The following is a 71191-nucleotide window of genomic DNA, read 5'->3' as shown; positions in this document are numbered from 1 at the left end:
GTTACGAAATGAGTCTTTCTTTTTGCTTTGTGAATAATCTTCGTGTTGTAAAAACGAACACAAAAGCAAATGTCTACAGCTGCAACAAATGTGACTACATTTGTGAACTGTTTGTGGGCGACAATGTTTGTGTGTTATATGTGTGCTTACTATCAGTGACGTATAAGTACTAAAATGAGACGGAATTACGTTTACTAGAACAAATTTAAATGCATATAACTATTTCAATTTACATGTTAAAAATTGTAGCAGATTAGTATATTTGTCTGCAGTATTAAAGTAATCCAAATAGATTATAAAGGGAATCTAATTATACAGAGATGCTTATGCAGTGCAGCAGCAGAAGATATGCTATTGGCGAATATAATACCGTGGTGAAAGAAACGTAGCCATCTGAAGATGAGCATGGTAGCCCAAAACTGGTAATGTGAACAAATTACAGCTTTCTTGAAAGTACAAAGGCTCGTTCCGACCCCATCAACAATACTTAACCAAATAACAGCAAACTGAATAGGATTTCTGAAAGATGTAATAACCTTTTTACTCAGTTTCTATTCTCTTTTTCATATTATCATCAGACTCCTACCTCATGAGTAGACTGAGGTGACAAAAGTTGTGGGATAGCGACGTGGACATGCACAGATGGCGGTAGTACCTCACACACAAGGTATAAAAGGGCAGTGCATTGGCGTCTACCAATTGATTATGGCTGCAAAACGGAAATCGACTCACTTTGAATGCGGATCGGTAGTTGGAGCTACACGACTGGCCATTAAAATTGCTAAACCACGAAGATGACGTGCTACAGACGCTAAATTTAACCGACAGGAAGTCGATGCTGTGATATACAAATGATCATCTTTTCAGACCATTCACACAAGATTGGTGCCGGTGGCGACACCTACAACGTGCTGACATGAGGAAAGTTTCCAACTGATTTCTCATACACAAACAGCAGTTGACCGGCGTTGCCTGGTGAAACGTTGCTGTGATGCCTCGTCTAAGGAGGAGAAATACGTACCATCACGTTCCCGACTTTGATAAAGGTCGGATTGTAGCCTATCGCGATTGCGGTTTATCGTATCGCAACATTGCTGCTCCCGTCGGTCGACATCCAATGACTGTTAGCAGAATATGGACTTGATGAGTTCAGGAGGGTAATACGAATCGTCCTGCTGGATACCAACGGCCTCGTATCACTAGCAGTCGAGATGATAGGCATCTTATCCACGTGGCTGTTAAGGATCGTGCAGCAACATATCGATCCCTGAGTCCACAGTCCGTCTGCACGAACAGTTCGACGACATTAGCAGCACCATGGACTATCAGCTCGGAGACCATGGCTGCGGTTACCCTTGGCGCTGCATCACAGACAGGAGCGCTTGCGATGGTGTACTAAACGACGAAATTGGATACACGTAATTTTTTCGGATGAATCCAGATTCTGTTTATAGTGTCATGATGGTCTCATCGGTGTTTGGCGACATCGCCGTGAACGCACATTGGAAGCGTGTATTCGTCATCGCCATAATGGCGTATCACCCGGTGTGATGGTATGGGATGCCATGGGTTACACGTCTCGGTCACCTCTTGTTCGCATTGACGGCACTTTGAACAGTGGACGTTACATTTCAGATGTGTTACGACCCGTGGCTGTGCCCTTCATTCGAAACCTGCGAAACCCTATATTTCAGCAGGATAATGCACGACCGCATGTTGCAGATCCTGTACGGGCCTTTCTGGATACAGAAAATGTCCCACCTCTGGCCTGACTAGCACATTCTCCAGATCTTTCACCAATTGAAAACGTCTGGTCAGTGGTAGCTTAGCAACTGGCTCGTCACAATACGCCAGTCACTACTCTTGATTAAATGTGGTATCGTGTTGAAGCTGCATGGGCACCTGTACCTGTACACGCCATCCAAGCTCTGCTTGACTCAATGGCCAGGGGTATCAAGGCCGTTATTACGGCCAGAGGTGGTTGTTCTGGCTACTGATTTCTCGGGATCTATGCACCCAAATTGCGTGAAAATGTTATCACATGCCAGTTCTAGTATAATATATTTGTTCAATGAATACCAGTTTATCATCTGCATTTCTTCTCGGTGTAGCAATTTTAATGGCCAGTAGTGTAGATTTCCATTTCGGAAATCGTTAGGAAATACAAAATTACGAGATCCACAATGTCAAGAGTGTGCCGAGAATACCATATTCCAGGCAGTACCTCTCGCTATGTCCAGCACAGTGGCCAACGGCCTTAAATTAACGACCAAGAGCAGCGGCATTTGTATAGAGGTGTCTGTGACAACAAACAAACAAGAAACACTGCATGAAGTGACCGCAGAAATTAATGTAGGGCGTACGATGAACGTGTGCGTCAGCAGTGGGGTGGGAATGGGTGCTAACGAGCTGTGGCCGTAGGAGACCGACGTGAGTGCCGTTGCTAACGGCACGACATGGCCTGTAGCGAATTTCCTGTGCGCGTGGCCGTATCGGTTGCAACCTAGATGACTGGAAAACCGTGGCGTGGTCATATGACTCCCGATTTCAGTTCGTAAGAGCTGACAATAGGGTTCTAATGTGGCACAGACCCCACCAAGTTATGAACTTGAGTTAGCAAGGCGCTGTGCGAGCTGGTGATGACTCCGTAACGGTAATGGCTGTATTTACCTGGAAGGTCCAACTTAATCGGTCGTTCTACATTTACGTCCACATCTACATCTTCATGGATACTCTGCAAATTACATTTAAGTTCCTGGCAGAGGGTTCCTTGGATCACCGTCACAAAAATTCTCTATTATTACAAACTCGTAAAGCGCGCGAGAAAAACGAACACCTGTATTATCTTTTCGTGTGAGCTCTGATTTCCCTTATTTTATTATGATGATCGTTACTCCGCATGTAGGTCGGCGTGAACAAAATATTTTCGCATTCGGAGGAGAAACTTGGTGATTGGAATTTCGTGAGAAGATTCTGCCGCAACAAATAACACCTTTGCTTGAATTATGTCCACCCCAAATCCGTTATGATTTCAGTGACACTACCTCCCTTATTTCCCGATAATACAAAACGTGCTGCACTTCTTTGAGCCTTCTCGATTTACTCCGTCAATCCTATCTGGTAAGGATCCCATACGGCGCAGCAGTATTCTAAAAAAGGACGGACAAGCCTCTTCGGCAGATCTGTTACATTTTCTAAGTGTCCTGCTAATAAAACTCTTCTCTGGTAAGCCTTCCTCACAACATTTTCTATGTGTTCTTTCCATTTTAAGTTGTTCACAATTGTAATTCATAGGTATTTCGTTTAATTTACGACCTTTAGATTTGACTAATTTATCGTGTGACCGAAGTTTAACGGACTGCTTTTAGCACTTATGTGGATGACCTCACACTTTCCGTTATTAAGGGTCAACTTCCAATTTTTGCACCATACAGCTATCTTTTCTAAATCGTTTTGCAATTGATTTTGAGCTTCTGATGACTTTACTAGTTGACAAACGACAGCGTCATCTGCAAACAACCTATGCCGGTTTGCTCAGATTGTTTACTAAGTCGTTTATACAGGGAAGGAACAGCGAAAGGCCAGAACACTACCTTGGGGAACGCCAGAATCACTTCTGTTTTACTCGATGACTTTCCATCAATTACTACGAACTGTGATCTCTCTAACAGGAAGTCACGGATCTAGTTACATAACTGAGACGATATTCCATAAGCACGCAGTTTCACTACAGGCCGCTTGTGTGGTTCAGTGTCAGAAACTTTCTGGAAATCTAGAAATAGAGAATCAATTTAAAAGGCTTTGTCAATAGTACTCAACAATTCGTGTGAATAAAGAACTAGTTGTGTTCCAGAAGAACGATTTTTTCTGAATCCGTGTTGACTGTGCGCAATAGATATTTTACTTCGAGGTAATTTATAATGTTTGAACATAATATATGTTCCAAAATCCTGCTGCATATCGACGTTAATTGTTTGGGCCTGTAATTTAGTGCATAATTTCTACTACCTCTCTTGAATATTGGTGTGACGTGCGCAATTTTCCAGTTTTTGGGTACGGATCTTTCGTGGAGCGAACGGTTGTATTTGATTGTAAAGTATGGAGCTATTGTATCAGCATACTCTGGAAGGAACCTAACTCGTATACAGTCTGGACCGAAAGACTTGCATTTATTAAGTGATTTAATTTGCTTCACTACTCTGAGGATATCTAGTTCTAAGTTACTAGTGTTGGCAGCTGTTCTTGATTGGAATTCTGGAATATTTACTTCGTTTTTTTGTGAAGGAATTTCGAAATGCTGTCGTCGATAGTATTTCCTTTGCTATCATGCCGAGAAGGCATTGATTGTGTCTTGCTGCTAACGTACTTAAAATACGGCCAGAATCTCTTTAGATTTTCTGCTAGGTCCGAGACGTGGTTTCGTTGTGGAAACTGTTATAAGCGTCTCGCATTGACGTCCGCGCTAAGTTTCGAGCTTCTGTAAAAGATCGCTAACCTTGGGGATGTTTTTTTTCCTTGTTTCTGCGATAGTATTCTGACCCGTTTTGTGTACCAAGGAGGATCAGCTCCGCCGTTTATTAATTTATTTGGTATAAATCTTTCAATTGCTCCCTTTACTATTTCTTTGAACTCAAGCCATATCTGGTCTACACTCATATTGTTAATGTGGAGGGAGTGGAAATTGTCTCTCAGGAGGTGTCAAGTGAATTTTTACCTGCTTTTTTGAAATAGGTCTATTTTTCGTTTATTTTTGGAGCATTTTGGGATTACAACAGTTCACCTTGCTACGACGGCCTTGTGTTCACTAATCACTATCCGTTTTGATGCTTATTAGTAGATCTGGATTATTTGTTGCTAAGAGGTCAAGTGTGTTTTCACAACCGTTTACTATTCACTTGGGCTCATGAACTAACTGCTCGAAATAATTTTCGGAGAATGCATATATCACAATTTTGGATGATGTTATATGCGTACGTCATTGGCTGGAAATCGTAATCTTCGACTGCTTGGAGAACATTTGCGATCGTTCTTGGACTTCATGTTTTTAAACAACGGAGGAATTTTAATGAAGGGCAATGTGATATGTCACCGAGGCACAATTGTTCGCGACTGGTTTGAAGAACATTCTGAACAATTCTTGCAAATGATTTAGCTACACGATCGCCCGACATGAGTCTCATCGAACATTTATGGAACCTAAGAGGGAGTCAGATCGTACACAAAATCCTTCACCGGCAGCACTTTCGCAATTATTGGCGGCTGAGGAGACAGCATGGCTTAACGACTTGTTAAGTGAATGCCTTGTCAAGTTGCTATATTACGTCTGGAAAAAAGAGGTCCGACACGGTATTAGGAGGTATCCTATGACTTTTGTCACCTCAGCGTATTAAGTACTTCTTTTCGAGTAGATAGAGCCTAAAACATAGGTGGTTTTCATTACAAAAGCGATGCTATGTTTTAAAAAAAAGTCATATCCAATATAACCATAAGATGTCTGATAATACAGGGTGTTTCAAAAAGACTATATTTCAAAGGGCTATATCTTCTACACGACTAAAGACAGAAATAGGGAACGAAGTTCTGCTTACGCATATGCCTACGAAGTTTCTATACTCAATGTAACCAACCAATTTTACAACAGTGTGTTTCTTACATGCATTCACAAACAATCTTAGAATCCTTTTACAATTACTTTCAGGATCAAAGTTTTCAATGACCTTATTTAAATATTCAATGTAGCTTCCACTAGCCAAACAACAAATATGCAGACGATAATCCTATTCGTCTCATGGAAAGTCGAGGGAAGGTAAACAGTCGGAGATGTTTCCGCGACCTGTTCTACGTCTCCCTACCACCCCCCACCCCCCTGCCCTACCACCACCCCAAAGAAGAAATCACATTCTGCGAGATTAGGCGTCCTCAGAGGCCAATGGGGCAGTTCATTGTTCAGAAATGCTCTAACATGTAGCCGTCAGAGCGATGTTGCTTCCTTCTGTTGAAAAATGACATTTTTGGCATTTTGTCACAACTGCAGAGAAAGGCCTGAATCTAGCATATCTTGGAAAGTTAATATGTGGTACTTCTCTCGGGGACAGTTGGAAAATACATGACGTTTTGGAAACTCTTTCGTGTCGTCGATTACAGTATGTGAACACTTTACACTTACGTTGTAGCGGATCACTTTTCCACTTAAAGGAAAATAGCGCCATCACTGACTACCAGCGAGAGAGAAAATTGTTATTTTTTACTTCCACGCCCACAATGAATTGACAAAACATCACATATAGCATCATGTGTCAATAAAGTCACCATATAATTTCAAAAAATCATAACTAGAAAACTGTTGGAGATAGAATGTAGTGGGTTGTTGTAAGACCTTTAGTAGCACATAGAGCATTTCCCCTTTTTCCTTTGTTGCAGATGTGATTGAGACTACAACAGAATGACGACAGGCCAGGGGAAGGCGCAATGTCTAATCTAGAATTCAAATCTGTGACAACAGTAGTGCTAAACTGTCGATGGCAGTAAAAGAGGGTGCCACCGACAAAAGCGAGCAAAATAAGGTATCTCAGAAATTTTAGAGAGACTTGGCCATGATTCAAGGTGCTTTCCGGTCCATGTTGTTTTGTCCAGAGCTGCAATGGACACCTTCGGAGGTGCTCCTGACGACAAAGAGTCCTGCTGACAGTCGAGTCGGAGGTTGGAGAGCTACATAAACACAGTGAAAAGGAGCGTAGCCGAGTGGTAAACCATTATCCACAGCAATACTGATAAGCAGTCGATATTTATGGGCCATGTAGACAAATTTAACAGAAAATAAGAAACAATGAAAGTTTGTGAACAGTGACTCTGCAGAATCAATAGATAAATTTTTTCCTTGACAGGAGACAATTGATGGCTAAGTTTTATGTCTGACAAAGATTATCTCCGCTGATCACACATAACCTCGACCACTCGCATTTTAAAGACCATTTATGTTACCCTCTATTCTACGAATCATCGGTCGACAAGACTGTCACCAGGGGCACTTCTGATGATGTCCAGAGCGGGTCTGGATGAAAAGTCAGGAACCATGGCCATACAACATGGAAGGCTCACCAGCATCTAACATCCATTCGTGAAAGAATCCGTGGTTAAATTATCAAGCAACACCGAAAACGTGGACGTCCCCACTGGGTCTCAAGAACGTGTTGACCAGAACAAGGATACATTTCAATGCAGCCCCAGAAGTCAATTTGTTGTTTGAGGTGTGCTGAATGACACATTTCCTGAGAGGTATATTGGTCATGATGGTCTCATTGCTTGGCCCCTGAGCTCTCTCGATCTGAAACCAATGGACTCCTTTTTGGTAGCTTTATATAAAGGATCGCATAAAGGCAATACCAGTCAATGACATTGCTATCCTTGATGCATGAACTAATGAAGCCGTAAGCAATACTGATGTTGCAATGTTAACCTGACATGGGCACAACTGGAACATCGCTGCGATTTTCTTTGAGTGGCAAGTTGGGTGCACACTGAAATTCTGGCATAACATAAAAATACCTTGCTTTCTAAAAACCATGTTGCTCTATCTTAGGGTCGGCGAAAAATTCTGCACACCTGCAGTGGCCTTTCATGCATGCAGAGTTGTCTCACCTGACTGCACACTTCCCCTGCTGTCTGAGTGAGAGGAGGAGGAAGATGGGGCAAGTGTAAAATTACTGTATTAAACTGGCAAGCATTAAGCGCAAGGAATAACGTATGGCTTGCATGCTGCTTGGTTTCGTATTTGTCAACAACATATCACAAACAAAAGAAATTAGTAGTATTATTTAATAATCTTTGGCGCCCTGATGACATAGTAAAACTTTTATATGATAAAAACAGTCGTGTACACACTTCACAGATTTTCGTCACTCAGGTTTCCATGTAATCGTGTATTATAATATAATAATATAAAAAAGCCTTTCATGTACATATGTTGAGCCAAAATATTCTATCTGGTCAGCTACCTCATTACGTTGACTTGGAGACTTCTCCCGAGGAAAACAACGTAGAACTCTTGCACAGTTTTAACACAAAACAAGTACTCTTTTAAACGGGAATGACGTTGAAGGTCGACCAGTTCCGTCTAAAATGAGCAGGACGAATTCTGTCGTAACGGCAAACGGTTCAGAAACAAATTTAAGACCGCCAATGTCCTCGAAACGTTTACAAATCTATCCTTGTACTTCTTTAAATGTCTAAAGACATTTTTGAAAATTAGCATTTTCTTTAACGCCATTGATCTTAGGATAATGGACGGTGCTTTCTGTTAGAATTTTGTCCTTCCACAATGCGATTTTCCTTTAAATGCATTTTCATCAAATCAAAAATAAGTTGTTTCTCACATTGTAACATCTTACTGTGGACAGTGTGCAGCCAAGTCCCCTTAAAATGCGAGGTCTGCAATCCTTTATGGATGTTCTAATCTTGGTTCTGGGTTTCCTTTGTCGTTCAAGAAGCTCAACAACAGCAGGTTTTCAATCTCATAATCATCCCAGGCGTGCCATTTCACTTAACCGAAGTAATTTGCACTCACATATAATTTTCTAATGTTCTAATTTTCGTTTTTGCTTTCATTGTTCGCTCAGAATACAGCAGACCTCGACCACTCGCATTTTAAAGACCATTTATGTTACCCTCTATTCTACGAATCATCGGTCGACAAGACTGTCACCAGGGGCACTTCTGATGATGTCCAGAGCGGGTCTGGATGAAAAGTCAGGAACCATGGCCATACAACATGGAAGGCTCACCAGCATCTAACATCCATTCGTGAAAGAATCCGTGGTTAAATTATCAAGCAACACCGAAAACGTGGACGTCCCCACTGGGTCTCAAGAACGTGTTGACCAGAACAAGGATACATTTCAATGCAGCCCCAGAAGTCAATTTGTTGTTTGAGGTGTGCTGAATGACACATTTCCTGAGAGGTATATTGGTCATGATGGTCTCATTGCTTGGCCCCTGAGCTCTCTCGATCTGAAACCAATGGACTCCTTTTTGGTAGCTTTATATAAAGGATCGCATAAAGGCAATACCAGTCAATGACATTGCTATCCTTGATGCATGAACTAATGAAGCCGTAAGCAATACTGATGTTGCAATGTTAACCTGACATGGGCACAACTGGAACATCGCTGCGATTTTCTTTGAGTGGCAAGTTGGGTGCACACTGAAATTCTGGCATAACATAAAAATACCTTGCTTTCTAAAAACCATGTTGCTCTATCTTAGGGTCGGCGAAAAATTCTGCACACCTGCAGTGGCCTTTCATGCATGCAGAGTTGTCTCACCTGACTGCACACTTCCCCTGCTGTCTGAGTGAGAGGAGGAGGAAGATGGGGCAAGTGTAAAATTACTGTATTAAACTGGCAAGCATTAAGCGCAAGGAATAACGTATGGCTTGCATGCTGCTTGGTTTCGTATTTGTCAACAACATATCACAAACAAAAGAAATTAGTAGTATTATTTAATAATCTTTGGCGCCCTGATGACATAGTAAAACTTTTATATGATAAAAACAGTCGTGTACACACTTCACAGATTTTCGTCACTCAGGTTTCCATGTAATCGTGTATTATAATATAATAATATAAAAAAGCCTTTCATGTACATATGTTGAGCCAAAATATTCTATCTGGTCAGCTACCTCATTACGTTGACTTGGAGACTTCTCCCGAGGAAAACAACGTAGAACTCTTGCACAGTTTTAACACAAAACAAGTACTCTTTTAAACGGGAATGACGTTGAAGGTCGACCAGTTCCGTCTAAAATGAGCAGGACGAATTCTGTCGTAACGGCAAACGGTTCAGAAACAAATTTAAGACCGCCAATGTCCTCGAAACGTTTACAAATCTATCCTTGTACTTCTTTAAATGTCTAAAGACATTTTTGAAAATTAGCATTTTCTTTAACGCCATTGATCTTAGGATAATGGACGGTGCTTTCTGTTAGAATTTTGTCCTTCCACAATGCGATTTTCCTTTAAATGCATTTTCATCAAATCAAAAATAAGTTGTTTCTCACATTGTAACATCTTACTGTGGACAGTGTGCAGCCAAGTCCCCTTAAAATGCGAGGTCTGCAATCCTTTATGGATGTTCTAATCTTGGTTCTGGGTTTCCTTTGTCGTTCAAGAAGCTCAACAACAGCAGGTTTTCAATCTCATAATCATCCCAGGCGTGCCATTTCACTTAACCGAAGTAATTTGCACTCACATATAATTTTCTAATGTTCTAATTTTCGTTTTTGCTTTCATTGTTCGCGCAGAATACAGCAGTGGGTTTTAATTCAGAATCATTCCAGGAATGCCCTTAACTAAATCGTAGTATTTTGCAGTCATATATAATGTTCTAATACTCTAATTTTCTTTCCTGCTTTTCTGTGTTGATCAGAAAATCATCAGTAGCGGATTTTACATAGAAAAATCGTTCAACACATTTCCCTGGCCTAAACAAAGTACTTTGCAGTAATGTATTAAGTCTGTTTCCATAGAAAACAGTTGAAACTGACAGTGTAGTAAGGGATACCAGTTCAGAAAATTTACTATTCAGAGTATCAATTCCCATGTGCTCAATGACTGCTTCCTGGTGTGAATAACAATGAATCCCGTGCAAATCGTCTGCCTATGATAATTGTTTGCTCTTTCATCGACTGACAAATCTTTAAATTCTTGCTGAATGGTGTTGTAATGTCGTTCGGTAGCAAATTTGCGGTAACCGTCAATAATACGACAGTACTGACGATAGACTGACTCTTTTTATGTAAACAGCCACTGGACGTGCGAACTTCCTTTACACCAGGAACAAATAGTGAAGGATAAACAGCGCTGACACCACGATTCAGCTGCATGGCAGTTGTAAATGAAATGTCGCACTGCATCTAGAACTTCTGCGAAGGACATAGCAAAGCCGAAATATACTGCGTAGTGTCGACGAAGGACGTGCCGCTTCGGACCAAGTGAATGCAGCACATCATACACGCGTACAGTTCTTCAGTATATGGCCGACCCTTCTCTACCTCTGATAGTTTCCAGGCTACGATTTTTGAAATAATAACGTGGCATTGTGGACACCCGGTTTATTATTACCATCGAAGGGGCCTGTAGCACTTGAACCAAACATCGCCTGAAATACAAAATTCGCTCCTCCAAAACCTGCCAAGCGGGCACGTAGGGAATGGCTAACCCACGGCTGGTATGACAAGCAGACTCGTCGTGGACTACGGGCAGAACTCTATTGAACGAGTAAAGAGGCATGGCCTTTGCATTTCATCTTACATGAACTGCCAGTGCCTTGTCTTCAGGTGCAATCGTCGAATGCTTTCAGATGTAGGAGAAGCAGCGCCGTACTCTCGATGAAATCATGCAACCTAGTTGTGTGGTAACTCAAGCGCACGTGTTGAAACAGAGATCGCAGAATGCTTTCTACTGCTGTTTCCTCGCCATCTCGACTCGAACACAGTGGGTAATAAACTAGTGAGCGCGTGATAGAGGCAGCTGCAAGCTGCAATAAGCAGAGTCCTACCGGCACCTATATGAACTGACAACTGATAGCTGTCGTGAGGATAAACTTTTAGTTTCGACGTTTAAGTCAAAAACTCACCCCAAGTTTCCATCTTCATTCTATTATGAAATCGGACGAATCCCTTTGAAGTATTCTGTATCGAGGAAAAAATCTGAATTAACTACGTAGAACTTCAGTTTACACTGGTATAGTAAGCGAAACATATATTTACAAAAGAATGGAGCTTCAGTGAACAGTATTTGCAAGCAACTGACGATAAGGAATAATGTTCACTGAATATTCAATTAACAAAAACAAAAACACAAATATACAGTGGTACGAGAGCCAACGTTTGCTATTCGTTATGTGATTTTGTGCTATCAATGCATACAACTTGAAGCTGTCGCAGTTAAAATACTTTATTTGTTGGTAACAGATAGGATATTAAAGGAAGGAGGCGGCCAATAACTCGTAAATAGAAGTCACTGTTTCGACGCCAATACTTTAGGCTATCCAACTATCGACATGTGGTTTTGTTTTCTACATCGGTTTCAGAATTATCATTCATTCTTTGCTTCCATCTTTGAAATTCCAAACAATGCGCTGAGCTAAAAGCCGTTCATTAGCAGAACACATTGTATCGGTGTTCGATTGATTGTCGTCAGTGAAACAAATATTTTGAGATCCGAATTACGCAAAGATAACGATTGGTAATTTCACGAATATTTCACAGCGCATAAAAAACGTTACACGGTAAACAGAATTCGGTGTCGCGTGTTTCGAACTAGCCAATGAAACAAACGTGAATGGAAAATGCTGAGCAAACGAAATATTCCACTGCACTGGGTCTCGCCATTTCTCCAGCTGTTATTAAACACGTACACATTTTTACAATTTTATTTACAGTGGCTTATATGACAGCTGTCAGTAGATTATGCATAACAGAAATGAGAGACTCTGCTTGTACTCCCATAATTAAACCTGATCGACATGCATGTAAGCGGCAGGGACAACTGTTAAACAGTGGCTTTCTGGCTCTGGATAATTGTTGCACTTTACGAGAGCGCAGGCCGCACTCATGTCATACGTACAGTAAACACATGTGTTAAGCAGAAATTTCCTGTAGAGAGAACACCCTCTCGTAAACGTCAAACACGTGAATTATATAGCACAGTTCTTAAGTTTGCTCATTTTTTAAACAATAATTGACCAGTTTTCCCCTATAATCTCTTCCATTCTCAACTATGCATTGTTTACGTTCCAGTTTTATTCTCTTATATGGTTTCCTCAAATGCCAAGATAATTAAATTTCAGTCCTTCATTATATAATGCACTTACTTGTCCTTTCAACTCACAAATAATTTCCATACACTGCGTGCTAAATTTGCTCTTTCTAGAACCCAAAATTTCGCATTTCAACTGTGCATTTTATCTTAAAGGTCTATCTTGAACCGTCCGCAGCTCGTGGTCGTGCGGTAGCGTTCTCGCTTCCCACGCCCGGGTTCCCGGTTTCGATTCCCGGCGGGGTCAGGGATTTTCTCTGCCTCGTGATGACTGGCTGTTGTGTGATGTCCTTAGGTTAGTTAGGTTTAAGTAGTTCTAAGTTCTAGGAGACTGATGACCATAGATGTTAAGTCCCAAAGTACTCAGAGCCAATCCTGAACAACAAGATTCGTTTCTTGCACAGGTCACGTTCTCTTACCGACAGTAACCTAAGGCGTTTCTATCTGTTATTGCACTAAATATATGCAGAAACTGTAATTTATGTAGGACGTGTCGAGCAGCCCTCGCTCCTGCAACATGGTTGAAGGCTACCCTAGTGGTCGCGTACCTACCAGAAGCATTTTTTTTAAAGGACTGAAAACAGCTTATAGAATAGATAACTATTCGATAGAAACTGGAGGCAGCAAACACTAACATGAGGTAAGTAAGTACGTGTGGAGTCCTTCGGTTCACATGTTAAGACTAATGTATATCGAACAGACAGGCATAAATTTCAGTATTAGATACACTAAACACAAAAGGGCACACAAAAGTAACAGCAATCATTCTACATTTGCAGATAAGCTTATGGATATAAACCATACGGCGCCAGACATAAGAACTGACCTAGAAATTCTTAAATGTAGCAACCGCTCTTACAGCAACTTACAGCACAACAAAATTTACATATGAAGTAAGTCACAGCAATAGAAAGGAAAAAATACCGCTTCGCCATCTAATTTTGTTCTAAAAGAACTGTCAGACAGATGGACTAATATGCACACACACACACACACACACACACACACACACACACACACAGACAGACACTCTCCTCCGAACCTGCTGTTATTCCGAAGTCCTATTTTACCGCCCAGAGAACATAAAACAAGGTGGAACAGCTGACTACCTAATCGACAATAACTTAGTGCATATTAGACAGTATAGTTTACCCATAGGCATGAAAAAGTGGAAACAACGAAAAGTAAGTATATAAGAATTTCATACAAGCCCCTTCACGCCCAATTCACTAATCTACAAGCCCAACCATAAATAATAGATATTCACAACATATTGGAAAGCCATGATGTTCACCTATCAACATAATGACAGTTTAAGAATAAATAGCGGTGTTGATAGCAGAACGTAAGGTAATGACAGTACTATAATATAACAATAGCAAAACGTAGAAAAGCGTAACATTTCGTTCAATATTCGTAGTTACTATTGAGAACTTCTGATTAACTGCAGATGACAACTGGAGAGAAATACCATCTAGGCTTCAAATGACGTACAGCCAAATAAACATCAATATGTGATACTAAGGTTCACATTTCTGTTAGTGATGTTACAAATGTAAATATCATAATTCCAAAACTGTATATATTGTCTTGCAATACTTCTATGTATTATTTGCTATAAAATAAATTAATACACTGATAATGGTGAAACTTTACCGAATCCTATTTAGATGTTAAAAGGAATAGTATTTGCTACAACCAGAGCCATTTTTCCATAACTGTATACGACCTCTCGTTCCGCAGCTGCTCACGCCAACCAATTTTTTTATATATCTTTTTAATTGATCTCATTTTGTTCGTTTTTGTTCGTTGTATCTGCTCGGGGCGGACGTCGAAAAACATCCTTTTCAGTTCGTTGTTGATCCATTAACTCAGTTGTTTTATTGCAGAAAGCAGCTAACCCACTGACCTAACACGCTGAGTTACCGTGCGGGCGCCACGGGACTACGGCGCCCTCGACTTCACTCTGTCCCTGATGTTGCCTATCTTGCGCATGGACTACTCAGTTTGTATATTTTGCTTGTTTTTTTTTCATAGTTCCTCACAACTTCTTCCTGTTTTCTCGATTGATCTGTGTTTAGTTTTTCAAGGCCTATCAACTGTGCCAACCTATAACTAAATCTTAGGGGGGTCCGATGAGGAGGTTCCCTTGTAAGCAAAGAGTCAGCCAGCTCCATCTACCGTCGTCTTCGGGTGCTGTCTCGTAACAAAGTCCGATTTACCACAAAGAGAAGAAACGCGGTGAAAAATACATTAACGGAGCTTTAACAAAAAAAGCCATGCTCTAGTGCTGAGAGTTTGTATGAATTTTTTTGGTAGTCATTACTATAATTCACTGTATAGTTCAGTTGCGGGAACGAATGGGCCAAAAACAAATTAAAGCTGCACAGTAGCATATCTGACATACATACTAAAAAAGCCGGCCGCGGTGGCCGAGCGGTTCTAGGTGCTTCAGTACGGAACCACGCGGCTGCTACTGTCGCAGGTTCCAATCCTGCTTCGGGCATGGATGTGTGTGATGTCCTTAGGTTAGTTAGGTTTAAGTATTTATAAGTTTATGGGACTGATGACCTCAGCTGTAGAGTACCATAGTGCTTAGAACCATATGACAATTCGACATACTGAAAAATAGGAAAGTAGTATCTTGGAAGGATTTACAGGTCTACTGAGCAGAACTAATCTATTCTAATGTTTAGTCTACGTTCACCGTATAACAGTGGTTGAAGGGAGGAAGAGCTGAGAACAAATTCTTTCGCATCTGAGGCAGTATATCGTTAGCGCCCGTGCAGTGAGCACCTAGCAGGATTCGCAGAGCGCCCTCTGGGGATACTTCCGGTTGCTAGCAGCCCTTACACAGTTAAACTGCATGGAATGCAACGAAAAAGACCTCGACAAGGAACTACGTGAGATCAAGAACGTAGTACAGATTGGGACTCACTGCGGATTCCTAATGACTTAGGCTGGAAATGAAAGAACTAAACAATTTAGAGTTAGCACGTATATGGTCCGATATTTTACAAGCAAATCTGTTTAGTTTTATTTGTTGAAATTATCGTTATATATTTAACAGTAATCTAGCTTATTTAATGTATGGCTCTAAGATGCTTAGCTTCTTAGTTGCCAACGATTATTTCATCATGAACAAAAAGTAAATTTATAAAATCGATATTGTTAATTGCTGTCAACTAATACTTCACAAGTATTATTTATAACCCTGTATTCACCTGACCAAAAGTCTTGTTCCTCCTGCCACCGAATTCCCACTATATCTAACTTCAACCTATCCATTTCCCTTTTTAAATTTGCTAACCCATCTGAACGATTAAGGGATCTGACATTCCACGCTCCGATCCGTAGAACACCAGTTTTCTTTCTACTGATAACGACGTCCTCCTGAGCATCCCCCCCCCCCCCCCCCCGGAGATCCGAATGGGGGACTATTTTACCTCCGGAATATTTTACCCAAGAGGACGCCATCATCATTTAACCATACAGTAAAGCTGCATGCCCTCGGGAAAATTTACGGCTGTCGTTTCCCATTGCTTTCAGCCGTTCGCACTACCATCACAGCAAGGCCGTTTTGGTTAATGTTGCAAGGCCAGATCAGTCAATCATCCAGACTGTTGCCCCTGCAACTACTGAAAAAGCTGCTGCCCCTCTTCAGGAACCACACGTTTGTCTGGCCTCTCAACAGATACCCCTCCGTTGTGGTAGCTCCTATGGCACGGCCATCTTTATCGCTGAGGCACGCAAGCCTCCCCGCCAACGGCAAGGTCCATGGTTCATGGAGTGGAGGACTTCACAAGTAAATACCGCTTCACAAGTAGCGGTATTTAATTTACCGAGATAGGATATGAATTCGAGCGCAAACCCATGAATAATCAAAGATGTCAGACACGGATTAACAGTCTCACGTTTCTCCGGGCCATCGGTTTCATCAGCTTTGGAGGAGTATTAAAAGCAGCTGAAATTCGGTATCACGTAAATGACACAATCGGAAGTTCGTAGTATAAAGTGACTGATTTGCATAGTTGCTACGTAATAAACCGGCGACAAAGAAATGCAGCCATTCTGTTCAAAGAGTTGACAGATAGCCGCTTAGAAAAAAATAGAGATCTGAAAATTTCCATAGTGTCATTAAAGAGTGTCATTAATGACTATGGCGCTAGTATAGCTACGGCGATAACGAAATGCGAAAATGTCGTCAAGAAAGCTAGGCATTTTATCATCTAACGTAAAAGACGGACTAGGAACGTACAGTTTATATTCAAGCGCAAAATTGTTGTTACAGCTCCAACACAAGTCACATTCTAAACAATTGCGTACCGACGAATATAATAATAGACGGCAAGGATTCATCTCTGATTTCATACCAACATTTTTCGAGGCTTAGATTACATGACATGAGAACGTAGCACTTGGGAACTTCATTTGTAATTAATGTCTCAAAGTTTGAGACAGCGCATAGTTCATGTAAGTTATTCATCTGAATATTATCATGCTCTTAACTTGTGGCATGAAACTCCTTTCAATTACATGTATTTTTCTCACCGTTGTAATTTTCGCAAATTTTATTAGTTTTTCATATTGTGGAAGCTGTATTTCGCTGTAAACATTATAATCAATACTTCTTAACAAAAAAGAGCTTAGCACATTCAGCGACTATTCCGCACTCGATTTATCAGTCAGTAGGCAGAATATTCTTAAATCTGCAGCAAATGTCACCAGGGCGTTCCCGAAGAGACTGGGGCACATTTGCCTAGAGGTGGAGCAGATGAATCGCGTAGAAGAATACGGGGAACGGAGTCCTACTTCACCGCGGCAAGTAATGCGCTGGCGCAATAAACTGCTATTCCTGAAGCTCTCTCTGCGTCGAGAGTCAGTATAGTCACGGCAAACTGATGAAAAAGAAATTTGAAGTTACAGGCGGGAAATTACTGCAAGGAGGAATCGACTTTCGTCCCAGATGCACAAACGTGAATTTCACGAACATGAATTCATCGACTTTTATTCCGAGTCTCATATTCATGGTGTTGTAGCGCTTGTTTCTTTTTTTTTCTTTTCTTTCTGAGAACAGAACACGTTATTTGGAGAATGTCATCTAAAAATTTTTCTGCTTTTGTTTTGCATGTTTTTCTAGCTTTTCATGCAGATGTTTTTCTTCACCACGTTAGAATAAAAATAACGTTCGGTATAAATTTTATACTTTTAGTTTTAAGTTTGGAGGAGGAGGTACAGATGTCAGCCTGTGTCTTTTTATTTCATGAACTACACGAACCGCAGCATCCGAGCCGTCTGTCTGCTGTTATCTAAATCCAGCCGTGATATATTTGTTGTGGTGCGACAGATATGGCTCGAGAGAATTATAGTATCTATTACTACACATGCATTTTTCACTATTTTCGGCGTTCCATTTAGAGAGAGATACAGCTTCATACTTTATATTTAAAAATTTAATCTAAGGAAATTGCAGTATAACGCCAAGTCAACACACGGTCTCTTTTCTTCTTTTTTATCCCTTCATACTTGGTGGGCACTGCATAGTTATTCATAATTACTTTTGAGGTTTCAAAAGATGACTGCTCGAAAACTACAAGATACACAGAAAAATGACAGGCATAAATGGCTAGAGCAGCTCTACAAGTTCTTAACTCACATTCCAGGTGCTCGGTGAGGGCAACGTTTGTGATGCTTTAAAAATCAATACTTGCTTGTAATTAATTGAAGTTGCTGCTGTGTGAGGGCAACATGAGTGGGTCTGGAAATATGTTCATTTGGTTGCCTATCTCTTGACGTTAACTAAGTTTGATGCGACAATACGGTGCACATGATGTTATGATATGCTCGCCCCCAACTGGTACGTAGTGCAACTACGTCACAGCGCGTATAACGAATCGAAATAAAGTAGCAAGCTCTATCCTCTGCTACGTATTAATTACCTGTGGTCTGGTAGTTTTCACGAAGGTGTTTTCTAAAACGCCGGAGAGGCTTTAGAAAAAAATCTGTGTGCAGTTGTATTGTTTAAGAGTAAGAATTAAATAAGGAAGATGGAGAGTTACTTCATTTAAGTCATTACTCTGTGACGGTGTAACGAATAGTTATCTGTTGAAGATCAGGATTGTTCTTGGGAGGAGTAACATCAAATTTTAATCATCACCTCGAAAACATCGGCCTGCGACTACGAAATTTTATGATGATTTCAGCCCTTCTCTGCATGTTCTCCCTCCAATGAGATAAATTGTTCCGTATGATGAATGTCTTGCTGGAGAACTGTACTTGGATTATTCAGTAAGCAATTACCTCATGGTCATTCTCCCACGTAATGGTTCAAATGGCTCTGAGCACTATGGGACTTAACATCTGAGATCATCAGTCCCCTAGAACTTAGAACTACTTAAACCTAACTAACCTAAGGACATCACACACATCCATGCCCGAGGCTGGATTCGAACCTGCGACCGTAGCGGTCGCGCGGATCCAGACTGTAGCGCCTAGAAACGCTCGGCCACTCCGGCCGGCCCCACGCAATGCTTCTTCGTTCAAGGAAAGAGGAAAGAGTCCCTAGGTGCCATGTGACATGAACTCAGAGGCTGAGGCAAAATTCAATTGCCCAAAGAAGCAGAGTATCTTTGTCCTGTGTGGCATGAGCTGGGACGTGGTAATGGAGCAGAAATATACCCTTTGACGGCGTACCTTGATGATTCATCTCGACATCCACTCTCTCATTATGGGATTTCGGTTGTATGCCGGAATGAGAGTTTACCCATTACGACCTCCACCTTACGACAGTCACAGAAAAAAGCTTAGCGTTACCTTGCCCAAAGGTGGCAAAGCTTTCACCTTTTTCAGCGGTGGCGACTCCACATGATTCAACTGCTTGCTCTGCGCCATTGTCTTCGTGGTGGTACGCCCAGCACTTGTTGTGCGGTTCCTTTTACCTTAGACAGTATTTTATTTTCTAAATTTCACGTTTTATTGCGACACTGCAGCCAGCAGAAGCCTCTTAACCGGCACTGGAGAGTACAGCAGTAGCGAGTGGAAGCTTGTTCTCACGCAGACATCGGTTAAGAACGGATCATACGGTTCAGTTTTGAGTCACTGGAGAGAGGACATGTATAAGAGGCACGAGAGAGAATGCTGCTTGGCGATCTGTACACAGGGAAACCACATGAATATCATCGTTAAGCCTAGAATTTTATTCATTAAATATTAGTTACAAAGACCACTTTCGTCGCAGCAAGTATTGATGGGAACCCACGAGTCATCAGAGCTTTAACACTAGTATGCAATGAAATAATTAAAATAAGTAAATGAAAGTTCTTAAATTATCGGCGATGACTGAATAGCTACGAAGTTTTACGAAGTATACAAGAGGTTTTGACTGAGCACAATTTAGATTACAGCTATGTATGAAAGTGGGTCATGGCTGTGGGAAAGCCGCAGAGAAGAGGTTTGAAGCGTCTGAGATGTGATGCTAAAGAAGGAGGAGGAATATAAGGTTGACGAATACGATAAAGAAACGAGGAGGTTCTCCTTAGATTCAGTAGAAGAGGAACATGTCGAAAAATTACAAGCAGAAGGGATAGTACGACAGTATACACGGTTGATTATCTTATTTCATTTTTTAAGCGTATTCTGTCAGAAGTTTGACGATCTTATATCATCTTTTTGAAGCGTATTCAGTCAGAATTTATCGTTTCCAATTAGTGCGCTACGTCAACGCCACGGGCGTGATGTGCCAAGGAACAGGCATAAAATAAGATACTCTAGCAACAAGTTTGTCTGAACGTAGTAGAAGAATACTACATCGAAAAGGAGACAATGAGATATTTGTTTATTTTGGGGATCGACATGGCTGTTATTGATTTTGGTTGCCAAGACCGCTATACTACAACTTTTTTATCTTGCAAGTTTCCTTAAAAACATAATAGTTAGTGATATAATCTTCTTTTTGCAAGCAGTTTTCAAAGATATCATCGTATACTTGATAACATTGTGATATTTATAAATTTTATTTAAAAACCGCTTTCTCGCACGTCTAGATGTGTGCAGTCAAGTTGTACTGCACGCATACATGATTTCATAATGCTTAGTACGTCACCTCTCTTCTAGTAGCGCTAATGATCTTCAGTGGTTAGTCTTTCCTGCAATATTATGTTTCGCTGAAGTTCCTTACTAACGCTATCTACAGCATATCACTGCTGATGATGTCTGCATAAGTTTCATTAAATTATTGACAGGCATCTTACGCCGAAATATAGTAACTACCAACGAAATCTCACTAACTGTTCTAAACAACTTTTCTAAAAAAATAGATAAAAGAAATAATTATTTTTATAAATTTAGTTTTCACGGTCAGTTAATTTGTCCATGGTGGAAAAGTTGCCTCAGCAAGAAATTTTTTTCAACATTTGGAATGGAAAGTTAATGTCTAATGTAAAACGAAAATTTTGTCGAATATCAGTAAATGTCAGCTGAGTGGTTTGCTGTTAACAGAAGAGTAATTTGGGTTCATTCGGCTCGGAGCATGTAAGATTATCTCTAGAAGCCTCAATAATTTCTTGATTTGATGCGGATGTTTATGAGTTAACAGCCATGGAAAAAACTGTACAGATCCAAAAATAGCTCATTTAAGATTAATTACCTCTATGTAAATAGACCATCACCTGATGTTAAAGCACTGACGTTATTACGTTTGATTAAGGAATAGCTTAATCTTTTATTGTGTTATATTGTCTCTCTTTTTGTTATAGAAGAGGGTGTCCGGGTGAGTGACACAGACCTAGGATTTATTTTATCAAGCACTGTTTTAGATAGGAGTATTGGAATAGGTTTTATGGACGCTATGGTAATAGTAAAATAGCCACAGGTACTTTTGTGACCACTCTTTTCAATTCCGTGTTTCAATTAATGGCACAAACACCATAAAATGTAATGTGTGCACACATAAGTGTGCGATCGTGAATAGGAACTCTATTTTACTATTATCTTAGCGTCGATAATAATTATTCCCATACTCCCATCTAGTATCAACATGGACTCACACCTTTTTCACAGATTTTACATTGCAAATGCAAAGTACTGTTTTAACTACAAGGTTTGTTTCAATCACTTCACTACGTATAATATGAGTACTTTCTGACAACTACAAGGGATCTCATGGAAATGTTGGTTACTATCATGTTCTGACGCAGGCATCCGTCAAGAAGCATTTATTTGGAGATACACAATATGTTGCGATAAAGCTGTGGATCCAAAATAACCCTTAATAGTCAAGATCGCAAATCTAATTTTATTGATGATTAGTTTTGGCCTATCTACACGACTTCATAACAAAATACGTTTAACTATATACAACAACCAAACGGCGGAACGTATCATCATAATTTGTGTGAGCGTAATTGCTTGTTATACAAGCAAGAGGAGCTGCCCTCCTCATTATTCATCGACCATTCTGACTTACTAGCTCTTCTATAGCAAAATGAGTTATGCGTTCTCTCTGCTTCAATGCTTTTTTCCGGTTATCGATCTCTTACCAAAAGAAGCCTGCTACCTCCGATTGGTTCAAAAACAGATCAAGACTGCCAGCGAAGTTATGCCTTCTTCCTGCCTGTCAGAAATGTGGCCTGAAGTGTCTTTCGGTAGCAGTAGTGGACAAACGTTACCACATATAACCTTAGTTCCTTGCTTTATGCTTCAGGATAACGTCCAAGTTATCCTTCGAACAAGTCGACAGTTCGGTGTCGCCACCAAACCTCCTAGATCCGACCTGCTGTTCTGGCTATTACAAGCTCCATTTCAGTGGTAACATAAATTCATTCTTTTTCTTCCCCACGAACCCAACATTAATTCAGTTCAGAAAATGTTCCTCTAGGTTGCTCGACTATCTATTTTGTCCTGATGTTTTCTTTATCCCACAACACAAAAAGTGACAGGGAGGTGAAAAACGATACGCCACAAATTTCTGTAGTTACTAATTCACTTCATATTTGTCGCTAAATAAGTGCAGGTATTAGAACAAACGTAAATGTTAAGATTTTTATGAGGCATTAGCCTAATTTTTGATGAGAAGTTGCTTTATGAACAATGCTGGTGTAGTGATCTCCTTATAGTTACAAGTGACTGTACAGGGCTCACGTGCAAGACCGACGTGATATAATGTGAGTGGTCGAAAGCTCAAAACGCCTAAAAAGCATTAACAGTGCTACGTGCTGATGTAGTTAATATAAACGTCGAACCCACAGCTTCGTGGGACTACCTAACTGCAATGGCATTTTCTTCCAGCAGGTATCACAAATTGTGCACACAGTATGTAATATTAAGGAAATCAAGTTTCTTCGTTACCAGAGCCAAGAGCAGACTCTCACTTTGAAATGATTGGTCACTTACGACACATAACAACTCATGTTCATAAATTTTCTGCCAAATATTGCATGCTAGCACAATGTAATTTAAAAAAAATTGTGTGTCTGGTATTTGAAGGGGTTAGAATCTTTTTAAATTCTCATATTCCTATACTTCATTCTTAATAATTATATTTTATTCTTATATTTATTATTCAACAAGATTTGGTGCATCCTCTTAGATGACAGCGATCGTAGAAACATAGACATTCTGAACACCACAAGCAACGCATGAAGGCAGGTTTGCACAGTGACATTTCGTATGAGTATACTCTGGAAGAATGCTATCAGGAGAAAGAAAACTACGGATTGGAGCGTGGACTGTCAGATCCCTTAACCAGGCAGGTAGGTTAGAAAATTTAAAAGGAAAATGGATAGGTTAAAGTTAGATATAGTGCGAATTAGTGAAGTTCGGTGACAGGAGGAACCAGACTTCTGGTCAGGCGAATACAGCATTATCAATACAAAATCAAATAGGGGTAATGCAGAAGTAGGTTTAACAATGAACAGGATAATAGGAGTGCGAGTAAGCTGCTACAAACAGCATAGTGAACGCATTATTGCAGCCAAGATAGATACGAAGCCCACGTCTACCACAGTAGTACAAGTTTATATGCCAAGTAGCTGCGTGGACGAGGAAGAGATTGATGAAATGTATGATGAGAAAAAAGAAAGACGAAAAAAGAGAGACGAAAATTTAATAGTCATGGGTGACTGGAATTCGATAGTAGGAAAAGGGAGAGAAGGAAATGTAGTTGGTGAATATGGATTGGGGGGAAGAAATGAAGGACGAAGCCACCTGGTAGAATTTTGCACAGAGCATAACTTAATCATAGCTGGCACTTGGTTCAAGAATCATTAAGGAAGGTTGTATACACGGAAGAAGCCTGGAGGCACTGACAGATTTCAGATAGATTATGTAATGGTAAGACAGAGATTCAGGAACCAGGTTTTAAATTGTAAGACATTTCCAGGGGCAGATGTGGACTCTGCCCATAATCTATTGGTTATGAACTGTAGATTAAAACTGAAGAAGCTGCAAAAAGTTGGGAACTTGAGGAGATGGGACCTGGATAAACTGAAAGAACCAGAGGTTGTAGAGAGCTTCAGGGAGAGTATTAGGGAACGACTGAAAAGAAAGGGGGAAAGAAATAAAGTAGAAGAAGAATGGGTAGCTTTGAAAGACGAAATAGTGAAGGTAGCAGAGGATCAAGTAGGTAAAAAGAAGAATGTTGATGATTAGATGGGTAGATCACATAACTAATGAGGAGGTATTGAATCGAATTGGAGAGAAGAGAAATTTGTGGCACAACTTGATTAGAAGAAGGGATCGGTTGGTAGGGCATATTCTGACTCATCAAGGGTTCTCAATTAAGTATTGGAGGGCAGCGTGGAAAGTAAAATGCGCAGGGGGGAGACCAAGAGATGAATACACTAAACAGATTCAGGAGGATGTAGGTTGCAGTAGGTTCTGGGAGATGAAGAATCATACACAGGATAGAGTAACATGGAGAGCTGCATCAAACCAGTCTCTGGACTGAAGACCACAACAACGACATACTGGGGAAAGAAACAAGATAAGCATTCAGAATGAGATTTTCACTCTGCAGCGGAGTGTGCGCTGATATGAAACTTCCTGGCAGATTAAAACTGTGTGCCCGACCGAGACTCGAACTCGGGACCTTTGCCTTTCGCGGGCAAGTGCTCTACCAACTGAGCTACCGAAGCACGACTCACGTCCGGTACTCACAGCTTTACTTCTGCCAGTATCCGTCTCCTACCTTCCAAACTTTACAGAAGCTCTTCTGCGAAACTTGCAGAACTAGCACTCCTGAAAGAAAGGATACTGCAGAGACATGGCTTAGCCACAGCCTGAGGGATGTTTCCAGAATGAGATTTTCACTCTGCAGCGGAGTGTGCGCTGATATGAAACTTCCTGGCAGATTAAAACTGTGTGCCCGACCGAGACTCGAACTCGGGACCTTTGCCTTGCGCGGGCAAGTGCTCTACCAACTGAGCTACCGAAGCACGACTCACGTCCGGTACTCACAGCTTTACTTCTGCCAGTATCCGTCTCCTACCTTCCAAACTTTACAGAAGCTCTTCTGCGAAACTTGCAGAACTAGCACTCCTGAAAGAAAGGATACTGCAGAGACATGGCTTAGCCACAGCCTGAGGGATGTTTCCAGAATGAGATTTTCACTCTGCAGCGGAGTGTGCGCTGATATGAAACTTCCTGGCAGATTAAAACTGTGTGCCCGACCGAGACTCGAACTCGGGACCTTTGCCTTTCGCGGGCAAGTGCTCTACCAACTGAGCTACCGAAGCACGACTCACGTCCGGTACTCACAGCTTTACTTCTGCCAGTATCCGTCTCCTACCTTCCAAACTTTACAGAAGCTCTTCTGCGAAACTTGCAGAACTAGCACTCCTGAAAGAAAGGATACTGCAGAGACATGGCTTAGCCACAGCCTGAGGGATGTTTCCAGAATGAGATTTTCACTCTGCAGCGGAGTGTGCGCTGATATGAAACTTCCTGGCAGATTAAAACTGTGTGCCCGACCGAGACTCGAACTCGGGACCTTTGCCTTGCGCGGGCAAGTGCTCTACCAACTGAGCTACCGAAGCACGACTCACGTCCGGTACTCACAGCTTTACTTCTGCCAGTATCCGTCTCCTACCTTCCAAACTTTACAGAAGCTCTTCTGCGAAACTTGCAGAACTAGCACTCCTGAAAGAAAGGATACTGCAGAGACATGGCTTAGCCACAGCCTGAGGGATGTTTCCAGAATGAGATTTTCACTCTGCAGCGGAGTGTGCGCTGATATGAAACTTCCTGGCAGATTAAAACTGTGTGCCCGACCGAGACTCGAACTCGGGACCTTTGCCTTTCGCGGGCAAGTGCTCTACCAACTGAGCTACCGAAGCACGACTCACGTCCGGTACTCACAGCTTTACTTCTGCCAGTATCCGTCTCCTACCTTCCAAACTTTACAGAAGCTCTTCTGCGAAACTTGCAGAACTAGCACTCCTGAAAGAAAGGATACTGCAGAGACATGGCTTAGCCACAGCCTGAGGGATGTTTCCAGAATGAGATTTTCACTCTGCAGCGGAGTGTGCGCTGATATGAAACTTCCTGGCAGATTAAAACTGTGTGCCCGACCGAGACTCGAACTCGGGACCTTTGCCTTGCGCGGGCAAGTGCTCTACCAACTGAGCTACCGAAGCACGACTCACGTCCGGTACTCACAGCTTTACTTCTGCCAGTATCCGTCTCCTACCTTCCAAACTTTACAGAAGCTCTTCTGCGAAACTTGAAGAACTAGCACTCCTGAAAGAAAGGATACTGCAGAGACATGGCTTAGCCACAGCCTGAGGGATGTTTCCAGAATGAGATTTTCACTCTGCAGCGGAGTGTGCGCTGATATGAAACTTCCTGGCAGATTAAAACTGTGTGCCCGACCGAGACTCGAACTCGGGACCTTTGCCTTGCGCGGGCAAGTGCTCTACCAACTGAGCTACCGAAGCACGACTCACGTCCGGTACTCACAGCTTTACTTCTGCCAGTATCCGTCTCCTACCTTCCAAACTTTACAGAAGCTCTTCTGCGAAACTTGCAGAACTAGCACTCCTGAAAGAAAGGATACTGCAGAGACATGGCTTAGCCACAGCCTGAGGGATGTTTCCAGAATGAGATTTTCACTCTGCAGCGGAGTGTGCGCTGATATGAAACTTCCTGGCAGATTAAAACTGTGTGCCCGACCGAGACTCGAACTCGGGACCTTTGCCTTGCGCGGGCAAGTGCTCTACCAACTGAGCTACCGAAGCACGACTCACGTCCGGTACTCACAGCTTTACTTCTGCCAGTATCCGTCTCCTACCTTCCAAACTTTACAGAAGCTCTTCTGCGAAACTTGCAGAACTAGCACTCCTGAAAGAAAGGATACTGCAGAGACATGGCTTAGCCACAGCCTGAGGGATGTTTCCAGAATGAGATTTTCACTCTGCAGCGGAGTGTGCGCTGATATGAAACTTCCTGGCAGATTAAAACTGTGTGCCCGACCGAGACTCGAACTCGGGACCTTTGCCTTGCGCGGGCAAGTGCTCTACCAACTGAGCTACCGAAGCACGACTCACGTCCGGTACTCACAGCTTTACTTCTGCCAGTATCCGTCTCCTACCTTCCAAACTTTACAGAAGCTCTTCTGCGAAACTTGCAGAACTAGCACTCCTGAAAGAAAGGATACTGCAGAGACATGGCTTAGCCACAGCCTGAGGGATGTTTCCAGAATGAGATTTTCACTCTGCAGCGGAGTGTGCGCTGATATGAAACTTCCTGGCAGATTAAAACTGTGTGCCCGACCGAGACTCGAACTCGGGACCTTTGCCTTTCGCGGGCAAGTGCTCTACCAACTGAGCTACCGAAGCACGACTCACATCCGGTACTCACAGCTTTACTTCTTCCAGTATCCGTCTCCTACCTTCCAAACTTTACAGAAGCTCTTCTGCGAAACTTGCAGAACTAGCACTCCTGAAAGAAAGGATACTGCAGAGACATGGCTTAGCCACAGCCTGAGGGATGTTTCCAGAATGAGATTTTCGCTCTGCAGCGGAGTGTGCGCTGATATGAAACTTCCTGGCAGATTAAAACTGTGTGCCCGACCGAGACTCGAACTCGGGACTTTTGCCTTTCGCGGGCAAGTGCTCTACCAACTGAGCTACCGAAGCACGACTCACGTCCGGTACTCACAGCTTTACTTCTGCCAGTATCTGTCTCCTACCTTCCAAACTTTACAGAACCTCTTCTGCGAAACTTGCAGAACTAGCACTCCTGAAAGAAAGGATACTGCAGAGACATGGCTTAGCCACAGCCTGAGGGATGTTTCCAGAATGAGATTTTCACTCTGCAGCGGAGTGTGTAAAGTTTGGAAGGTAGGAGACGGATACTGGCAGAAGTAAAGCTGTGAGTACCGGACGTGAGTCGTGCTTCGGTAGCTCAGTTGGTAGAGCACTTGCCCGCGAAAGGCAAAGGTCCCGATTTCGAGTCTCGGTCGGGCACACAATTTTAATCTGCCAGGAAGTTTCATATCAGCGCACACTCCGCTGCAGAGTGAAAATCTCATTCTGGAAACATCCCTCAGGCTGTGGCTAAGCCATGTCTCTGCAGTATCCTTTCTTTCAGGAGTGCTAGTTCTGCAAGTTTCGCAGAAGAGCTTCTGTAAAGTTTGGATGGTAGGAGACGGATACTGGCAGAAGTAAAGCTGTGAGTAGCGGACGTGAGTCGTGCTTCGGTAGCTCAGATGGTAGAGCACTTGCCCGCAAAAGGCAAGGGTCACGAGTTCGAGTCTAGGTCGGGCACACAGTTTTAATCTGCCAGGAAGTTTCATATCAGCGCACACTCCGCTGCAGAGTGAAAATCTCATTCTGGAAACATCCCTCAGGCTGTGGCTAAGCCATGTCTCTGCAGTATCCTTTCTTTTAGGAGTGCTAGTTCTGCAAGTTTCGCAGAAGAGCTTCTGTAAAGTTTGGAAGTTAGGAGACGGATACTGGCAGAAGTAAAGCTGTGAGTACCGGACGTGAGTCGTGCTTCGGTAGCTCAGTTGGTAGAGCACTTGCCCGCGAAAGGCAAAGGTCCCGAGTTCGAGTCTTGGTCGGGCACACAGTTTTAATCTGCCAGGAAGTTTCATATCAGCGCACACTCCGCTGCAGAGTGAAAATCTCATTCTGGAAACATCCCTCAGGCTGTGGCTAAGCCATGTCTCTGCAGTATCCTTTCTTTCAGGAGTGCTAGTTCTGCAAGTTTCGCAGAAGAGCTTCTGTAAAGTTTGGAAGGTAGGAGACGGATACTGGCAGAAGTAAAGCTGTGAGTACCGGACGTGAGTCGTGCTTCGGTAGCTCAGTTGGTAGAGCACTTGCCCGCGAAAGGCAAAGGTCCCGAGTTCGAGTCTCGGTCGGGCACACAGTTTTAATCTGCCAGGAAGTTTCATATCAGCGCACACTCCGATGCAGAGTGAAAATCTCATTCTGGAAACATCCCTCAGGCTGTGGCTAAGCCATGTCTCTGCAGTATCCTTTCTTTCAGGAGTGCTAGTTCTGCAAGTTTCGCAGAAGAGCTTCTGTAAAGTTTGGAAGGTAGGAGACGGATACTGGCAGAAGTAAAGCTGTGAGTACCGGACGTGAGTCGTGCTTCGGTAGCTCAGTTGGTAGAGCACTTGCCCGCGAAAGGCAAAGGTCCCGAGTTCGAGTCTCGGTCGGGCACACAGTTTTAATCTGCCAGGAAGTTTCATATCAGCGCACACTCCGCTGCAGAGTGAAAATCTCATTCTGGAAACATCCCTCAGGCTGTGGCTAAGCCATGTCTCTGCAGTATCCTTTCTTTCAGGAGTGCTAGTTCTGCAAGTTTCGCAGAAGAGCTTCTGTAAAGTTTGGAAGGTAGGAGACGGATACTGGCAGAAGTAAAGCTGTGAGTACCGGACGTGAGTCGTGCTTCGGTAGCTCAATTGGTAGAGCACTTGCCCGCGAAAGGCAAAGGTCCCGAGTTCGAGTCTCGGTCGGGCACACAGTTTTAATCTGCCAGGAAGTTTCATATCAGCGCACACTCCGCTGCAGAGTGAAAATCTCATTCTGGAAACATCCCTCAGGCTGTGGCTAAGCCATGTCTCTGCAGTATCCTTTCTTTCAGGAGTGCTAGTTCTGCAAGTTTCGCAGAAGAGCTTCTGTAAAGTTTGGAAGGTAGGAGACGGATACTGGCAGAAGTAAAGCTGTGAGTACCGGACGTGAGTCGTGCTTCGGTAGCTCAGTTGGTAGAGCACTTGCCCGCGAAAGGCAAAGGTCCCGAGTTCGAGTCTCGGTCGGGCACACAGTTTTAATCTGCCAGGAAGTTTCATATCAGCGCACACTCCGCTGCAGAGTGAAAATCTCATTCTGGAAACATCCCTCAGGCTGTGGCTAAGCCATGTCTCTGCAGTATCCTTTCTTTCAGGAGTGCTAGTTCTGCAAGTTTCGCAGAAGAGCTTCTGTAAAGTTTGGAAGGTAGGAGACGGATACTGGCAGAAGTAAAGCTGTGAGTACCGGACGTGAGTCGTGCTTCGGTAGCTCAGTTGGTAGAGCACTTGCCCGCGCAAGGCAAAGGTCCCGAGTTCGAGTCTCGGTCGGGCACACAGTTTTAATCTGCCAGGAAGTTTCATATCAGCGCACACTCCGCTGCAGAGTGAAAATCTCATTCTGGAAACATCCCTCAGGCTGTGGCTAAGCCATGTCTCTGCAGTATCCTTTCTTTCAGGAGTGCTAGTTCTGCAAGTTTCGCAGAAGAGCTTCTGTAAAGTTTGGAAGGTAGGAGACGGATACTGGCAGAAGTAAAGCTGTGAGTACCGGACGTGAGTCGTGCTTCGGTAGCTCAGTTGGTAGAGCACTTGCCCGCGAAAGGCAAAGGTCCCGAGTTCGAGTCTCGGTCGGGCACACAGTTTTAATCTGCCAGGAAGTTTCATATCAGCGCACACTCCGCTGCAGAGTGAAAATCTCATTCTGGAAACATCCCTCAGGCTGTGGCTAAGCCATGTCTCTGCAGTATCCTTTCTTTCAGGAGTGCTAGTTCTGCAAGTTTCGCAGAAGAGCTTCTGTAAAGTTTGGAAGGTAGGAGACGGATACTGGCAGAAGTAAAGCTGTGAGTACCGGACGTGAGTCGTGCTTCGGTAGCTCAGTTGGTAGAGCACTTGCCCGCGAAAGGCAAAGGTCCCAAGTTCGAGTCTCGGTCGGGCACACAGTTTTAATCTGCCAGGAAGTTTCATATCAGCGCACACTCCGCTGCAGAGTGAAAATCTCATTCTGGAAACATCCCTCAGGCTGTGGCTAAGCCATGTCTCTGCAGTATCCTTTCTTTCAGGAGTGCTAGTTCTGCAAGTTTCGCAGAAGAGCTTCTGTAAAGTTTGGAAGGTAGGAGACGGATACTGGCAGAAGTAAAGCTGTGAGTACCGGACGTGAGTCGTGCTTCGGTAGCTCAGTTGGTAGAGCACTTGCCCGCGAAAGGCAAAGGTCCCGAGTTCGAGTCTCGGTCGGGCACACAGTTTTAATCTGCCAGGAAGTTTCATATCAGCGCACACTCCGCTGCAGAGTGAAAATCTCATTCTGGAAACATCCCTCAGGCTGTGGCTAAGCCATGTCTCTGCAGTATCCTTTCTTTCAGGAGTGCTAGTTCTGCAAGTTTCGCAGAAGAGCTTCTGTAAAGTTTGGAAGGTAGGAGACGGATACTGGCAGAAGTAAAGCTGTGAGTACCGGACGTGAGTCGTGCTTCGGTAGCTCAGTTGGTAGAGCACTTGCCCGCGAAAGGCAAAGGTCCCAAGTTCGAGTCTCGGTCGGGCACACAGTTTTAATCTGCCAGGAAGTTTCATATCAGCGCACACTCCGCTGCAGAGTGAAAATCTCATTCTGGAAACATCCCTCAGGCTGTGGCTAAGCCATGTCTCTGCAGTATCCTTTCTTTCAGGAGTGCTAGTTCTGCAAGTTTCGCAGAAGAGCTTCTGTAAAGTTTGGAAGGTAGGAGACGGATACTGGCAGAAGTAAAGCTGTGAGTACCGGACGTGAGTCGTGCTTCGGTAGCTCAGTTGGTAGAGCACTTGCCCGCGAAAGGCAAAGGTCCCGAGTTCGAGTCTCGGTCGGGCACACAGTTTTAATCTGCCAGGAAGTTTCATATCAGCGCACACTCCGCTGCAGAGTGAAAATCTCATTCTGGAAACATCCCTCAGGCTGTGGCTAAGCCATGTCTCTGCAGTATCCTTTCTTTCAGGAGTGCTAGTTCTGCAAGTTTCGCAGAAGAGCTTCTGTAAAGTTTGGAAGGTAGGAGGCGGATACTGGCAGAAGTAAAGCTGTGAGTACCTGACGTGAGTCGTGCTTCGGTAGCTCAGTTGGTAGAGCACTTGCCCGCGAAGGCAAAGGTCCCGAGTTCGAGTCTCGGTCGGGCACACAGTTTTAATCTGCCAGGAAGTTTCATATCAGCGCACACTCCGCTGCAGAGTGAAAATCTCATTCTGGAAACATCCCTCAGGCTGAGGCTAAGCCATGTCTCTGCAGTATCCTTTCTTTCAGGAGTGCTAGTTCTGCAAGTTTCGCAGAAGAGCTTCTGTAAAGTTTGGAAGGTAGGAGACGGATACTGGCAGAAGTAAAGCTGTGAGTACCGGACGTGAGTCGTGCTTCGGTAGCTCAGTTGGTAGAGCACTTGCCCGCGAAAGGCAAAGGTCCCGAGTTCGAGTCTCGGTCGGGCACACAGTTTCAATCTGCCAGGAAGTTTCATATCAGCGCACACTCCACTGCAGAGTGAAAATCTCATTCTGGAAACATCCCTCAGGCTGTGGCTAAGCCATGTCTCTGCAGTATCCTTTCTTTCAGGAGTGCTAGTTCTGCAAGTTTCGCAGAAGAGCTTCTGTAAAGTTTGGAAGGTAGGAGACGGATACTGACAGAAGTAAAGCTGTGAGTACCGGACGTGAGTTGTGCTTCGGTAGCTCAGTTGGTAGAGCACTTGCCCGCGAAAGGCAAAGGTCCCGAGTTCGAGTCTCGGTCGGGCACACAGTTTTAATCTGCCAGGAAGTTTCATATCAGCGCACACTCCGCTGCAGAGTGAAAATCTCATTCTGGAAACATCCCTCAGGCTGTGGCTAAGCCATGTCTCTGCAGTATCCTTTCTTTCAGGAGTGCTAGTTCTGCAAGTTTCGCAGAAGAGCTTCTGTAAAGTTTGGAAGGTAGGAGACGGATACTGGCAGAAGTAAAGCTGTGAGTACCGGACGTGAGTCGTGCTTCGGTAGCTCAGTTGGTAGAGCACTTGCCCGCGAAAGGCAAAGGTCCCGAGTTCGAGTCTCGGTCGGGCACACAGTTTTAATCTGCCAGGAAGTTTCATATCAGCGCACACTCCGCTGCAGAGTGAAAATCTCATTCTGGAAACATCCCTCAGGCTGTGGCTAAGCCATGTCTCTGCAGTATCCTTTCTTTCAGGAGTGCTAGTTCTGCAAGTTTCGCAGAAGAGCTTCTGTAAAGTTTGGAAGGTAGGAGACGGATACCGGCAGAAGTAAAGCTGTGAGTACCGGACGTGAGTCGTGCTTCGGTAGCTCAGTTGGTAGAGCACTTGCCCGCGAAAGGCAAAGGTCCCGAGTTCGAGTCTCGGTCGGGCACACAGTTTTAATCTGCCAGGAAGTTTCATATCAGGGCACACTCCGCTGCAGAGTGAAAATCTCATTCTGGAAACATCCCTCAGGCTGTGGCTAAGCCATGTCTCTGCAGTATCCTTTCTTTCAGGAGTGCTAGTTCTGCAAGTTTCGCAGAAGAGCTTCTGTAAAGTTTGGAAGGTAGGAGACGGATACTGGCAGAAGTAAAGCTGTGAGTACCGGACGTGAGTCGTGCTTCGGTAGCTCAGTTGGTAGAGCACTTGCCCGCGAAAGGCAAAGGTCCCGAGTTCGAGTCTCGGTCGGGCACACAGTTTTAATCTGCCAGGAAGTTTCATATCAGCGCACACTCCGCTGCAGAGTGAAAATCTCATTCTGGAAACATCCCTCAGGCTGTGGCTAAGCCATGTCTCTGCAGTATCCTTTCTTTCAGGAGTGCTAGTTCTGCAAGTTTCGCAGAAGAGCTTCTGTAAAGTTTGGAAGGTAGGAGACGGATACTGGCAGAAGTAAAGCTGTGAGTACCGGACGTGAGACGTGCTTCGGTAGCTCAGTTGGTAGAGCACTTGCCCGCGAAAGGCAAAGGTCCCGAGTTCGAGTCTCGGTCGGTCACACAGTTTTAATCTGCCAGGAAGTTTCATATCAGCGCACACTCCGCTGCAGAGTGAAAATCTCATTCTGGAAACATCCCTCAGGCTGTGGCTAAGCCATGTCTCTGCAGTATCCTTTCTTTCAGGAGTGCTAGTTCTGCAAGTTTCGCAGAAGAGCTTCTGTAAAGTTTGGAAGGTAGGAGACGGATACTGGCAGAAGTAAAGCTGTGAGTACCGGACGTGAGTCGTGCTTCGGTAGCTCAGTTGGTAGAGCACTTGCCCGCGCAAGGCAAAGGTCCCGAGTTCGAGTCTCGGTCGGGCACACAGTTATAATCTGCCAGGAAGTTTCATATCAGCGCACACTCCGCTGCAGAGTGAAAATCTCATTCTGGAAACATCCCTCAGGCTGTGGCTAAGCCATGTCTCTGCAGTATCCTTTCTTTCAGGAGTGCTAGTTCTGCAAGTTTCGCAGAAGAGCTTCTGTAAAGTTTGGAAGGTAGGAGACGGATACTGGCAGAAGTAAAGCTGTGAGTACCGGACGTGAGTCATGCTTCGGTAGCTCAGTTGGTAGAGCACCTGCCCGCGAAAGGCAAAGGTCCCGAGTTCGAGTCTCGGTCGGGCACACAGTTTTAATCTGCCAGGAAGTTTCATATCAGCGCACACTCCGCTGCAGAGTGAAAATCTCATTCTGGAAACATCCCTCAGGCTGTGGCTAAGCCATGTCTCTGCAGTATCCTTTCTTTCAGGAGTGCTAGTTCTGCAAGTTTCGCAGAAGAGCTTCTGTAAAGTTTGGAAGGTAGGAGACGGATACTGGCAGAAGTAAAGCTGTGAGTACCGGACGTGAGTCGTGCTTCGGTAGCTCAGTTGGTAGAGCACTTGCCCGCGAAAGGCAAAGGTCCCGAGTTCGAGTCTCGGTCGGGCACACAGTTTTAATCTGCCAGGAAGTTTCATATCAGCGCACACTCCGCTGCAGAGTGAAAATCTCATTCTGGAAACATCCCTCAGGCTGTGGCTAAGCCATGTCTCTGCAGTATCCTTTCTTTCAGGAGTGCTAGTTCTGCAAGTTTCGCAGAAGAGCTTCTGTAAAGTTTGGAAGGTAGGAGACGGATACTGGCAGAAGTAAAGCTGTGAGTACCGGACGTGAGTCGTGCTTCGGTAGCTCAGTTGGTAGAGCACTTGCCCGCGAAAGGCAAAGGTCCCGAGTTCGAGTCTCGGTCGGGCACACAGTTTTAATCTGCCAGGAAGTTTCATATCAGCGCACACTCCGCTGCAGAGTGAAAATCTCATTCTGGAAACATCCCTCAGGCTGTGGCTAAGCCATGTCTCTGCAGTATCCTTTCTTTCAGGAGTGCTAGTTCTGCAAGTTTCGCAGAAGAGCTTCTGTAAAGTTTGGAAGGTAGGAGACGGATACTGGCAGAAGTAAAGCTGTGAGTACCGGACGTGAGTCGTGCTTCGGTAGCTCAGTTGGTAGAGCACTTGCCCGCGAAAGGCAAAGGTCCCGAGTTCGAGTCTCGGTCGGGCACACAGTTTTAATCTGCCAGGAAGTTTCATATCAGCGCACACTCCGCTGCAGAGTGAAAATCTCATTTCGGAAACATCCCTCAGGCTGTGGCTAAGCCATGTCTCTGCAGTATCCTTTCTTTCAGGAGTGCTAGTTCTGCAAGTTTCGCAGAAGAGCTTCTGTAAAGTTTGGAAGGTAGGAGACGGATACTGGCAGAAGTAATGCTGTGAGTACCGGACGTGAGTCGTGCTTCGGTAGCTCAGTTGGTAGAGCACTTGCCCGCGAAAGGCAAAGGTCCCGAGTTCGAGTCTCGGTCGGGCACACAGTTTTAATCTGCCAGGAAGTTTCATATCAGCGCACACTCCGCTGCAGAGTGAAAATCTCATTCTGGAAACATCCCTCAGGCTGTGGCTAAGCCATGTCTCTGCAGTATCCTTTCTTTCAGGAGTGCTAGTTCTGCAAGTTTCGCAGAAGAGCTTCTGTAAAGTTTGGAAGGTAGGAGACGGATACTGGCAGAAGTAAAGCTGTGAGTACCGGACGTGAGTCGTGCTTCGGTAGCTCAGTTGGTAGAGCACTTGCCCGCGCAAGGCAAAGGTCCCGAGTTCGAGTCTCGGTCGGGCACACAGTTTTAATCTGCCAGGAAGTTTCATATCAGCGCACACTCCGCTGCAGAGTGAAAATCTCATTCTGGAAACATCCCTCAGGCTGTGGCTAAGCCATGTCTCTGCAGTATCCTTTCTTTCAGGAGTGCTAGTTCTGCAAGTTTCGCAGAAGAGCTTCTGTAATGTTTGGAAGGTAGGAGACGGATACTGGCAGAAGTAAAGCTGTGAGTACCGGACGTGAGTCGTGCTTCGGTAGCTCAGTTGGTAGAGCACTTGCCCGCGAAAGGCAAAGGTCCCGAGTTCGAGTCTCGGTCGGGCACACAGTTTTAATCTGCCAGGAAGTTTCATATCAGCGCACACTCCGCTGCAGAGTGAAAATCTCATTCTGGAAACATCCCTCAGGCTGTGGCTAAGCCATGTCTCTGCAGTATCCTTTCTTTCAGGAGTGCTAGTTCTGCAAGTTTCGCAGAAGAGCTTCTGTAAAGTTTGGAAGGTAGGAGACGGATACTGGCAGAAGTAAAGCTGTGAGTACCGGACGTGAGTCGTGCTTCGGTAGCTCAGTTGGTAGAGCACTTGCCCGCGAAAGGCAAAGGCCCCGAGTTCGAGTCTCGGTCGGGCACACAGTTTTAATCTGCCAGGAAGTTTCATATCAGCGCACACTCCGCTGCAGAGTGAAAATCTCATTCTGGAAACATCCCTCAGGCTGTGGCTAAGCCATGTCTCTGCAGTATCCTTTCTTTCAGGAGTGCTAGTTCTGCAAGTTTCGCAGAAGAGCTTCTGTAAAGTTTGGAAGGTAGGAGACGGATACTGGCAGAAGTAAAGCTGTGAGTACCGGACGTGAGTCGTGCTTCGGTAGCTCAGTTGGTAGAGCACTTGCCCGCGAAAGGCAAAGGTCCCGAGTTCGAGTCTCGGTCGGGCACACAGTTTTAATCTGCCAGGAAGTTTCATATCAGCGCACACTCCGCTGCAGAGTGAAAATCTCATTCTGGAAACATCCCTCAGGCTGTGGCTAAGCCATGTCTCTGCAGTATCCTTTCTTTCAGGAGTGCTAGTTCTGCAAGTTTCGCAGAAGAGCTTCTGTAAAGTTTGGAAGGTAGGAGGCGGATACTGGCAGAAGTAAAGCTGTGAGTACCTGACGTGAGTCGTGCTTCGGTAGCTCAGTTGGTAGAGCACTTGCCCGCGAAAGGCAAAGGTCCCGAGTTCGAGTCTCGGTCGGGCACACAGTTTTAATCTGCCAGGAAGTTTCATATCAGCGCACACTCCGCTGCAGAGTGAAAATCTCATTCTGGAAACATCCCTCAGGCTGTGGCTAAGCCATGTCTCTGCAGTATCCTTTCTTTCAGGAGTGCTAGTTCTGCAAGTTTCGCAGAAGAGCTTCTGTAAAGTTTGGAAGGTAGGAGACGGATACTGGCAGAAGTAAAGCTGTGAGTACCGGACGTGAGTCGTGCTTCGGTAGCTCAGTTGGTAGAGCACTTGCCCGCGCAAGGCAAAGGTCCCGAGTTCGAGTCTCGGTCGGGCACACAGTTTTAATCTGCCAGGAAGTTTCATATCAGCGCACACTCCGCTGCAGAGTGAAAATCTCATTCTGGAAACATCCCTCAGGCTGTGGCTAAGCCATGTCTCTGCAGTATCCTTTCTTTCAGGAGTGCTAGTTCTGCAAGTTTCGCAGAAGAGCTTCTGTAAAGTTTGGAAGGTAGGAGACGGATACTGGCAGAAGTAAAGCTGTGAGTACCGGACGTGAGTCGTGCTTCGGTAGCTCAGTTGGTAGAGCACTTGCCCGCGCAAGGCAAAGGTCCCGAGTTCGAGTCTCGGTCGGGCACACAGTTTTAATCTGCCAGGAAGTTTCATATCAGCGCACACTCCGCTGCAGAGTGAAAATCTCATTCTGGAAACATCCCTCAGGCTGTGGCTAAGCCATGTCTCTGCAGTATCCTTTCTTTCAGTAGTGCTAGTTCTGCAAGTTTCGCAGAAGAGCTTCTGTAAAGTTTGGATGGTAGGAGACGGATACTGGCAGAAGTAAAGCTGTGAGTAGCGGACGTGAGTCGTGCTTCGGTAGCTCAGTTGGTAGAGCACTTGCCCGCAAAAGGCAAGGGTCACGAGTTCGAGTCTAGGTCGGGCACACAGTTTTAATCTGCCAGGAAGTTTCATATCAGCGCACACTCCGCTGCAGAGTGAAAATCTCATTCTGGAAACATCCCTCAGGCTGTGGCTAAGCCATGTCTCTGCAGTATCCTTTCTTTCAGGAGTGCTAGTTCTGCAAGTTTCGCAGAAGAGCTTCTGTAAAGTTTGGATGGTAGGAGACGGATACTGGCAGAAGTAAAGCTGTGAGTACCGGACGTGAGTCGTGCTTCGGTAGCTCAGTTGGTAGAGCACTTGCCCGCGAAAGGCAAAGGTCCCGAGTTCGAGTCTTGGTCGGGCACAGAGTTTTAATCTGCCAGGAAGTTTCATATCAGCGCACACTCCGCTGCAGAGTGAAAATCTCATTCTGGAAACATCCCTCAGGCTGTGGCTAAGCCATGTCTCTGCAGTATCCTTTCTTTCAGGAGTGCTAGTTCTGCAAGTTTCGCAGAAGAGCTTCTGTAAAGTTTGGAAGGTAGGAGACGGATACTGGCAGAAGTAAAGCTGTGAGTACCGGACGTGAGTCGTGCTTCGGTAGCTCAGTTGGTAGAGCACTTGCCCGCGAAAGGCAAAGGTCCCAAGTTCGAGTCTCGGTCGGGCACACAGTTTTAATCTGCCAGGAAGTTTCATATCAGCGCACACTCCGCTGCAGAGTGAAAATCTCATTCTGGAAACATCCCTCAAGCTGTGGCTAAGCCATGTCTCTGCAGTATCCTTTCTTTCAGGAGTGCTAGTTCTGCAAGTTTCGCAGAAGAGCTTCTGTAAAGTTTGGAAGGTAGGAGACGGATACTGGCAGAAGTAAAGCTGTGAGTACCGGACGTGAGTCGTGCTTCGGTAGCTCAGTTGGTAGAGCACTTGCCCGCGAAAGGCAAAGGTCCCGAGTTCGAGTCTCGGTCGGGCACACAGTTTTAATCTGCCAGGAAGTTTCATATCAGCGCACACTCCGCTGCAGAGTGAAAATCTCATTCTGGAAACATCCCTCAGGCTGTGGCTAAGCCATGTCTCTGCAGTATCCTTTCTTTCAGGAGTGCTAGTTCTGCAAGTTTCGCAGAAGAGCTTCTGTAAAGTTTGGAAGGTAGGAGACGGATACTGGCAGAAGTAAAGCTGTGAGTACCGGACGTGAGTCGTGCTTCGGTAGCTCAGTTGGTAGAGCACTTGCCCGCGAAAGGCAAAGGTCCCGAGTTCGAGTCTCGGTCGGGCACACAGTTTTAATCTGCCAGGAAGTTTCATATCAGCGCACACTCCGCTGCAGAGTGAAAATCTCATTCTGGAAACATCCCTCAGGCTGTGGCTAAGCCATGTCTGTGCAGTATCCTTTCTTTCAGGAGTGCTAGTTCTGCAAGTTTCGCAGAAGAGCTTCTGTAAAGTTTGGAAGGTAGGAGACGGATACTGGCAGAAGTAAAGCTGTGAGTACCGGACGTGAGTCGTGCTTCGGTAGCTCAGTTGGTAGAGCACTTGCCCGCGAAAGGCAAAGGTCCCGAGTTCGAGTCTCGGTCGGGCACACAGTTTTAATCTGCCAGGAAGTTTCATATCAGCGCACACTCCGCTGCAGAGTGAAAATCTCATTCTGGAAACATCCCTCAGGCTGTGGCTAAGCCATGTCTCTGCAGTATCCTTTCTTTCAGGAGTGCTAGTTCTGCAAGTTTCGCAGAAGAGCTTCTGTAAAGTTTGGAAGGTAGGAGACGGATACTGGCAGAAGTAAAGCTGTGAGTACCGGACGTGAGTTGTGCTTCGGTAGCTCAGTTGGTAGAGCACTTGCCCGCGAAAGGCAAAGGTCCCGAGTTCGAGTCTCGGTCGGGCACACAGTTTTAATCTGCCAGGAAGTTTCATATCAGCGCACACTCCGCTGCAGAGTGAAAATCTCATTCTGGAAACATCCCTCAGGCTGTGGCTAAGCCATGTCTCTGCAGTATCCTTTCTTTCAGGAGTGCTAGTTCTGCAAGTTTCGCAGAAGAGCTTCTGTAAAGTTTGGAAGGTAGGAGACGGATACTGGCAGAAGTAAAGCTGTGAGTACCGGACGTGAGTCGTGCTTCGGTAGCTCAGTTGGTAGAGCACTTGCCCGCGAAAGGCAAAGGTCCCGAGTTCGAGTCTCGGTCGGGCACACAGTTTTAATCTGCCAGGAAGTTTCATATCAGCGCACACTCCGCTGCAGAGTGAAAATCTCATTCTGGAAACATCCCTCAGGCTGTGGCTAAGCCATGTCTCTGCAGTATCCTTTCTTTCAGGAGTGCTAGTTCTGCAAGTTTCGCAGAAGAGCTTCTGTAAAGTTTGGAAGGTAGGAGACGGATACTGGCAGAAGTAAAGCTGTGAGTACCGGACGTGAGTCGTGCTTCGGTAGCTCAGTTGGTAGAGCACTTGCCCGCGAAAGGCAAAGGTCCCGAGTTCGAGTCTCGGTCGGGCACACAGTTTTAATCTGCCAGGAAGTTTCATATCAGCGCACACTCCGCTGCAGAGTGAAAATCTCATTCTGGAAACATCCCTCAGGCTGTGGCTAAGCCATGTCTCTGCAGTATCCTTTCTTTCAGGAGTGCTAGTTCTGCAAGTTTCGCAGAAGAGCTTCTGTAAAGTTTGGAAGGTAGGAGACGGATACTGGCAGAAGTAAAGCTGTGAGTACCGGACGTGAGTCGTGCTTCGGTAGCTCAGTTGGTAGAGCACTTGCCCGCGAAAGGCAAAGGTCCCGAGTTCGAGTCTCGGTCGGGCACACAGTTTTAATCTGCCAGGAAGTTTCATATCAGCGCACACTCCGCTGCAGAGTGAAAATCTCATTCTGGAAACATCCCTCAGGCTGTGGCTAAGCCATGTCTCTGCAGTATCCTTTCTTTCAGGAGTGCTAGTTCTGCAAGTTTCGCAGAAGAGCTTCTGTAAAGTTTGGAAGGTAGGAGACGGATACTGGCAGAAGTAAAGCTGTGAGTACCGGACGTGAGTCGTGCTTCGGTAGCTCAGTTGGTAGAGCACTTGCCCGTGCAAGGCAAAGGTCCCGAGTTCGAGTCTCGGTCGGGCACACAGTTTTAATCTGCCAGGAAGTTTCATATCAGCGCACACTCCGCTGCAGAGTGAAAATCTCATTCTGGAAACATCCCTCAGGCTGTGGCTAAGCCATGTCTCTGCAGTATCCTTTCTTTCAGGAGTGCTAGTTCTGCAAGTTTCGCAGAAGAGCTTCTGTAAAGTTTGGAAGGTAGGAGACGGATACTGGCAGAAGTAAAGCTGTGAGTACCGGACGTGAGTCGTGCTTCGGTAGCTCAGTTGGTAGAGCACTTGCCCGCGCAAGGCAAAGGTCCCGAGTTCGAGTCTCGGTCGGGCACACAGTTTTAATCTGCCAGGAAGTTTCATATCAGCGCACACTCCGCTGCAGAGTGAAAATCTCATTCTGGAAACATCCCTCAGGCTGTGGCTAAGCCATGTCTCTGCAGTATCCTTTCTTTCAGGAGTGCTAGTTCTGCAAGTTTCGCAGAAGAGCTTCTGTAAAGTTTGGAAGGTAGGAGACGGATACTGGCAGAAGTAAAGCTGTGAGTACCGGACGTGAGTCGTGCTTCGGTAGCTCAGTTGGTAGAGCACTTGCCCGCGAAAGGCAAAGGTCCCGAGTTCGAGTCTCGGTCGGGCACACAGTTTTAATCTGCCAGGAAGTTTCATATCAGCGCACACTCCGCTGTAGAGTGAAAATCTCATTCTGGAAACATCCCTCAGGCTGTGGCTACGCCATGTCTCTGCAGTATCCTTTCTTTCAGGAGTGCTAGTTCTGCACGTTTCGCAGAAGAGCTTCTGTAAAGTTTGGAAGGTAGGAGACGGATACTGGCAGAAGTAAAGCTGTGAGTACCGGACGTGAGTCGTGCTTCGGTAGCTCAGTTGGTAGAGCACTTGCCCGCGAAAGGCAAAGGTCCCGAGTTCGAGTCTCGGTCGGGCACACAGTTTTAATCTGCCAGGAAGTTTCATATCAGCGCACACTCCGCTGCAGAGTGAAAATCTCATTCTGGAAACATCCCTCAGGCTGTGGCTAAGCCATGTCTCTGCAGTATCCTTTCTTTCAGGAGTGCTAGTTCTGCAAGTTTCGCAGAAGAGCTTCTGTAAAGTTTGGAAGGTAGGAGACGGATACTGGCAGAAGTAAAGCTGTGAGTACCGGACGTGAGTCGTGCTTCGGTAGCTCAGTTGGTAGAGCACTTGCCTGCGAAAGGCAAAGGCCCCGAGTTCGAGTCTCGGTCGGGCACACAGTTTTAATCTGCCAGGAAGTTTCATATCAGCGCACACTCCGCTGCAGAGTGAAAATCTCATTCTGGAAACATCCCTCAGGCTGTGGCTAAGCCATGTCTCTGCAGTATCCTTTCTTTCAGGAGTGCTAGTTCTGCAAGTTTCGCAGAAGAGCTTCTGTAAAGTTTGGAAGGTAGGAGACGGATACTGGCAGAAGTAAAGCTGTGAGTACCGGACGTGAGTCGTGCTTCGGTAGCTCAGTTGGTAGAGCACTTGCCCGCGAAAGGCAAAGGTCCCGAGTTCGAGTCTCGGTCGGGCACACAGTTTTAATCTGCCAGGAAGTTTCATATCAGCGCACACTCCGCTGTAGAGTGAAAATCTCATTCTGGAAACATCCCTCAGGCTGTGGCTAAGCCATGTCTCTGCAGTATCCTTTCTTTCAGGAGTGCTAGTTCTGCAAGTTTCGCAGAAGAGCTTCTGTAAAGTTTGGAAGGTAGGAGACGGATACTGGCAGAAGTAAAGCTGTGAGTACCGGACGTGAGTCGTGCTTCGGTAGCTCAGTTGGTAGAGCACTTGCCCGTGAAAGGCAAAGGTCCCGAGTTCGAGTCTCGGTCGGGCACACAGTTTTAATCTGCCAGGAAGTTTCATATTAGCGCACACTCCGCTGCAGAGTGAAAATCTCATTCTGGAAACATCCCTCAGGCTGTGGCTAAGCCATGTCTCTGCAGTATCCTTTCTTTCAGGAGTGCTAGTTCTGCAAGTTTCGCAGAAGAGCTTCTGTAAGGTTTGGAAGGTAGGAGACGGATACTGGCAGAAGTAAAGCTGTGAGTACCGGACGTGAGTCGTGCTTCGGTAGCTCAGTTGGTAGAGCACTTGCCCGCGAAAGGCAAAGGTCCCGAGTTCGAGTCTCGGTCGGGCACACAGTTTTAATCTGCCAGGAAGTTTCATATCAGCGCACACTCCGCTGCAGAGTGAAAATCTCATTCTGGAAACATCCCTCAGGCTGTGGCTAAGCCATGTCTCTGCAGTATCCTTTCTTTCAGGAGTGCTAGTTCTGCAAGTTTCGCAGAAGAGCTTCTGTAAAGTTTGGAAGGTAGGAGACGGATACTGGCAGAAGTAAAGCTGTGAGTACCGGACGTGAGTCGTGCTTCGGTAGCTCAGTTGGTAGAGCACTTGCCCGCGAAAGGCAAAGGTCCCGAGTTCGAGTCTCGATCGGGCACACAGTTTTAATCTGCCAGGAAGTTTCATATCAGCGCACACTCCGCTGTAGAGTGAAAATCTCATTCTGGAAACATCCCTCAGGCTGTGGCTAAGCCATGTCTCTGCAGTATCCTTTCTTCCAGGAGTGCTAGTTCTGCAAGTTTCGCAGAAGAGCTTCTGTAAAGTTTGGAAGGTAGGAGACGGATACTGGCAGAAGTAAAGCTGTGAGTACTGGACGTGAGTCGTGCTTCGGTAGCTCAGTTGGTAGAGCACTTGCCCGCGAAAGGCAAAGGTCCCGAGTTCGAGTCTCGGTCGGGCACACAGTTTTAATCTGCCAGGAAGTTTCATATCAGCGCACACTCCGCTGCAGAGTGAAAATCTCATTCTGGAAACATCCCTCAGGCTGTGGCTAAGCCATGTCTCTGCAGTATCCTTTCTTTCAGGAGTGCTAGTTCTGCAAGTTTCGCAGAAGAGCTTCTGTAAAGTTTGGAAGGTAGGAGACAGATACTGGCAGAAGTAAAGCTGTGAGTACGGACGTGAGTCGTGCTTCGGTAGCTCAGTTGGTAGAGCACTTGCCCGCGAAAGGCAAAGGTCCCGAGTTCGAGTCTCGGTCGGGCACACAGTTTTAATCTGCCAGGAAGTTTCATATCAGCGCACACTCCGCTGCAGAGTGAAAATCTCATTCTGGAAACATCCCTCAGGCTGTGGCTAAGCCATGTCTCTGCAGTATCCTTTCTTTCAGGAGTGCTAGTTCTGCAAGTTTCGCAGAAGAGCTTCTGTAAAGTTTGGAAGGTAGGAGACGGATACTGGCAGAAGTAAAGCTGTGAGTACCGGACGTGAGTCGTGCTTCGGTAGCTCAGTTGGTAGAGCACTTGCCCGCGAAAGGCAAAGGTCCCGAGTTCGAGTCTCGGTCGGGCACACAGTTTTAATCTGCCAGGAAGTTTCATATCAGCGCACACTCCGCTGCAGAGTGAAAATCTCATTCTGGAAACATCCCTCAGGCTGTGGCTAAGCCATGTCTCTGCAGTATCCTTTCTTTCAGGAGTGCTAGTTCTGCAAGTTTCGCAGAAGAGCTTCTGTAAAGTTTGGAAGGTAGGAGACGGATACTGGCAGAAGTAAAGCTGTGAGTACCGGACGTGAGTCGTGCTTCGGTAGCTCAGTTGGTAGAGCACTTGCCCGCGAAAGGCAAAGGTCCCGAGTTCGAGTCTCGGTCGGGCACACAGTTTTAATCTGCCAGGAAGTTTCATATCAGCGCACACTCCGCTGCAGAGTGAAAATCTCATTCTGGAAACATCCCTCAGGCTGTGGCTAAGCCATGTCTCTGCACTATCCTTTCTTTCAGGAGTGCTAGTTCTGCAAGTTTCGCAGAAGAGCTTCTGTAAAGTTTGGAAGGTAGGAGACGGATACTGGCAGAAGTAAAGCTGTGAGTACCGGACGTGAGTCGTGCTTCGGTAGCTCAGTTGGTAGAGCACTTGCCCGCGAAAGGCAAAGGTCCCGAGTTCGAGTCTCGGTCGGGCACACAGTTTTAATCTGCCAGGAAGTTTCAAGATAAGCATTGCTGAAGATTTCACAGGTTGGCCACACTGGAGCTTGCAGTTGATTATGAATCAAGATGCACTGCAGGAATCACGTCGAAAACAATTTAAATTAATTTTTCCATTTATTTATTGTTGTTCTTATATTTTTATTTCTTGAAATTCATTCACCTGTCACGGAGTTAGTAGATGAATACGGACACATCATTACAACGTACATTGGAAAACGTTTGTGTAGTAATCTACGCTCATACGTAAACAACAGAAAATTTTTTTAAAAAATAATCTGGCTTCGAACATGGGAAGCAGATGGGCGAAGTCGCAACACTAATTTTCTACCGCTTTAGTCGGAAAGTTACTTGCTTAAAGGCATATGCATTAGAACGTAAACTTTGACCTTCATTTCCGCAGAAATGATTTCTTGTCTACGGATAATCCGAGACCTGCGTTCCCTAATTTTCACTGCTCTTCCACTGAGCGAAGTTTCTGGGAAATCGGATTATGACACTTGAAGTGTTCTCCTCGTAAGCAGGAGTAACGATACAGTTGTTTTTGAAACGTTTAAGCGATAGTTCGTTTCCCATAGTCTAAATGTCGCCTTAGTAAATAAGAGAATACAATACAATATCTTTATTTACCTCCTACTGTTTTTAATTTAGCTCTTATATTCCGTATGAGATATGTTGTTGTTGTTGTTGTTGTTGTTATCTTCAGTCCTGAGATTGGTTTGATGCAGCTCTCCATGCTACTCTATCCTGTGCAAGCTTCTTCATCTCCCAGTACCTACTGCAACCTACATCCTTCTGAATCTGCTTAGTGTATTCATCTCTTGGTCTCCCTCTACGATTTTTACCCTCCACTCTGCCCTCCAATGCTAAATTTGTGATCCCTTGATGCCTCAGAACATGTCCTACCAACCGATCCCTTTTTCTAGTCAAGTTGTGCCACAAACTTCTCTTCTCCCCAATCCTATTCAATACCTCCTCATTAGTTACGTGATCTATCCACCTTATCTTCAGCATTCTTCTGTAGCACCACATTTCGAAAGCTTCTGTTCTCTTCATGTCCAAACTAGTTATCGTCCATGTTTCACTTCCATACATGGCTACACTCCAAACAAATACTTTCAGAAATGTCTTCCTGACACTTAAATCTATATTCGATGTTAACAAATTTCTCTTCTTCAGAAACGCTTTCCTTGCATTGCCAGTCTACATTTTATATCCTTTCTACTTCGACCATCATCAGTTATTTTACTTCCTAAATAGCAAAATCCTTTACTACTTTAAGTGTCTCATTTCCTAATCTAATTCCCTCAGCATCACCCGATTTAATTTGTCCATTATCCTCGTTTTGCTTTTGTTGATGTTCATCTTGTATCCTCCTTTCAAGACACTATCCATTCCGTTCAACTTCTCTTCCAAGTCCTTTGCCGTCTCTGACAGAATTACAATGTCATCGGCGAACCTCAAAGTTTTTACTTCTTCTCCATGAATTTTAATACCTTCTCCAAATTTTTCTTTTGTTTCCTTTACTGCTTGCTCCATATACAGATTGAATGACATCGGGGAGAGGCTACAAGCCTGTCTCACTCCTCTCCCAACGACTGCTTCCCTTCCATGCCCCTCGACTCTAATAACTGCTATCTGGTTTCTGTACAAATTGTAAATAGCGTTTCGCTCCCTGTATTTTACCCCTGCCACCATCAGAATTTGAATGAGAGTATTCTAGTCAACATTGTCAAAAGCTTTCTCTAAGTCTACAAATGCTAGAAACGTAGGTTTGCCTTTTCTTAATCTTTCTCGTAAGGTCAGTATTGCCTCACGTGTTCCAACATTCCTACGGAATCCAAACTGATCCTCCCCGAGGTCCGCATCTACCAGTTTTTCCATTCGTCTGTAAAGAATTTGCGTTAGTATTTTGCAGCTGTGACTTATTAAACTGATAGTTCGGTAATTTTCACATCTGTCAGCACCTGCTTTCTTTGGGATTGGAATTATTATATTCTTCTTGAAGTCTGAGGGTATTTCGCCTGTCTCATGCATCTTGCTCACCAGCTGGTAGAGTTTTGTCATGACTGGCTCTCCCAAGGCCGTCAGTAGTTCTAATGGAATGTTGTCTACTTCGGGGGCCTTGTTTCGACTCAGGTCTTTCAGTGCTCTGTCAAACTCTTCACGCAGTATCTTGTCTCCCATTTCGTCTTCATCTACATCCTCTTCCATTTCCATAATATTGTCCTCAAGTACATCGCCCTTGTATAAACCTTCTATACACTGCTTCCACCTTTCTGCTTTCCCTTCTTTGCTTAGAACTGTGTTGCCATCTGAGCTCTTGATATTCATACACGTGGTTCTCTTCTCTCCAAAGGTCTCTCTAATTTTCCTGTAGGCAGTTCTATCTTACCTCTAGTGAGATAAGCTTCTTTTTTTTGGTCATCAGTCTACTGGCTGGTTTGATGCGGCCCGCCACGAATTCCTTTCCTGTGCAAACCTCTTCATCTCAGAGTAGCACTTGCAATCTACGTCCTCAATTATTTGCTTGACGTATTCCAATCTCTGTCTTCCTCTACAGCTTTTGCCCTCTACAGCTCCCTCTAGTACCATGGAAGTCATTCCATCATGTCTTAGCAGATGTCCTATCATCCTGTCCCTTCTCCCTCTCAGTGTTTTCCACATACTCCTTTCCTCTCCGATTCTGCGTAGAACCTTCTCATTCCTTACCTTAACAGTCCACCTAATTTTCAACATTCGTCTATAGCACCACATCTCAAATGCTTCGATTCTCTTCTGTTCCAGTTTTCCCACAGTCAATGTTTCACTACCATACAATGCTGTAGTCCAGACGTACATCCTCAGAAATTTCTTCCTCAGATTAAGGCCGGTATTTGATATTAGTAGACTTCTCTTGGCCAGAAATGCCTTTTTTGGTATAGAGAGTCTGCTTTTGATGTCCTCCTTTCTCCGTTCGTCATTGGTTATTTTACTGCCTAGGTAGCAGAATTCCTTAACTTCATTGACTTCGTGAGCATCAATCCAGATGCTAAGTTTCTCGCTGTTCTCATTTCTACTACTTCTCAATACCTTCGTCTTTCTCCGATTTACTCTCAAACCATACTGTGTACTCATCAGACTGTTTATTCCGTTCAGCAGATCATTTAATTCTTCTTCACTTTCGCTCAGGATAGCAATGTCATCGGCGAATGGTATCATTGATATCCTTTCACCTTGTATTTTAATTCCACTCCTGAACCTTTCTTTTATTTCCATCATTGCTTCCTCGGTGTACAGATTGATGAGTAGGGGCGAAAGGCTACAGCCTTGTCTTACTCCCTTCTTAATACGAGCACTTCGTTCTTGATCGTCCACTCTTATTATTCCCTCTTGGTTGTTGTACAAATTGTATATGACCCGTCTCTCCCTATAGCTTACCCCTACTTTTTTCAGAATCTCTAACAGCTTGCACCATTTTATATTGTCGAACGCTTTCTCCAGGTCGACAAAACCTATGAACGTGTCTTTATTTTTCTTTAGCCTTGCTTCCGTTATTAGCCGTAACGTCAGAATTGCCTCTCTCGTGCCTTTACTTTCCCTAAAGCCAAACTGATCGTCACCTAGCGCATTCTCAATTTCCTTTTCCATTATTCTGTATATTATTCTTGTAAGCAGCTTCGATGCATGAGCTGTTAGGCTGATTGTGCGATAATTCTCGCACTTGTCAGCTCTTGCCGTCTTCGGAATTGTGTGGATGATGCTTTTCCGAAAGTCAGATGGTATGTCGCCAGACTCATATATTCTACACACCAACGTGAATAGTCGTTTTGTTGCCACTTCCCCTAATGATTTTAGAAATTCTGATGGAATGTTATCTATCCCTTCTGCCTTATTTCACCGTAAGTCCTCCAAAGCTCTTTTAAATTCCGATTCTAATACTGGATTACATATCTCTTCTAAATCGACTCCTGTTTCTTCTTCTATCACATCAGAAAAATCTTCACCCTCATAGAGGATTTCAATGTATTCTTTCCACCTATCTGCTCTCTCCTCTGCATTTAACAGTGGAATTCCCGTTGCGCTTTTAATGTTACCACCTTTGCTTTTAATGTCACCAAAGGTTGTTTTGACTTTCCTGTATGCTGAGTCTGTCCTTCCGACAATCGTATCTTTTTCGATGTCATCACATTTCTCCTGCAGCCATTTAATCTGTGCTTCCCTGCACTTCGTGTTTATTTCATTCCTCAGCGACTTGTATTTCTATATTCCTGATTTTCCCGGAATATGTTTGCACTTCCTCCTTTCATCAGTCAACTGAAGTATTTCTTCTGTTACCCATGGTTTCTTCGCAGCTACCTTCTTTGTACCTATGTTTTCCTTCCCAACTTCTGTGATGGCCCTTTTTAGAGAAGTTCATTCCTCTTCAACTGTGTTGCCTACTGCGCTATTCATTATTGCTGTATCTATAGCGTTAGAGAACTTCAAACGTATCTCGTCATTCCTTAGAACTTCCGTATCCCACTTCTTAGCGTATTTATTCTTCCTCACTAATGTCTTGAACTTCAGCCTACTCTTCATCACTACTATATTGTGATCTGCGTCTATATCTGCTCCTGGGTACGCCTTACTATCCAGCATCTGATTTCGGAATCTCTGTCTGACCATGATGTAATCTAATTGAAATCTTCCCGTACCTCCTGGCCTTTTCCAAGTATACCTCCTCCTCTTGTGATTCTTGAACAGGGTATTCGCTATTACTAGCTGAAACTTGTTACAGAACTCAATTAGTCTTTCTCCTCTTTCATTCCTTGTCCCAAGCCCATATTCTCCTGTAACCTTTTCTTCTACTCCCTCCCCTACAACTGCATTCCAGTCGCCCATGGCTATTAGATTTTCGTCCCCCTTTACATACTGCATTACCCTTTCAATATCCTGATACAATTTCTCTATCTGTTCATCTTCAGCTTGCGACATCGGCATGTATACCTGAACTATCATTGTCGGTGTTGGTCTGCTGTCGATTCTGATTAGAACAACCCGGTCACTGAACTGTTCACAGTAACACACCCTCTGCCCTACCTTCCTATTCATAACGAATCCTACACCTGTTATACCATTTTCTGCTGCTGTTGATATTACCCGATACTCATCTGACCAGAAATCCTTGTCTTCCTTCCACTTCACTTCACTGACCCCTACTATATCTAGATTGAGCCTTTGCATTTCCCTTTTCAGATTTTCTAGTTTTCCTAATACGATCAAGCTTCTGACATTCCACGCCCCGACTCGTAGAGCATTATCCTTTAATTGATTATTCAATCTTTTTCTCATGGTAACCTCCCCCTTGGCAGTCCCCTCCCGGAGATCCGAATGGGGGACTATTCCGGAATCTTTTGCCAATGGAGAGATCATCATGACACTTCTTCAACTACATGCCACATGTCCTGTGGATACACGTTACGTGTCTTTAATGCAGTGGTTTCCATTGCCTTCTGCCTCCTCATGTCGTTGATCATTGCTGATTCTTCCGCCTTTAGGGACAATTTCCCACCCCTAGGACAAGAGAGTGCCCTGAACCTCTATCCGCTCCTCCGCCCTCTTTGACAAGGCCGTTGGCGGAATGAGGCTGACTTCTTATGCCGGAAGTCTTCGGCCGCCAACGCTGACTATTTATCAAAATTTAGGCAGTGGCGGGGATCTCACCCGTGACCGAAGACGTTTTGATTATGAATCAAAGACGCTTCCCCCTCCCCTTTTTTTAAATAATCTCGTTTTGTTCCCTTTTTGTTCGTTGCATCTGCTCGGGGCGGACGTCGGAAGGCATCCGTTTCAGTTCGTTGTTGATCGATAAGCTCAGCTTTTTATTACAGAGGGCTGCTAACCCTCTGACCGAACACGCTGAGCTACCGTGCCGGCTCTACCCCTAGACCACGGGTACCTTCTACATCCTTACATTTGTCCTCTAGCCATCCCTGGTTAGCCATTTTGCACTTCCTGTCGATTTCGTTTTTGAGACGTTTGTTTTCCTTTTTGCCTGCTTCATTTACTGCATTTTTATACACTCCTGGAAATGGAAAAAAGAACACATTGACACCGGTGTGTCAGACCCACCATACTTGCTCCGGACACTGCGAGAGGGCTGTACAAGCAATGATCACACGCGCGACACAGCGGACACACCAGGAACCGCGGTGTTGGCCGTCGAATGGAGCTAGCTGCGCAGCATTTGCTCACCGCCGCCGTCAGTGTCAGCCAGTTTGCCGTGGCATACGGAGCTCCATTGCAGCCTTTAACACTGGTAGCATGCCACGACAGCGTGGACGTGAACCGTATGTGCAGTTGACGGACTTTGAGCGAGGGCGTATAGTGGGCATGCGGGAGGCCGGGTGGACGTACCGCCGAATTGCTCAACACATGGGGCGTGAGGTCTCCACAGTACATCGATGTTGTCGCCAGTGGTCGGCGGAAGGTGCACGTGCCCGTCGACCTGGGACCGTACCGCAGCGACGCACGGGTGCACGCCAAGACCGTAGGATTCTACGCAGTGCCGTAGGGGACCGCACCGCCACTTCCCAGCAAATTAGGGACACTGTTGCTCCTGAGGTATCGGCGAGGACCATTCGCAACCGTCTCCATGAAGATGGGCTACGGTCCCGCACACCGTTAGGCCGTCTTCCGCTCACGCCCCAACATCGTGCAGCCCGCCTCCAGTGGTGTCGCGACAGGCGTGAATGGAGGGACGAAAGGAGACGAGTCGTCTTCAGACGTGAGAGTCGCTTCTGCCTTGGTGCCACTGATAGTCGTATGCGTGTTTGGCGCCGTGCAGGTGAGCGCCACAATCAGGACTGCATACGACCAAGGCACACAGGACCAACACCCGGCATCATGGTGTGGGGAGCGATCTCCTACACTGGCCGTACACCTCTGGTGATCGTCGAGGGGACACTGAATAGTGCACGGTACATCCAAACCCTCATCGAACCCATCGGTCTACCATTCCTAGACCGGCAAGGGAACTTGCTGTTCCAACAGGACAATGCACGTCCGCATGTATCCTGTGCCACCCAACGTGCTCTAGAAGTTGTAAGTCAACTACCCTGGTCAGCAAGATCTCCGGATCTGTCCCCCATTGAGCATGTTTGGGACTGGATGAAGCGTCGTCTCACGCGGTCTGCACGTCCAGCACGAACGCTGGTCCAACTGAGGCGCCAGGTGGAAATGGCATGGCAAGCCGTTCCACAGGACTACATCCAGCATCTCTACGATCGTCTCCATGGGAGAATAGCAGCCTGCATTGCTGCGAAAGGTGGATATACACTGTACTAGTGCCGACATTATGCATGCTCTGTTGCCTGTGTCTATGTGCCTGTGGTTCTGTCAGTGTGATCATGTGGTGTATGTGACCCCCGGAATGTGTCAATAAAGTTTCCCCTTCCTGGCACAATGAATTCACGGTGTTCTTATTTCAATTTCCAGGAGTGTATTTTCTCCTTTCATCAATTAAATTCGATATTTCTTCTGTTACCCAAGGATTTCTAACAGCCCTCGTCATTTTACCTACTTTATCCTCTGCTGCCTTCACTACTTCATCCCTCAGAGCTACCCATTCTTCTTCTACTGTGTTTCTTTCCCCCATTCCTGTCAATTGTTCCCTTATGTTCTCCTTGAAACTCTGCACAACCTCTGGTTCTTTCAGCTTATCCAGATCCCATGTCCTGAAATTCCCACCTTTTTGCAGTTTCTTAAGTTTTAACCCACAGGTCATAACCAATAGATTGTGGCCAGAGTCCACATCTGCCCCTGGAAATGTCCAAAAATTTAAAACCTGATTCCTACATCTCTGTCTTACCATTATATAATCTATCTGATACCTTTTAGTATATCCAGGATTCTTCCATGCATACAACCTTCTTTTATGATTCTCGAACCAAGTGTTAGCTATGATTAAGTTATGCTCTGTGCAAAATTCTACCAGACGACTTCCCCTTTCATTTCTTAGCCCCAATCCATAATCACCTACTGTGTTTCCTTCTCTCCCTTTTCCTACTGACGAATTCCAGTCACCCATGACTATTAAATTTTCGTCTCCCTTCACTACCTGAATAATTCCTTTTATCTCATCATACATTTCTTCAATTTCTTCATCATCTGCAGAGCTAGTTGGCATATAAACTTGTACTACTGTAGTAGGCATGGGCTTCGTATCTATCTTGGCCACAATAAAGCGTTCACTATGCTGTTTGTAATAGCTTACCCGCACTCCTATTTTTTTATTCATTATGAAACTTACTCTTGCATTACCCCTATTTGATTTTGAATTTATAACCCTGTATTCACCTGACCAAAAGTCTTGTTCCTCCTGACACCGAACTTCACTAATTCCCACTATATCTAACTTTAACCTATCCATTTCCCTTTTTAAATTTTCTAACCTACCTGCCCGATTAAGGGATCTGACATTCCACGCTCTGATCCGTAGAACGCCAGTTTTCTTTCTCCTGATAACGATGTCCTCCTGAGTAGTCCCCGCCCGGAGATCTGAATGGGGGACTATTTTACCTCCGGAATATTTTACCCAAGAGGACGCCACCATCATTTAATCATACAGTAAAGCTGCATGTCCTCGGAAAAAATTACGGCTGTAGTTTCCCCTTGCTTTCAGCCGTTCGCAGTACCAGCACAGCAAGGCCGTTTTGGTTAATGTTGCAAGGCCAGATCAGTTAATCATCCAGACTGTTGCCCCTGCAACTACTGAAAAGGCTGCTGCCCCTCTTCAGGAACCACATGTTTGTCTGGCCTCTCAACAGATACCCCTCTGTTGTGGTAGCACTTACGGTACGGCCATCTGTATCGCTGAGGCACGCAAGCCTCCCCACCAACGGCAAGGTCCATGGTTCAGGGGGGGGGGGGGGGGAGGGTATGAGATATACCTTACACTAAAGAAAAATTAGTATGTCTATCATCGAGTCATTATGTTTAACGCATCAAACTGAGGCATAAAAGGCGTGAACTCAGAGTACCTCTGTTTGGTATCAGATATCCATTGGTACAACTTAAAACTAACCTCATCATCATTTGTATTTCATTCTTTACTACATTCAATGTTAGACGAAGGAACAACAAATTAGATGCTGCATTAATCTGCTCATTGTGTGAGGTGGCGCAGTTTTAGCACACTGCACTCACATTCTGGAGTATAGCGTTTGAAATTGGCGCCCAGCTACCCACATACATTTCTTCAGTGATTTCCTTAAATGGCCTACGTAAATGCGGGGATGATCCATTCCTAATCTGAGATTGCGCTCCATTCTTAATGACTAAGCCTTGAATGGGACGTTGAACCTTATCTTTCTTGATTTATCTTCTCATGGCGCATAATGGTCAGAACCCTAGTTTCCGATACATAAAGACCTGGGTCGGACCCGTGCGGTCTACCTGAGTGTGGTTCCTAGGCGGTTTATAGGCTCGTTTTCACAAATGCTACCCCATGTCCTGTCTCAAAGAATACAATGTAAAAACAATTAAAATACCATACCAAGCAGAACAAAGTTTGCTCGATTCGCAGGCAGACGGCACTCACGCCTTTCGTCCCTCAGGTTACCTTGTGGTGTGGTGTGAGGAAGTGGATCTGGCCATGAAGTTAATAAACGTGGTAAATATGAAAAAGGTGGACCCTGTAATAGTCGGGATAAATGCTAGGGAAAAGAAAGAACTAGATACTATACCACATTTACATGCTAATGGAAAATTTGCCGATATAATGTTTATTTACAAATTTTCTCTTAGAAATACATCTAGTCATTATTCATATAAAACTGGAGCTTGTGATAGCTAAATATTTCATTAGATGAAAGACTACGAATCCAATTGTTTCTGAAACAGTAGGCGTTTTTACGAATAGGAGAAATGAATGATGTCTGTAACTAAATGGCATTGTAGAGGGTCGAATGATTAGAGTCACTGAGTCACTTAAATGTAAGGGTTTTACTGCAATGAAGTTAATTAAAATGTGAAGAAATATTGAAGGCCTGAAGTCGTATGTGTGTTACATTCTGTTGAGCAGTTTAGTCGTATGGTACCGTGACACAACTGGATCGGCGGAGCGCCAGTTAAGCAACACTAGAGAGAAACACTCTGTCACCGACCAGTGGAGGAAGTGGCAAGAAGCGTCTTGCTGGACGCCAGGGTGTCAACACCGTGGGTGGTAATTGGGTCAATTATGCTAACCAAGAAACACCAGACAATTCCACAGACCTACCTACTGGGAAGGGAGAATCGCAGTAGCAGAAAGCCATATTTATGGACTGGGAGCCAGCTCATCATCGACCATTTTGAGGCGTTGGAGTGATGCGGAACCAACATTACTCAGTGCTGCCATCGCAGGCATCGTAATAGTCCCCGTCGTAATCCAGGTTGTCGCCTAGGAGGCGCCTGAGTGACACCGCCACTGTAGTAACCACCGTCATTGTCGTTGGACGCCGTCGGCAGGCAGCTGCCTATAATGGGAGTCGTCGTCTGGGGTGCACTGTGCAGATGCAATGTCACCATCGTCTTGGGATGCCGCCTCCACAAACGCCGTGATCGGCCCTGGACCCAAGGATCCTTGCCTGCCGACGTCAGAAGGCCTCTGACCTGTCCCCATTCCAGTCATGCCGCGGGTACACTTGTGACTGTCTGCTTGCCACTTTCGTCGCCGGCGAGAGTATTACGAGCGGGAGCAAATCCTGCCCAGAAGGCGAACGACCAATGGACTACAGTGAATGAATGTTGTTATTCTTTCATCAGGAGCCATCTGTGGACACACTCCCACCATCCTCTTCAACACGCCTAGCAGAGAACCCTTGTACCGATCCGGCGATGGGCAATGGAAAGCTGTGTCTTTTTACAACTTGCTTATCCCGCCCTTTTAAGTCATTAAGAAGTAACAATAGTACGGCAATCAGTTAATAGGCTTCAGATCTCACCACTTTGTAATGGGTTCAAACGGGAGATTGGGATTGGCAGAGAGATCGTTGGCCAGAGAAGTCAAATCTTTCAGCTGAAAAACAGAGGCTAATAGGAGTCACGTGGTTGAGGGAGACAGTTGAATTTTGTATCAGTGTGGGAGTGGCGATGCGTGGCGTTAAGAAAAATATGAAAGGTAAAAATTAAAATAAAATTAGCGGGCATGCGCCCTTGAGGTCGTGTCGAAGATGGATGGACACCGATTAGGGCTTTGCGATGTAAGGCTAGATTGTTACAGTTAGCAGTTGCCTGGTCTTCTGTGAGTGAAGATTGTCCTAATGGTGGAATTAAAATATTACTGCCATTTCTTGTGTTATATAATAAGACTTTAAGATTGTTACCACTTGTGGTTAGGTGGGATTTTGCAATGAGTTGTGGGATCAATTATACCAGTACACTGTTTATTCGTTTGAACGATTTTTATGTAACATTTCCAATAGTGTGCGATATTTGTGTTTGTGCTCTAACCAGCCTCTCTTTGTCGACTTTTTCAACGTGGAACAAACAAGCGTTTCGTGGATCTAATGGTTTTCTATTAACGTACCGAGTTTAGTTTTTCGCGGAGTGCTCCGAGACGTCCAAGAAGCGAATCATTGAGGTTCTGGATGTTACAGACAGGGATGTGAAGCCACACCGACCTCAGTGTTGTGATCAGCTGCACTACGTTTTTCGTTTGCAGATTCATGGAGCGTAGAGCCCGATCGAGAGAGCCATACAGATTTTCTGTTGGCTTTAAATCCGGTGAGGTTGGTGGGAAGGACAGTACGGTAAACTCATCCTGCTGCTGTTCCAACAACAGACGGTACACAGAGAACTGTGTCATTTAGCACTGTCCTCCTGGTAGATGGCATCGTGCCGAGGGAAAACGAACTGCATGTAGGAGTGGACATGATCCCCAACGATAGGATCCTGTGTAAGGTGTCAGGCAAATCCAACACCTTCCAACATGATAAGCAAATCCAGTAATATGTCACAGAACTCAGAATAAATCGTGACATTAAATTAACCAAAGTAATACGAGTAACGAGTGAGCAAATGGAATACCACAGACTAACACATGAATGCCTAAATGCATGTCATACCTTCCCACCGTGAGACAGACGCAGTTCCGAGGGGAGAAACGAGAACAGAAGCTGAGAGCAGAAGGCCCTACGATAAGGGACAGACTGGACACCCACGTCGCCAGCTAACCACTATGACGGCACCACCCGCAAGTTTTAGCGTCAGACATTTTCGCGTCTTTGTTACGTCAATGACTACCCCCAGCCCATGTTAAAAGCTAGAGCCCTCCAGAAAAACAGTATAGGTCTTACGCTAACGCTAAAAGGACCACACCACCCGCAAGTTTTAGCATGAGACTTTTTTGCGTCTCTGTTACGTTAGGACCACTCCCCAGCCCATGTTAAAAGATACAGCCCTCCAGAAGAACAGTATAGATCTTACGATAACGCTAAAAGGACCACACCAGCTGCAGGTTTTAGCGTGAGACTTTTTCGCGTCTCTGTTACGTTGCAGACTTTAAAAACATTGCCCCACCACGAAAAGTATAACGTTTCTCATTGGATAGACAGAATTTTTGTAGGCGGATCTTAAGGTTAACATTGAGACCCTGAATGGTCAGATGAAAACACAGCCAGATAGTCTTTTTTTAGAAAACCAACATCGGTAAATTGTAGTAAGGAGAAATTAGGGGAGAGTTGCTTCAGAGACGGCGAGGTGAGCGGAGCTGTGCTGCGCGCCACCCCCTGACGAACACCGACAAGGTAATGAACGCACGCGATGCCGCATAACTGCGCATAAAGCTTCACTCAGAATTGCAGAAGTCTCATCTGTTACACCCCCTTTTTGCGTAATACTAGTGTCGATCGTCAATTAAAGCTCATGGTGTTCACATTTGCCACTTGAAGTAAAAATCTGATACGCGATGATTTTTCTGTTATATAGTTATGGAGAAGCCACATCAGCCACTGTAATTTATGACAATTTACATAAGTAATTAATGACAATTGAGGGTCACAGTAGACCATTTTGATAGTTTTCTCTTTTGTGAAACTTAATTTAAACCTAGATTATAGATGTGATATGGCATAGGTCATCCTTCGATCCATTGTAGAACTTGGAAACCCATTCAGGGAATATTTGTTCACATTTTTGTTGAACACAGTTGGTTTTTACCATCCTGTGTTAAAACATTTCCTTTTATCAATAACGCAATTTATAAACAATGTTTTGTGAGTAGAATAAAATTCCAGTGGTAAACTTAACTGGTTTTTCGACATTATTTTACCAGCTAACTAAAAATAGGAAAGCCTTGAACCACTTCCACTAGATTTAGTAAATATTAAGATTCTTTTACAGAGAGTGCAGTGGAGCTGACGCTGAAATCATTAAGTTTTTGGTTTTTTCATCGCTAGTCTCACTGAACTCTTCTGAATTCTACATGTCATGTGTGGTCTGGCGTCTCCTTACCAGCAACAGGTACCAGGTTCCAACTAGTCAATTCCCTAAAAAACACGCTCAGAGCGTCGTTGCGCGAAAGTGGTAGGGAGACAAGATATAGAAAAATCAGACACCACCATGAATGTTAGACCAGTATGTGTTGATCTACTGTGCCTTCCAGAACGACGCAACCACCCAGGAAATGCCACAAAGCATTTCCCAGACTATAGTGTACCCTCCTGCGGTCTGGGCCCTTCGGACGATTATTGCAAAATGTTTGCTATCAGTCGTTTCACGTCGAAAGAGCATAAAACGTGGTTTATCAAAAAGGATCAGCTGTTATCACTCAGTGAACATTCATTTGAGATACTGGCATGCAAATTCTGGCTAATAAACAGCAGTCAGCGCGGGTGCATAAATCAGGCGCCTGCTGTCGGAGACCGATAAGCACCAATGTTCACTGAACGGTCGTTGAGGAGATACTGTTCGCAGCCCCTTGATTCATGTGCACGGTCAGTTGCTCAACAGTTCAAAATGGTTCAAATGGCTCTGAGCACTATGGGACTTAACATCTTAGGCCATCAGTCCCCTAGAACTTAGAACTACTTAAACCTAACTTACCTAACGACATCACACACATCCATGCCGAAGGCAGGATTCGAACCTGCGACCGTAGCAGTCCCGCGGCTCCGGACTGCAGCGCCCAGAACCGCACGGCCACTGCGGCCGGCTTGCTCAACAGTTGCACGTCTATTTGATCTCAGTAGCAGTTGTTGGTTTCTGTCACCCTTGGCCCGTAGTGCACTACCGTTGCGTAGCAACGGTTTTAAACAGCGACATTCTTCCATGCACTGTGTACTTTAACCACAGCGGCAGGCGAGCTATTTACGAACTTAGCCGTTTCGGATTTACTTCCAGCATTGGCCAGAAAGCGAATAATCTTGCCCTTTTGGATGTCAGATAAATCGCTTCATTCCTGTGCATTACGACAACGACTGTAATGTTTTCCGCTTCCCCTCGAAAAACTTTATACACGCTCCACTGCTAGTGCTGTCAATCGCCGCTTGTGAGTGGTTAATCCACGCTGACGTTGAACATAGACGGTAGTAATATTAAAGTGAGTGGACTGTGTTGTGTCCCCTAATACACACAAATAGAGACATCAACCAATAAACGCAGACATTCACAACGTCTAGGCATCTGACTAGTCATTCGCCACTGTAAGACCCGTATCAGACGTAAGTAAATCCTTTCGCGTCGGGCATGAAGTTCAGATATTCACTACCTTACTGGTTAGACACAGATTTATACGCTATAATTGCTGCGACATTTATAAAAAAAATCTAAATTTACCCATTTTGTCGCTGATGCGACATGTTTCTGAGCTGGGTAGGTTGCTCTCGCCGCTGGATTTTGCAATGAGATGAAAATGAAGTGTTGTAAAACGCACGCAATTTACGCAGGTACCAATATTGAGCAGTAGCCATTTCTCTCATATTCCTAAGCTTATAGCTGTGATGACGGAATTGTTTGTATAAGGAAAGTCATCTTATAATTAAAGCTTATAATTCACAGAAGAGATTACATCATCGACATCCCTATTGGAAAATAGGGAGAATCAGGTCGAATCACATTACAACTACACAATGACTGTAGCGTGGAGAGCAGAGGAGACTACAACAAACTATGACCAAGTGTGTGTAGAATGTTGCAAATAGAGTCCTGATTTCATCATACGAAGATTGGCTTTGTTATCCACAAACGTTCCAAGGATCTTCGACAGGAGATAAAAATTATGGCATAACTTAAGTAAATTCTGCGAATCAGGCACAGAGGACACAAGGAAGCTGATCGGCCGCCTAGCCATCGTCTCTCAATGGAGCCTCTGGATGAGGAGTTACCAGCCTCAGTCAGCTTTCCAACTTGTAGCCGGTTCTTCTCCTTCAAGAGGAGCCTTACGTGGTCTCAGACAATGTGTGCATCCAATTTCAGTCCTCCCATCGAAGAAAAATAACAAAGTATCAAGGGTCGAAACCGTCTCTTTCGTGTGGAAATTAGACACGCTAACAAATCAGCTTTGGTGATCTACCAGGTTTTTATTCCTGGAGAAAAGAGTTCCGTCCTTGAATTGCTGGCCTATGGTGGCCGAGCGGTTCTAGGCGCTACAGTCTGGAAGCACGTGACCGCTACGGTCACAGGTTCGAATCCAGCCTCGGGCATGAATGTGTGTGATCTCCTTAGGTTAGCTGGTTTAAGTAGTTCTAAGATGCTAACATATTCACGCCGTACGTTACATCGCAGTGATCAGTGATCACAATGGTGCAGATGTCGATCTCTGAACCTATAGCTACTGTATACTTACGCTATTGTCACTTTGTTGGAATTAGCATAGAATGTGCATTATTTTACTTCTCTTACATTCTCCTCAATTCTGCACGATGCTACCTACACGTGGTGCCCTCGTTAAGCTGAGCAACCCAGTGGAAGGTTGGGTAACCAACCCCAGCGGGAAACTGGGTAAGCGAGCCGACACGATGTGGAGGACAGTGGAAGGCAACAGGAAACAACCACTGGAATTTCTTCTCTAGACGTTCATGGGATGGACCTCTTTGTACAATATTCCGGAGGTAAAGCTTCCTTCAATCGGATCTCCTGGAGAGGGCTACAACGAGGACTCCAGAGGTTAGGGCAAATAGAAAAGGAGGAAAGGAGAAGAAGAAGGAAGACGTATTGAAGATTGGGACTTGGAATGTTTTAACTCTTCTCCAGGAAGAGAAATTAGAAAACGTCAAACATGAAATGACAAGAAACAAATTAGATGTACTCGAAATGTTTGAAGTGAGATGGGGTGGCTGTGGAGAACTAGAAAGTGACTATTTCCGATTGTACTATTCAGGTGAAGATAAAAATGGATTGTATGGGGTTGGAATCTTGATAGATAAAAGACTGAAGGACAAGCTTACCAAGACTGAAAATGTTAGTAGAAGAATAATGATAATGAGATTGAAAGGGAAAAAGAAAGACTTAGTTATCATCCAGGTCTATATGCCAACGAGTAATCATTCAGATGAAGAGGTAGAAGAACTTTATGATATAAAGGAAAACTTAGCAGAGAGAGAGAAAAAGAAATGCATGTATTGTTATAATGGGTGATAGGAAAGTGGTAGTTGGTGAAGGACCAGAAGGAAAAGCTCTGGGAAAATTTCGACTGGGAGAAAGCAATGAGAGAGGGCAAAGATTGTTGGAATACTGCAATGAAAATTTCATGGTAGTTGCAAATACTCTATTTGATAACCACAAATGATGATGGTATACTTGCATATCTCGATTTGACAACAAAAGATATCAAATTCATTACATCATGATACATGAAAGATAGCGAAGTTGCCTAAAGGGTGTCAAAAGCTATCCAGGGGCAGATATTTATTCAGATCATATACAAGTAATTTCTGAGGTTATAGTTAAATTGAAAAGAACCTGAAAAGGACAGTAGAGAGAGCAAATTAGCTTTGAGAAACTGAAAGACAAAGGCAAGTGTGAAAAATCCGAGAACGCATATTGTGAAATCATGGTGAAAAGACAGGAAAAGGAATGCACAGAAGGAAGATGGGATCGTTTTAAAAATGGGATGAAAAAGGCAGCTAAGGAAACGCTTGAGTCAAGGAGAGGAAAAAAAGTAAAGAAAGAATGGGTAACAACAGATATAATAACCAAGACCGATAATCGCAAGAAATGGAAAACTGTAGACACAGAAGAAGGGAAGCGCAACTACATGAGGTTAAATAATGAATTAAGAAGGGAGACAGAAAAAGCAAAGGAGAAATGAGTGACAGAAAAGTGTGACAAGACAGAGAAATTAGAGAAAGAAGGAAAATACGATTTGATGTACAAAGAAGCAATGGATTTGACATTCAGGGAAAAGAGAAAAAAACAATGCACTAAAGGAAGTAGAGGCAGCAGATGGTAAAATGGTGAGTGAACCCCAAGAAATAATGAGAAAATGGGAAGAATATACAGAATGGCTATACGCTGCAGACAGCCGACCAAGTGAAGAAGAACTTGGGATAGAAGAAGAAGATGAAGTTGCATATGATGACAAAAGAAATGCAATAAGGACTAGTGAGATTGAAGAATCTATGAAGAATATGAAAAATGTAAATTCAATGGGAATTGACGAGATTCCTGCGGAACTGTTAAAGTCATTGGAGAAAGAAGGGAAAAAGGAGTTGATTGAATTGTGTAATCAAATACACATGACAGGAAAATGGCCAAAGGACTTTACAGAAAGTATCGTAATATCTATAGAAAACAAAAACAACAGCAAAAAGTGTGATGAATATAGAACAGTGAGCCTGGTATCGCATGCAGCCAAAGTCTTACTGAGGACGCTCTAGAGAAGGCTACATGTAAGCTGAATTGCGTAATGGGAGATGAACAATTTGGTTTCAGGCAGGGAGTGGGAACTAGTGATGCCATTGGGCTACTGAGAGTGGTAGGGGAGAGGTACATGGAGAAGAAAAGGAAGGTGTACGTTGTACTTGATCTTGAGAAGGCTTTGGACTGGGTCAGACGGGACAAACTGATGGAAATCCTAAGGAAACGTGGAGTTGACTGGAGGGTTAGACAGCTAATTAGAAACTTAAATTTGAACCAGAGAGCAAGAGTAAGAATAGGAGGTGTGATGAGTGAAGAAATTGAACGGGGATGAGGTGTAAGACAAGGTTGTTGTTTATCACCAACACTGTTCAATATCTGGAGGAAATTATTAGTGAAAGTTTTGATGGAAGGAGAGGAGTTTGTGTAAAGGGTCGGAGAGTGGAGTGTATAAGATTTCCAGATGACATTGATGTGATGTCAGAGAGTGCACCAGAGATGAAACAAATGTTAGATGATCTAAACACAAAATTAGAAGAATATGGAATGAAGATTAACGAGAAGAAACGAAAAACATGGTAACTGGAGGAAAGGGGAGAAAATGCCTTATGAAAATAAGGGGAAAGGAAGTAGAGCATGTGAATAACTTCAATTATTTGGGAAGTGTAATAACGGATGATATGCATTGGACAACAGAAATTAGGAAAAGAATTGCAATGGCAAAAGAAGGATTCAAGAGGAAACATAAATTACTTTTTGGACCACTAAACAAAAAACTGAGGAAAAGATTTGCCAATTGTTACATCTGAAGCGTTGTACTATATGGTGCGGGGACCTGGACATTGAGGATGGAAGATGAGAGATGATTGGATATGGAGAAGAATGGAAAAAGTGAAATGGGAAGACCGAGTAGGGAATGAAGACGTATTGAGAAGAGTTGGAGAAGAAGGAAACATGCTGAAAGTCATCAGAAAGAGAAAACGGAACTGTATTGGACATTGTTTGAGGAGGGACTGTTTATTGAAGGAAGGAATAGAAGGAATGGTGGAGAGAAAAGGGGAAGAGGAAAAAGATGATATCAAACGCTGGATAATATCAGTGGAGGCCAATATTCGGAAATGAAAAGACTGGCTATGGACAGACAAATGTGGAAGAGGCTTAATCCATGACAAGGCCTGCCGAAAGTCAGAATGCCATGCTACTACTACATTCTGTAACTTCGTTATTTCATTTGAAGTAATAAGCTCTACAGTTTCTATTGCCATGCGCAACTCTGTCTGCTTACGGTAGCTATTTTATAGTGTATTAAACATGCTTTTAACGACTAATCGGAGCTAGCGCCCAGACATTTTGTGCGAATTTACGAGTTGCTTTTGCAAAAGATTTTAACTGGATTGAAATTAATGCTCGCTGACGGCATCATTTGCATGTACACTGTTCGAATAATATGTACAAAAACAGTCATCTTTAAATAACTCCGGAATGGAGCGAGACTGATGGTTAAAATTAGGTCCATCGGTGTATTGGACCTAGATCTAAGGTACGTTTTAACGGTTTGAAAAAATCTTGCTCATTTTGGATTTTACGCACCAAAAGACACGGTTTTATTGGAGGGTTTTGTAGAGCGCGAGTTCTTTATTTTTGACTAGTGGGAATCGGTTAAAACTTTGAATGGAGGTGAATAAATGGATTTAATCAAAACGATTTTTTTAAAACCTGTAAACTTTATCTGTTATCGAGACACGATGGTTTAAATTCGAGCTGAACGTAGCACGGAAAATTGGTTCTTGTGTGAACTGGATGCGCAGAAACGGTTTAAAGTGAATCAAATAAATAACAAGTGCATTCTTACTTTAAAGTTGAAAACTCACATTAAAAAATCTAAATTCATTCGGACTTAACATATAAAAAAATCACGTTTTTAGTGAGTTCTCTTACTCGCGCCACTTCTATGTTTCAGACTTATGGAAATCGGTTCAAATATTGTGATAAGGTTGAAAAACACATATAATTTATGGTCTTCCTGTTGTTTTTTGAAAGCTTTATAAGTTGTCAAGGCATAAGAAACATGTTTCAAAAGAGAATAAAAAAGCTGTACCAGATCAGTGATCACCTGAGTCGAAGAAAAAGTAGTTGCCGGGTTATGGTGGGTGTACCAAAAATAATGGAGAAGTTGGGAATCTGAATGAAAAATGGTCCTTTCGTGGCACAAAAGAGGCGCGAATGTATTGCACAAAGTTAGGGATGTGAAAGAAGCGAACCAGCTTTTGGACTTACGTAGTAGCTTTAAAGACATTTAAATCAAAACATCTTGACATTTCGAGCTTTTTTGCCAGGTAATCCTACGTCAACATCGTAGTGAACTCTCTTAGACGTGCCACCTGTTACATACATGATGAGGGATGTGAGAACAGAGAGACAAAAATTTTTGTGCTTCTACCATAGGAAGTATCCCAGAGGGGGATACTTGCATCCTAAATTGTAATGATACGTGTCATATACATGATAATTGCCACTTTGGATGATATGATGGCGTGTGTCATACTATACATCACATCATGTCTCATGTTACTTTACTTTACATGACGTGGATACAGCTATTAACAAGTAAAAAAGGACGAGTGTGTCAAGTTGTTTTGATTTAAATGTCTTCGAAGCTGAGAGACAGGCTCTGAACAAGGGTGGACAAATAGGTAAAGTCAAAACTGTCTTTTGCATGCCTACCTCTGCCCAGTACATACTCGCCTCTTCATTTGCTACGGTAGGAGCATTTCTCATTCTGGTAGAATGGTTTGTTGCTTACTCTCGGGAATCATATTCGTGAAAATACTCTTACATTAAATAACTGAATTTTGTTGTTCTTCCTAGGCAGTTTCAAATAATTTAAGCAGATATAAGGAGACTGAATATTTGTTTATGATCTGTCTTGTTCTTCTAAATTCAGTGTGCGTAATGGAACAGTCTCTTTTTTTCCCTAGAAGTGGGAATAAACGCGAGTGATCTTTGATGACAGTGAAAGATACGTACCGTATTGTTGTAAATCATTATCTACGTTCTCAGGATCTGGCCGTTAAATCTGTTGATGTATACGTCCCATCTCCCACGTCGTGTTGCTCACCAGAAAAGCTTAGGTGGCGACTCAGCTATCTCTAGCGGATACTAGTACAAAATGCTGGAATTGAGGTTACCGTTATGTAACGCATGGCAACCTCGTACATTCCCCAACATGACAACCAAATTTGCGCCGAGCTGGTATTGTATAGTGCAGCCACGAATAAACACGTTCCAGTCCCATGTTTCATTAACAGGTCCCGTAATTTACTCGCGCGGCAATCTAAACAACTGCTGTGGCGTCAGATACCAATCATTCGTTTTTCTACCACACTGTGCGAAAATTTCATCTGTATGCATTCCGAGGTAAATCAGTGATTGAGCCAGGCGTGCATGTAGCCGCCTGGGGAATCGAATTGTAGAAATGAGTGATCAGTGTGTGACGTACAGAGGTTTTTAAAACATGCTGAACTGACAAGCAAAGGTTTGAAGGATCAGTGTACCTGAGATCACAAGTTCTGTAACGGCAAAATTAAAAAAAAAATGAAAGCGCTAGGAAGTATTTGCTAATTGAATGTAGTTGCAATGATCGTTTCGTCCTGACAGTCGAAATTTCACACTCTTGGAAATCTGTAGGTATGCCTGGAGGCAAAAATTGAAATCAGTTTCAATATTTGTGCAACGAACCAGCAGTAATTTGTTCCAAGCGTTAGGAAAGCAAACAGATGAATCTGTCATAGCGACTCAGATTTCCGATGTTCACGGAACGTTTTTTCTGGCATAAACAGCTGTGACACTTGTGACTGTATAGTGCCCGCTCAACTGCGTCTTGCGCAGTTAGTACAGTCTCCAAAAAATCATGTAATCCATAAATGATGTTTACAAAACACTATTTGTACTTAGAGAGATGGCTGTACTAATTGAAAGAGGAAACCAGATCTAGTAAACATGAACCTGGAAATGTCTCCTATTTGAACTCTGAACATTTCTCCGTAAGGGGACTGGAAGGCATTTACTGTTGTTTTACTGAGAGAAGGTGGGATTATGGGACGTGGTAGTAATCTGAGAGACCGTCTCATCTCACAGTTTCAAGGAGAGTCAGTTGGTCACACTGCTGTATTGAAGGTCAGGGTCCCCCACCCCACTGTTTGTGCTCAGTGCAGCAGTCGAGTGAGGGACGAACGTGTGAAAGAACTCGATTTGTGTAATAGCTGTTAAAAGTTTTTGTTAGTGAAGAATTTGTCACTCATTGTATTGAAAAAGTTATATCATGATTAGTTATTACATTACTGTAAGTTAAATGTAAGTTATAAATCATATTATAATATATATTGTCTTATTAGTTCCATTTCATCACAAATATAATAATACATATTTGCAAATATAATTATTATTTCATTTTATTCTTTTCATAGGTAAATATGAGTTCTTTGCGTAGAGGTTGTTTCAACTCTCCTGCTGTGTTCTGCCATATTTGTTGAGAATATACTCTGCAAGAACAAAGGGAAGGACATCACTGACTTTGTGAAACAGGCCTATCTAGCATATTTTGGGATTAAACTGGGAGACCGAGATAACCATTGGGCTCGTGAAAGTTTGTGAAAGCTCTGTCATGTCTTTACGACTGTGGACTAAACATAAATGAAGGTGTGTAAACTTTGGAGTGCCAATGGTGTGCTGAGAGCCAAAAAACCACCATAATACTTGTTATTTTTGCATTGACAATGTAAAATATTTCAATCGCTACAAGAAGTGTAAGGTGGAGTATACCCATTCAAAATCAGCAATACACACCGATCACATTTCTGTACCAATGTCCACCACTCTGCCGAAACTACTTCTTTCAGATGATGATGATGATTTGCAGGATTTGAACACTAGTAGTACTGAATCTGAATACGAAGGAAGTTCCACAAGACATCAGCTCTTCAGTCAGGAAGAGCTTAACGGTTTTATAAGAGACCTCGGCTTTTCTAAAACAGTCTTCTGCACTCTTTGTATCTAGACTAAATAAGAAGAATTGTCTACAACCAGGAACTACAATCACAGCTTACCGGACAGGACAAGGAGGTCTGCTTCCATACTTCAGTCAAGACGATGCACTTGTTTACTGCAGTGACAACCCTAGTTTACTACCAAAAGTGGGACTACCAAAATATTAACTTCAGGACTGGAGGCTTTTTATCAGTTGCTCAACCAGAAACCTAAAATGTATGTCGATGCATAATGGTAACTGCTACGCATTTATTCCAATTGACCACACGACGGAACTTCATGAGGAATACGAAAATATCCAGACAATTCTCCAGAAACTTTGTTATAGTGAATAACAACGGCCTATTTGTATTTATTTCAAAATGGTTAACCTTTTTTCTTTTCGAGAGCAAAGTCGGTACACAAAATTCATTTGCTTGATATGCATGTGTGACAGCGGAGCAAAGCACGATCACTAGGAAAAAGATTCAACTTCACTAAGAGATAGCTTTGCTGTAGGAGCAGCTAATATCCTAAAAGAACCATTAGTTGACAGGGACAAAATCATTCTTCCACCATTTCATATCAAGCTTGGTCTAATGAAGCAATTTGTGAAAGCTTTGGACAAAAATAGTCACTGTTTCAAATACATATGCCGACCATTCCCTGGTCTGAATAATGAAAAATTAAAAGCTGATATATTTGATGGTCCCAAAATTTGGAATTCATTAGAGTTATGAATTGCTTTGAAGCATCTGCCTGGAGTAGTTGAGGAACAGGGGCAAAACTTGCTCAGGAACGAAATGCATCATAAAATTATGTTTGTAACTTAAATGGGAGCTTTCATGCACAACTCCACGAAATATGCCTAGGAAATGGATGACTGGTGTGTTTCACACCTGCTTCCTTGAAGTGTTTCTTCCAGATTGAAAAAAATTCTGCAGCTCAAAGTCTTCTGCACTAATAACCATGTTAGCTTGGTGGCTAATGTGAGTATTAAGATTCACTATCTCCACAACCATCTTGATAAATTTGCAGATAATTATGACGATTACAGGGAGGAACAAGGTGAAAGATTCCATCAAGATTTTCAGGTGATGGAAGAACGATATCAAGGTAGATGGGACAAGCACATGATGGCAGATCACTGCTGGAATATTCAGCGTGACTGTCTTGACACTCAACACGAGAGAAAATCACACAGTCTGAGTTTTTCCATATGATAATTGTTATGTTTTTAAAAGACTGTCTGTTTTTCCCTTCCTTCTTCTAATACATGTGAATCTACAACGAAACAGCATTTTTGTGATACGTTTCATATATTTTCTCACTTTCACTCAATTAATATTTTGAATTTTTGTTTGTTTGCTTATCTACATATTGTATGTTACCACAATAAACTGAGCCAATGTAGCAAACGGAGCGACATACCCGAAGTCATAACCATAACCGTACCCTAATTCACTGTTAATTAATTGGCAAGAAAATCACTGTTGACCAGTGCTATCATTCTGAAGAAAAGTTGGAGGTACAGTTGGTTGACTACACACTCTTTCAGCTGGTCATCAGAACCATGCCCAAAGTGGAGATACAGTTCATATAATTCGAGTCATAAAGGAACAATTACAATTACCGTTGGTCATTTATACAGACATCGAATCACTCCTGCAGCCAGGTATTTATAACGACATTCATCCACATAAACCATGATTTATTGCATCTTAAATGTACAACAGTTGCAGTGAGGAAAATTCAATGGAATGGTTTAACAAAAAACTGTATGAGAGTGCTGAGTGAATAAGGTATTATTTGTTGCTAACGAAGAACATGGTTATTAGTGCAGAAGAATTTGAGCTGCAGAATAAATTGAATCTGGAAGAAACACTTCAAGCAAGCAGATGTGAAACACACCAGTCATCCATTTCATAGGCAGATTTCGTGGAGCTGTGCATGAAAGCTGCAATATAAGTTACAAACCTAATTTTATGATGCATATCGTGTTTCATAATCAAACGAATTATAAAACAGTAAATTTGTTTGAATTAGTGGAAGAAACCACTAAAACAAAGCCAGATCACATTTCTATGATTATGGTGATTGTGGATAAATATAAAACATTTACTAAATTTATTTTAGTTGGATACCATAACACAGTGAAGTTGAGGTATATAGATTCCTTCTACTTCGTTATGAGCTTTGTGAAAAAATGTGTCTCATATTCAAAGACTAATAATATTAAATAAAGACTAAAGAATTGAAAATAACAAAACATTATTTCCCCTGCAGCGAGAGTTTAATTTAATCAACAAGAAATCCTTCGTCCTCACAAGCAAGAAACTCGTGAATATGATTTGTTATAAGAACAGTAGCTGCCGAATGATGCATTCATAAGCTGTGAAACATCATTGAAGTAAATAACCAAAAATTGTGCGAAGTGCGGAGTTTAGCTGAATGCAAGTCATTACGAGATTACTCTGACATATGTTTGAAAATCGACACCTTCCTTTTCGTTGTTGTATTTGAAAGCTTCCACACACTCTGTCTTGAAATGCGCAAACTAGATCAAGCCTTTTATGTGACTTCACTTGGTTTGGTATGAGATGTGTTAAAACTGCTAATGGAAACTTGGAACTTACTGTGGGCATAGAAAGATTACAATTCATTGGGCACAGTGGCATAGGTGGTATTGTTCACTGCTGGTGCAGATGCATAGTTGCAAACAATACTTTCATAGTGGAGTATAATGAAAATAAGGATTAGTCTTGCATTATACATGAGTACTTTGATGTAAATATTTGTATGTCTGGACATATAGCTATACCTAACAGGTCTCGCATTTTGCACTGATGTAGTTGATAGTTATGATGTAATGAGCACTATCATATGATTCAAAGACAGGCTACATTCTGTAAGTATATTTTGAGATACAGGAAAATTTTCATGATGTTCACCACATAAAATCAATGAGCAAGTAGTTCCAAATAGCTCATTCGCACATTGTGCTATAAAGAAAACTATGTGATTAACTATAGAAATTTAAAGCAGTATCTGAAGAATAATCTTAATGTAAACAAAATTCATAAAACATTATTATTTCATAAAACTGCCTGGATGGAATCATATAGTGATATTAATATATATAGAAATGTATGAATGCCGCAAAAGATTTCGAAAAGAGGAAGTCTTGCAAATGATGAATAATAGATTTCTCGGCAACATTATGCAAGATGTGTGAACAGCGAGTGATGTGAAACTGGTAACGAGTTGG

At 43.8% G+C, this 71191-nt stretch overlaps 14 non-coding genes across 14 annotated transcripts; 8 read left to right on the top strand and 6 right to left on the bottom strand.

Moving 5' to 3' along the window:
- Positions 1 to 25172: 25172 nt before the first annotated feature.
- Trnaa-cgc (transfer RNA alanine (anticodon CGC)) lies at positions 25173 to 25247 on the bottom strand. Its single transcript has one exon. It is a non-coding gene; the product is annotated as a tRNA-Ala (tRNA).
- A 525-nt stretch (positions 25248 to 25772) lies between these two features.
- On the bottom strand, positions 25773 to 25847 carry Trnaa-cgc (transfer RNA alanine (anticodon CGC)). The gene has a single exon. It is a non-coding gene; the product is annotated as a tRNA-Ala (tRNA).
- Positions 25848 to 26372: 525 nt separating this feature from the next.
- On the bottom strand, positions 26373 to 26447 carry Trnaa-cgc (transfer RNA alanine (anticodon CGC)). The gene has a single exon. It is a non-coding gene; the product is annotated as a tRNA-Ala (tRNA).
- Positions 26448 to 26672: 225 nt separating this feature from the next.
- Positions 26673 to 26747, bottom strand: Trnaa-cgc (transfer RNA alanine (anticodon CGC)). Its single transcript has one exon. It is a non-coding gene; the product is annotated as a tRNA-Ala (tRNA).
- A 225-nt stretch (positions 26748 to 26972) lies between these two features.
- Positions 26973 to 27047, bottom strand: Trnaa-cgc (transfer RNA alanine (anticodon CGC)). Its single transcript has one exon. It is a non-coding gene; the product is annotated as a tRNA-Ala (tRNA).
- Positions 27048 to 27272: 225 nt separating this feature from the next.
- Positions 27273 to 27347, bottom strand: Trnaa-cgc (transfer RNA alanine (anticodon CGC)). Its single transcript has one exon. It is a non-coding gene; the product is annotated as a tRNA-Ala (tRNA).
- Positions 27348 to 30302: 2955 nt separating this feature from the next.
- Trnaa-cgc (transfer RNA alanine (anticodon CGC)) lies at positions 30303 to 30377 on the top strand. The gene has a single exon. It is a non-coding gene; the product is annotated as a tRNA-Ala (tRNA).
- A 3824-nt stretch (positions 30378 to 34201) lies between these two features.
- On the top strand, positions 34202 to 34276 carry Trnaa-cgc (transfer RNA alanine (anticodon CGC)). The gene has a single exon. It is a non-coding gene; the product is annotated as a tRNA-Ala (tRNA).
- A 1725-nt stretch (positions 34277 to 36001) lies between these two features.
- Positions 36002 to 36076, top strand: Trnaa-cgc (transfer RNA alanine (anticodon CGC)). The gene has a single exon. It is a non-coding gene; the product is annotated as a tRNA-Ala (tRNA).
- A 1425-nt stretch (positions 36077 to 37501) lies between these two features.
- On the top strand, positions 37502 to 37576 carry Trnaa-cgc (transfer RNA alanine (anticodon CGC)). Its single transcript has one exon. It is a non-coding gene; the product is annotated as a tRNA-Ala (tRNA).
- A 225-nt stretch (positions 37577 to 37801) lies between these two features.
- On the top strand, positions 37802 to 37876 carry Trnaa-cgc (transfer RNA alanine (anticodon CGC)). Its single transcript has one exon. It is a non-coding gene; the product is annotated as a tRNA-Ala (tRNA).
- A 3225-nt stretch (positions 37877 to 41101) lies between these two features.
- Trnaa-ugc (transfer RNA alanine (anticodon UGC)) lies at positions 41102 to 41176 on the top strand. The gene has a single exon. It is a non-coding gene; the product is annotated as a tRNA-Ala (tRNA).
- Positions 41177 to 41401: 225 nt separating this feature from the next.
- Positions 41402 to 41476, top strand: Trnaa-cgc (transfer RNA alanine (anticodon CGC)). Its single transcript has one exon. It is a non-coding gene; the product is annotated as a tRNA-Ala (tRNA).
- A 1425-nt stretch (positions 41477 to 42901) lies between these two features.
- On the top strand, positions 42902 to 42976 carry Trnas-uga (transfer RNA serine (anticodon UGA)). The gene has a single exon. It is a non-coding gene; the product is annotated as a tRNA-Ser (tRNA).
- Positions 42977 to 71191: the final 28215 nt, after the last annotated feature.

This window comes from Schistocerca gregaria, chromosome 3, assembly GCF_023897955.1.
Source record: "Schistocerca gregaria isolate iqSchGreg1 chromosome 3, iqSchGreg1.2, whole genome shotgun sequence".
NCBI classification, from domain to species: Eukaryota; Metazoa; Arthropoda; class Insecta; order Orthoptera; family Acrididae; genus Schistocerca; species Schistocerca gregaria.
Note: the sequence above shows the minus strand (reverse complement) of the source record. Positions and strands in the feature narration are given on the sequence as shown.